A 69,067-nucleotide genomic window follows, 5' to 3' on the forward strand; every position below is an offset into this window, starting at 1 on the left:
TAACCATTTGATCATCAGTTTGATTAGTCGAAAGAATCCCACTACATTACTTTATGATCAAACTTTTAAGGTTTGAGATCTAAGTGCGAGCCTGGAGCTTTAATTTGAGTGAGGACTTTATCAAAGACCTAGTAAGACCAAGACTTGAAAAGGTGGAAAAGAGTATAGCTGTAAAGTATAGATAAAATCCTTTTGGCAAAATAAAAGATATACATACCTAGTCATCTCTTGAAGAAAAAGAAAAGAACCACAAGAGCTGGTCCAAATCTTTTAACATTTGATCAGTCGAAAGAATCCCACTACATTACTTCATGATCAAACTTTTAAGGTTTGAGATCTGAGTGCGAGCCGGGAGCTTTAATTTGAGTGAGGACTTTATCAAAGACCTAGTAAGACCAAGACTTGAAAAGGTGGAAAAGAGTATAGCTGTAAAGAATAGATAAAATCATTTCGGCAAGAGTAGAGATACACATACCTAGTCATCTCTTTTGAAGAAAAAAAGAAGAGCCACAATAGCTGGTCCAAATCTTTTGAATATCAAAGTCAGGTCTATAAATAGGTCTTTTACTTCAATTATAAGTAAGCGATTTGCTGAAGATCAAAGCCATGTCTATAAATAGGTCTTTTAATTCTTTTAGGATTTTAAGTTCTCATAATTTTTCAGTACATCTTCTTCAACTTTCAAAGTTAATATAATGGCAGCAACGCCCAACTCCAGTACCGTTAGTCTGAAGCTCCTCATGGATGTAAAGCGTCAAAAGGTTCTCTTTGCTGAAGCCGGTAAGGATTTTGTGGATTTTCTTTTCGCTCTTCTCTCTTTGCCTATTGGTACTGTCATTAGGCTTCTCTCCAAGGGTGGGATGGTTGGTAGCTTTGGTAAACTGTATGAGAGTATTGAAAATCTTGATAATACATATATCCAACCCACACTAAACAAGGATATCCTGCTCAAACCCAAGGCACCAGTTGATGGACCTAATATCCTCAAGTTGGCCAACAATGTTGAATCAAGTGCTCGAAAGGAGCTCTATTTGTGTAGTCATTCAAATAATTACTCTAAATCCCACCCGTACGTGACTGAAAACCCCAATGAAAAATGTCCATCGTGTTCATACCCCATGAACCTCCGAACTACTTATGTCGGTCAGCCGACTACCACGGAAGCAACTTCTGGTGCCGGCGCTGCTGGATATGTCAAAGGCGTTGTGACATACATGATAATGGATGATCTGGAGGTGAAGCCCATGTCCACCATTTCAAGCATCACTATGCTTAACAGGTTCAATATCAAGGATGTTGGGGCCCTTGAAGAGAAGGTTGTTGAACTTGGCATGGATAAGGTAAAAATTATGTGTGAAGACATAGTTGTGGTATACCCGTGTGTTTGTGTCTATAATATGTGTGTGTGTGTAGATTGATACTAGTGATTGACAAAAAAAAAAAATATATATCTATAGATTTATACTAGTGACTGATCAGTAATTTGCTTTGCTTTGGTAGGGTGTGAAGCTGTTGAAGGAGTCTCTGCGGTCCAAATCTGTCCTAACAAAGGTCTTCCTTGAGAAGAAAGCTGGGATTGACATATCATTCTCGGAGGATCAACTACGTAGAGGTGGGATTTAATGATCATGCTTTTGGATTTCATAACTTTTTTATGGGAGTCGAATGTTTAGACTCTGAATCGTTTTTAAGCAGTGTGCTAGTTGAATGTTCTAATATAACTATGTGGCTATCTTTAATATGTTAAACAACGGTAAACGTGGTCCGCAACCCACCATTATACTGGTATTGTACCAACTTAATCACCTGTTAGGTGTTGAGTTTTAATTACAAAAGATCTCGATATAATTGGGTGTGACCCACCCACTTATAAGTCATGTTTTATTTGTCACTTTTTTAATGTGAGATATTTGCTCTCTAACATGTCTCCTCACGTGTAATGTAACTCTAGGTCTACATGTGAAATCAATTAACAATCTAATTCCCACATTGGAAATTGGGATACAAATGGGCGTGTTGGAGAGGAAATATCTCATATTGAAAAAGTGACAAAATAAAATATAACTTATAAGTGGGTGGCTCTTACCCAATTGTACATAGGCCTTTTGTGATTAAAATCTAATACCAAACGGGTGGTTAAGTTGGGACAGTATCGGTACAATGGTAGGCCACGGGCTACAATGGTCGCTGTTTAACATGGTACCTGGATTGTCCTTCAAATTTGAACCCTTAACTGCTTCAACTGCAGTAATGCCAGGGAGTTCTTCCTTGGAATTCGTAAATGATTCAACCTGGTAGTGGGTGGAAACCTGCTGCATCTTCTAAATTTGCTTCCACATTAAACTCTACATCTTTCTCACATGCGTTTCAATTAGGTGCATCCTCAGCCTCTGCTGCAACCAACACTACATCTATTTCATTTGGAGCATCCTCGCCTTCTGCTGCTACTTCTAATAGTGCAGCCACAATATTTGGAAGGGAAAAATTCACCAACGGTGTCTGGACACTTAGGAGACTTTCAATATGATACCTGAACTTACAACGTTATCAATGTGATACCCGGACTTTATATTTCATATCAACGCGATACTTCTGTCAGTCCACTGTTAGTAGTTCGTTAAAAATTTGCACGTGTTGTGCACGTGACTGAATTTTAAAGGGTAAAATTGTCCTTTTATAATAAATTTTATTAAAAAATTAAAATTAAAATTAAAAAAAGAAAAGAAAAAAAAAAGGGTTAAAGCAATCTTCTTCCGAAGTTCTGAAACCCGATTCAAACGAAAAGGAACCAGAAATTTCTGAAGAAGTTCATAAATTCTTCAAGCCACACCAAGACAAAAAGAATAATCGATCCTTATCATCCCAGACCAAGCAATTCATGAAGACCTCCAGGTTGTTTCTCCTTGCTCCCTGTTCTTCACGGCACCCAATTCCCATCAAATCGATCTCAATGTCAAGTGATCTGCAGCAGAGCTTAGAGTCTCCGAGAGTAGTTTCTAAGGGAATGGGGTGGAGCTTCTTACTTGTGTAATGGCCTCTGGCGAATTTGTTGGAGTTTAAGATCACAGAAATTGTTGCTCCGATTGATGCCCGTTATTGCGTTCAACTTTAAGCTATTGTCTCAAACCCGTTAGATCTGGTTCTTAAAAGAATAAAGAGATTGTTTTTCAGTGAGTTGGACTTCTATAACCTCTTGGGGTGAGCGCATGAGACTATAGGCCAGCTAGTTGCTCTTCTACCTTCTTCGTAGTTCTTCTTCCTCCCACTCTGGAATTTCTCTTTGTTAATTGTCCAATTGTTCCTCTATCAGGAATTGATAACGGACCACTCCCACCTCCAATTTTCATTCAATTTTCGTGAAAGGGAAATTAAGTATTTGGGTATTACTGAATTTGATTAGGATCCTGGAATTTTGCAGAATTTGAGAATTTTGTGTAGTTGATGAAGAACCCCAAGTTGTTCTCTGCCCAGTTTCATATGCGTCAAAAATCTTCTCTGCCAAAATTGATTAATTTTTTTTTTTTGGGTATTTCTTTGGTGGTGCCTACCTTCACGACCAATCTTGTTAATTGAGTCAGCCTTATAGTATATGTGGTTGTTCTTCATGTTTAGGCCTTCTGGGTTTTGTACTTTATCCCACCCTAATGAGTCCCATCACCGAACATGGATCAGATTGGTGTTGTGCAAGGAAAGATGAGGATGGATGAAGTACTACGAGTAAAGTTACTCAAAAATATCCTAATACCAAACAATCCCATAACGTTAATGGGAATTGAAGAAGCAACTAAAAAGGAGGGATCTGGGCTTGGGTGGTAGAGGAAGAAGAAGGTAAGAGGAGGCGGCAGCAGCCGAAAAAGAAGAAAAAGAAAGAAAGAAAGAAAAGAAAAGAAAAAAATTACTTTTGAGGGTAAATTAGTCTTTTTGCCCTCACTTAGTGCTTCATGTGCGTTACACGTGATCAAGTTAACGGCTCCGTGACATAAATTGACCGGAGGTATGATGTTTATAAGAAAAAATAAGTTCAGGTATCACATTGATAACTTTGTAAGTTCAGGTATCATTCTGAAAGTCCCCTAAGTGTCCAGACACTGTTGGTGAATTTTTCCCTATTTGGAATATCGCCCTTTGCCTCTGCTCCTGCACCAGTTCAGGCTTCCAATAGCTTCTCATTGGGCGACCCTGATAAGTCTAATATAAGGATTGTGAGGGTTAATCGCAGGAGGGTTAATCGCAGGATGTAATTGGATTGGTTTACTAATAAGGGCATAATGCCCTTGTCATGTTACGGAGATCAGATACTTTTTTTTTTTGCCCTTTTTCTTTTCATTATCTTAGGTTAAAATGATGTATGTCCCAGCCTTATTGTGCTTTTCTCTACCATTTTCTGTATACTCTTGTTGTTTGTAACATAAATGGAACAGGTCGGAATGTGTCACAGCTCCGCTGCTTTTGCCAGTGATTTTTCTGTTAAAAAAAAATAATAAAGTAATTTGGGGTTCACATCTAAAACTAATTGGCATTGATGGAGTGGCCTGAACCCTCATAAACTCGTAGACAATGTCCAATTTTTCCGATGGGGATCTATATATTGTCAACACGCACCTGTACGTGTGGTAAATTTTTAAGTCATACACGTGGACAACTTATATTAGGTGACGTGGAGCCCGTGTGGCCGCGAGGCATGCACGTATGTGATAACTCACTCTGATATCATGTTAAACAGCAACAAACGTGGCTCGTGGCCCACCATTGTACTGATATTGTCCCAACTTAACCACTCGTTAGGTGTTGAATTTTGATCACAAAAAGCCTCGGTACAATTAAGTTTGATCCACCCACTTATAAATTATATTTTATTATTTATCACTTTTCTAATGTAAGATATTTGCTCTCCAACATAATAAATGTTTTTGTTTAAGTATATTGGTATTGAGAGAGATTGATGAGAGAAGTGTATTTCATTATAGAGAATAGGAGCCCTATATATAGGGATTACAAGTGCATAATCTAAGAGTACAAGGATTCCTTATCTAACTTGGAGTAGGAAACCTCTCCTATTACAACTATAGAACTTATCCTAGTTTGACTAGGCACACTAAGTGTCAATATCCTTCAACACTCCCCCTTGTGCCGCTCAAACTTGGTGGTGACGCTTCATCCGTTGCCTCGTTAAAAACCTTGCTCAAGTGAAAAACCCTGTGGGATAAAAATGAACTCGAGGAGGAGAAAAGAGTGCAACACGTCCTTGATCCTTCGAGACTGAGTAACTCCCCCTGATGTCGAAATCTCCCCCTGATTGCTACAATCATGGGAGTTCGGATAACCTTCTTAATCCGATACTCTTCACATGTTTCTCGAAGGTGGATTTAGGTAACGACTTAGTGAATAAGTCCGCTACATTATCCTCTGATCGGATTTGATTCACTTCAATCTTTAGAAGTGATTGTTGTTGCTGATTATAAAAGAACTTAGGCGATATATGCTTGGTGTTGTCGCCCTTGATGAAACCTAACTTCATTTGTTCAATACAAGCTGCATTATCCTCATAAATGCATGTAGGTTCATCTGTGGTAGACTTCAAACCACAACTTCCTTGAATGTGTCTAATTATAGACCTTAGCCATATACATTCACGTACGGCTTCATGCAGAGCAATAATCTCTGCATGATTCGAGGAAGTAGCAACAAGGGTCTGTTTTGTAGACCTCCAAGATATCGCGATGCTTCCCATGGTAAAGACATAACCCATTTGGGAGCGACCTTTGTGAGGGTCAGAGAGGTACCCTGCATCAGCAAAACCCATCAAGACATCATTGTTGTTTTGATGGAGGGGGGATAGGGTGAGGCCGGCCACCCTTGATGGTGGTGGCGGCGTTGGCAGCAACATGGCCGGCCACTATGTTGTGGTGGACGGCGGCTTCATGCCTAATGGGGTCCGATCCCATTCTTCCGTCATTCATTTTCTCTCTGTAGGGATAAAATAGGCCCATATCAATCGTACCTCCTGGGTATCGAAAGATTGTCTTTTCACCAATCCAATGGCGGCGTGTTGGCGCAGAGCTATGTCGAGCTAACAAGTTCACTGCGAATGAGATATCCGGTCTTCTGCATTGAGCTAAGTACAATAATGCGCCTATTGCACTTAAATAGGGCACTTCGGCCTCTAATGCTTCTTCGTCCTCATCCTTTGGACGAAACGGATCTTTTCCGGGCTCAAGACTACGACCGATCATGGGAGTACTCACAGGCTTTGCTTTATCTTCATTAAAGCGCCTTAGAATTTTCTGAGTATATGCAGACTGATGGATCAAAATCCCATCACTACGGTGCTCGAGTTCTAAACCGAGACAAAACCGTGTCTTCCCAAGATCTTTCATCTCAAATTTGGATTTCAAGTATTTAGCAGTTTCCTTCAACTCATCTAGAGTTCCAATTAGGTTCATGTCATCGACATAAACTGCTATGATTGCAAATCCGAAACTTGTTCTTTTAATGAACACGCATGGGCATATTTCATTGTTAATATATCCCTTCCCAATCAAGTAGTCACTTAGACGGTTATACCACATCCGTCCAGATTGTTTTAATCCATATAGTGAGCGTTTTAATCTTATTGAAAACGCGCTCCGTGGTTTAGAGCCACTTGATTTGGGTAATTGAAGTCCGTCTGGAACCTTCATATATATCTCTGAATCTAGATCCCCATAGAGATATGCTGTAACCACATCCATAAGCTGCATGTCAAGTTTTTCGGAAACTACCAAACTGACAAGGTAGCGGAACGTTATAACGTCCATTACGGGAGAATATGTCTCCTCGTAGTCGATTCCAGGGCGTTGTGAGAAACCTTGCGCCACAAGGCGGGCTTTATATCTTACCACCTCATTTTTCTCATTACGCTTTCTAACAAAGACCCATTTATGGCCAACAGGCTTTACACTTGGGGGTGTCTGCGTTACAGGCCCAAATACCTGTCTCTTTGTTAGTGAATCCAATTCAACCTGGATCGCATCTTTCCATTTAGGCCAATCTGCTCTTCGTTGACATTCTTCAACAGAGCGAGGTTCGATATCATCATATTCTATAATCCCTTTCGCAATATGATATGCAAATGCATCATCAATCGCCATAGAATTTCTATCCATCATCTCATGTACACTAGTGTAATTTATGGAGATCTCTCTATTCTCTGGAGTTGGTTCTGACATTGGAGCGTCCCCCAATGATGTCTCTTGGACATAACCATAGTCCGGAATATTCTCATGAGATGGATTATTCACATCGATGATTAATGGATTATTGTGTGCCAAACTCGCTTTCTTTCTTGGGCGAGAATCCATCGAACCTATGGGCCTCCCGCGCTTCCTGGCAGGAGCCGTGGGCCTAGCCATAACGTCACCATCACTGTGAGATGGGACGTTGGCGCCATGCTCATGCATTCTTGAGTTGGCGTCATGTCCTCTACTTTTAGGGACATCAATCCTTGCAGGCACGTTTGCAGCAGGTATGTGTGATCTCGTCACTTTAGCGATATCAGAAAACGCATCAGGCATCGATTCTGCTACGTTCTGAAGATCGAGAATTCTCCGCACTTCAATTTCGGACTGTGCGGTTCGGGGATCAAGATGAGACAGAGTGGGGACAGACCACGACAATTCCTGTCGTTCCTGTTGAACATTGATGTTCTTATCTCCCCCTAACGACGGGAAGACTGTCTCATCGAAGTGACAATCCGCAAATCTAGCGGTAAAGAGATCGCCTGTCAAGGGTTCTATGTAGCGGATAATCGTTGGAGAATCATATCCAACATAAATGCCTAATCGTCGTTGAGGACCCATTTTGGTGCGCTGTGGAGGCGCAATTGGTACATAAACTGCGCACCCAAATATGCGTAAGTGTGAGACATTGGGCTCATACCCAGTCACCATCTGGGACGCAGAAAAGGGTTGAGTGGCAGTAGGCCTCAGACGAATAAGCACAGCTGCATGCAATATTGCATAGCCCCAAGCAGAAATAGGGAGATTGGTGCGCATCACCAATGCTCGAGCAACCATTTGTAGTCGTTTAATGGTGGCTTCTGCGAGACCATTTTGGGTATGAACATGAGGAACAGGATGTTCAACATCAATCCCAATGGACATGCAATAATCATCAAAAGTCTTTGATGTAAACTCTCCAGCATTGTCTAATCTTATAGACCTAATAGGATGATCAGGGTGGTGAGCCCTTAACTTAATTATTTGTGCTAGGAGTTTAGCAAATGCAGCGTTCCTTGTGGACAATAACATGACATGTGACCAGCGTGTCGATGCATCAACCAATACCATAAAATATCGAAATGGTCCGCATGATGGTTGAATAGGTCCACAAATATCACCTTGGATTCTTTGCAAGAATGGTATATTTTCTTTGGTGTCCTTTGCATAGGATGGTCTCGATCCTAACTTTGCTAAAGAGCAGGCTTTGCAGAACGAATGATGGGCTTTATAAACAACCAATGAGGATTTTGGTTGAGCCACAAAGGCACAAGTGACTTTAGAAGTAAAAGTTGGAGACAAAGGAGCCTTGGTGGCGTCAATGCCACCCTGAGGCCGCAGGGGGAAGGCGGCGCCGGCCAAGGATGGTCGGATTTGGGGGTGAACGGCGCCGTGAGGCGCAGGGGCTCCTTCGGTGTCCAAAAACCGAGTTTTACTTCTTTTCTTCTGAAAAAGGGATGTCCGTGTGAAGTCTTTAATATACGGATCATCATGTCACGACCTGGGTGTCCCAAACGGTCGTGCCAAAGCCTATATGTGTCGGAATCCCATAAATCATCTCTCATGACATGGTTGGATTCAATGACTCGAATAGTGATTGCATACAACCCACTAGAGCGACACATAAGTTTCTCTAATACTCGGTTATTTCCGTAGTCATTAGAGGTGATGCAAAGAAACTCTTGTCCATTCTCACAATGCGTTTCCGCATGAAAACCATTGGCTCTTACATCTTGTAAGTAATAAAGTTCGAGAAGTATGTCCATGACATGAGATCAAATAAATCGATACTTTATTAATAATAGCCAATGATTACATCAAAGTTTCTTGACCAAAATCTAATCCAATATAAAAATCAAACCGTAGACAAATCGTAGTCACTCAATCCTTTCGGTAATTTCAATTTAGTTGTGACCAGGTAAGGTAAGGCAAGATTTTGGTGGAGCGTTGCTCACTTTTAAAACCGTTCTCTCAGATCAAACCTTGCCTAGACATCACAAGTACTCTTGAGTACGCCTAGAGGGAAAGAGTTAATACAATAAGTCATTTTATTGATTTAAGGCATAATAGCCATTACATAATTCTTGGAAAAATCAAAGACTATAAATAAAAATCTGCGGCATTTTGTCTTCATCGCCAGATTTAAAGTCTTTGTGAACTCGAAGTCTTGATCACCATGATGCGACTACCTCCGTAGGTACATTGCAAATTCAGGTCCATTGATCAGACGTTCCATATCAGAAATAGACACCATAAAGAGGATTCTCCCTTGATTGAGGCGCATTGGCGCAATATGCATAGTCCCTAGGACTGGTGGCGTTGGAAAGTGGTGCCCATGGCCAACGTTGGCTCCATGGTTTCCAACCCTATGTCCCTCAAAATCACGCCTCCTTCGGTCGTGTGATTGTCGCCTTGAGCGATTACCTTCTTGAGCATTTCGATCGTATGGATCATGACGTCGATGGCGACTTTCTCTAGCCATAGGACGATGCTCTTGATGGCTCTCTTGAAGCCTATCAAATTCTCTTTTCACAAGTTCATTGCCATGTCTTTCAGCAGTGGCCATAGCTTCAATAAGCTGTTGGAAACTTGTGATCCGTCTTGCATTTACATGAGTCTGGAATAAGTCAGAGGACCTCATAGCACAGGCGGGGAAGGTATTGAGGGTTTTCTCAATCAACTGGTCTTCTGTGATCATCTTTCCACAGAGACGCATCATTACTCTGATGCGGAGGGCTTCCGAATAAAATAGCATGACCGTGTCAAATTCAGAGAAGCGAAGATCTTTCCATTCTGCTTCTGTATTCGGAAGTATGGAGTCACGAACATTGCCATATCGTTCGCGAAGCGCATGCCAAAGCTTTATGGCGCTATCCTCATTTATGAACTCAAACTGTAGGTCACTATCCATGTGACGTTTCATGAAGGCAAGTGCCTTGGAATTATCTTTCTCAGTTTGAGGGTCTGGAGCTGTTTCTATAGGACAAAGCTCTTGGATAGTATGCAATAAATCACGGGCAATAAGGTGGATCTCGATATCAATGACCCAAATTAAGTACATTTTGCCTGCATAATCCAATGGAACAAAATCGAGTTTGTTCATGTTTGACATCCTGAAAGATGAAACAAGAACAAGTTAGTTTCGGAGTCAATGCTTCCACGAAAACTAATATAAATAAGATTTCCGAGCTATGCTACCAAGAAATCGATTTCCAAGAATAATTGGATTAGACCGAAACAATGATTTTTGAATGGTCAAAATAGATGCTCACGAACGCTCTTAGTCCGTAGCATACGAACGCTCTTAGTTCGTTAAATCGATGCTTACGGACGCTCTTAGTCCGAAGTCTTACGAACGCTCTTAGTTCGTTAATTGCGTGAATCCCCACGATTCCGCTTTTCAAGAATCGAACCCACGTTATAAGAAAGGTGGGATGTAGAAGAAGGGAGGTTTTCAAGTCCCCGAGAAAAGAAGAAATATTTGAATTATAGGAACTTCAAAACTTACTATTGAATACTTACTTGGTGAAAATTCGGAGCAGATTCTGTTCTGAACAGCTTGTACCTCGATTGGTGTACAGATCTCAATATGACTCCGATAAGGCTGAAAATCGGAGGTTAGATGGAAGAGACAGAGACGAACAACTTTGATGAAGAAAGTTTTTCGATCTGAGCTTCCGAACTAGACGTTTCGAGGCTTGCAAGAAGACGGATGTGCACAGGAACGGGAAAAAGATGCAGTGGGTGTGCGTTGGCTTGTTTGCGCAGCAGGGATGCTTCGGTGGCAGCAGGCTGGAACGCAGGGCTGCAGGAAGGGGGCAGCAGGGGCTGCTGTGCAAGGTTGCAAGCACACGGGCGCTCGGGCTGCAGCGAAGGCTCGGCTAGCTCGGGCTAGGGGCTGCTTTGTGAATGAGTTTTGGTTTTCTGTTTTTGTGGTTAGAGTCGTGCTGATAACGTGTTTAAGTATATTGGTATTGAGAGAGATTGATGAGAGAAGTGTATTTCATTATAGAGAATAGGAGCCCTATACATAGGGATTACAAGTGCATAATCTAAGAGTACAAGGATTCCTTATCTAACTTGGAGTAGGAAACCTCTCCTATTACAACTATAGAACTTATCCTAGTTTGACTAGGCACACTAAGTGTCAATATCCTTCAACAGTTTTCATATTATTTGTTGATTCATTTTCAATTGGTTTATTGGTCTCGGACCAACATCATATATGCTCTGAAGGTGCACTAAGATGTTAAATTATATATGTATTTAGCTAAGACTCCCCAGACTTTTTTTACCCCTGCCTGTAATACTGAAATGCCATTGAATCTTGTAGGCATAACTTATATTATACCATTGATCGGTCTTTTAACATTTGATCAGTCTAAAGGATACCACTACATTACTTTATGATCAAACTTTTAAGGTTTGAGATCTGAGTGCGAGCCTGGAGCTTTAATTTGAGTGAGGACTTTATCAAAGACCTAGTAAGACCAAGACTTTTCAAAGGTGGAAAAGAGTATAGCTATAAAGAATAGATAAAATCATTTCGGCAAAAGAAAAGGTACACATACCTAGTCATCTCTTGGAGAAAAAGAAAGGAACCACAAGAGCTGGTCCAAATCTTTTGAAGATCAAAGTCAGGTCTATATCTATCTTCAATTATAAATATGTGATTTGCTGAAGATCAAAGCCAGGTCTATAAATAGGTCTATAACTCTTTTAGGAATTTAAGTTCTCATAAATTTTAGTTCATCTTCTTCAACTTTCAAAGTTAATATAATGGCAGCAACGCCCAACTCCAGTACCATTACTCTGAAGCTCCTCATGGATGTAAAGCGTCAAAAGGTTCTCTTTGCTGAAGTGGGGAAGGATTTTGTGGATTTTCTTCACTCTTCGTTTTTTGCCAATGGGGACTGTCAAAATTAAGGCTCCTCTCCAAGGATGGCATGGTTGATACCTTTGGCAAACTGTATGGGAGTGTTGAAAATCTTAGTGACACCTACATGCAACCTTATTTAGACAAGGACATCCTGCTGAAACCTATGTCGCTAGTTGTTGGTAGATCAGTAAATGGACCGGATTTAGAGCACATCAACCTAAATCCAAATCCGTTGTAATAAAAGATTTCAATCCAACGCGATCCGTTAATTCGGTGGATCGTTGATAGCTCAATCTAAATAGGTATTTACCGGATTAATGGACACCCAATCCGCTAATCCGATCCGTTTATAATAAAGAATATTTTAAAATTTTAACATGATACTTCATGAAATATTAATAAAATATGGTACATCTATTATATTTTATAAAAAAGTAATTAATATTCTTAATATTTTATATATAATATTTTTAAAATGGAGCTTCTATTCATACCTCTTAAATTGATAGTTGGACTTCCCTACTTAATAGACCTCCAACTTATTTTTACAAATAACCAATTTGCTATCTGCACCTCCCTAATTTTACCACAATGCCCATCGTGTAATAAAATCAATATTTTTTAAAGATACTATTTATACCTCCAAAATTGATATTTTTGTTCAAGTAAATTCAAAATATGTGTCTGGCCCAAACTCTAGGTTACTTGACCTAGTTGTAATAGGGTTTTGAATTAGAGATATTCTCGGAGATATTCATAGATATCCGATTAATTGTACGATTATATTTCCTTGTACAACTCTTATTCTATGTCTTGTAATCTTCTATATAAATAGGCCCCTATTATCAATGAAAGGACAACTCAATTCTCTCTCAATTCAGTTTTCCTTAAACACGTTATCAGCACGACGTCCTAACCCTGAAACAAATAGCTAAAACCCTAAATCCGAATACAAAATCTTGAAACCTTTTCTGCCTCCGCCACACAACTTGAAGCCCTCAACCCCAGGATCCAGAACCGGCTGCAGAACCATTAAAACAGGCCAGAAACCTACCGAACTGGCCACCGGAAGCCCCAAACCACCCGCAGCAAATACTCTACCGGTTCACCACCTTTCGGACCTCCTATTTCCACCAAAATTTTCCAGCAAAAGCCTTTTAATGCCAGGATTCAGGAACCGGAGGAAAATCACTGAAAACCAGCCTAGAAGTTGCTGATCCGGCGGCCAAAACCTTCTGCAAAAAAACAAGCAGAAGATGAAAAAAAAAAAAAAAGGGAGAAGGTAGCCCAAGTGCGAGAGCGGCCCAGAAGAAAAAGAGGCTGACGCGGCCCACTGCAAAAGAAGAAAAAAAAAGACCAAGCCAGAAGAAGTCAACTGCCCAGTCCATCCAGCCACGTTAGCCAGCCAGTCAACACGCCACGTCACCCTACCACGTCAACAGATCGGAGCCACGTCAGCAGCCGGTGCCACATCAACAAATCGGAGCCACGTCAGCAGTCGGTGCCATGTCAGCAGCTCCGGCGACAGGTCATCGTCGGCCACTTTTCTGGCCATTTTCCTGTCAAATTTTCCAGCGACCTATTTCGAGGTAATTTTTACTAAAAGTTCCTGTTTTTATTGTTTTTCTCTTCTTTTTCTCAGGGACTTGCAAACTCCCTTCTTCTACCCCCCTTTCTTCATCATAGGGGAGACCTAATTAAGCCAAATTGTGGGGGTTCGTGCTCACTTCAAGCTCGGAGCTTGTTGAGATTTCCAAACTTAGAGTTTGTAGAGAATTTATGATCGACCACTTACGTCATTGTTTCAATCTAATCCAATACCTCTTGGAATTGAGTTTCTTGGAAGTGATTACGCTCAGAAATTTAATATGTTTTTATGGTAGCTTTTTCCGCTCCGAAACTAACCATTTTCTTGTTCTCTTTCAGGATAAGTAACCTGAACAAATTGGACTTTGCTCCATTGGGAACAACTGGCTCTGGATATCATAGGTAGGTCGGTGATGTCCGCCAGCATCTTAAGGCTGATGGAATCCTGGATACGATTTGAGAGCCTAGCCAGGACGTGCTAACTGTTAAGCAAGCTCAAGTTTTGGAAGCAAATAGAGCAGCCTTAGAGGCAAATAAGGGGAAAGCCATCATCCTAATGACTCATCATATGGATGATTCCCTCCAGTACGAGTGTATGAATCACAAGGTTTCATGAGCTTATTGGAACTATGAATGTCACTGAAAAGCATGACAACATTCTTGTGAAGAACTATAATTTGAGATCTGTGGAAACAGAGCATATTCCGGAGTCTAATTATAGTCGCGCCCCTAAGGGAGGGCACCAGAAGCGAAACCCTAAGGAAAGGGATTATTCTGGACGTTCTAGTCCATATTCTAGCCCCAGAGAGGAAGGAAACCGGCAAGATAGGCGCACACGGAACCGTAGAGGTCAACGTGTGAAGAGAGAGAAAGGCAGAGCCTCTGGCTATGGTGGTGGCGCCACCAAGGATCATAGCCGTCCCCAACGCGCTCTAAGCTCACCTCGATCAAGGGAGTCTGACCATGATGATGCTTGTCTTCGGTGTGGAGCGTCCGGACATTGGGCTAAAGCATGTAATGCACCCCAGAATGTTGCTAACGCATACATGACGTATCGTGAAGCAAGAGAAACTCACTATGTGGAACAAGAAGATCAAGAAGATGATCTAGAGTGAAGGGTTCAAGACTACAAATCTAGCTGGGATCAATAGATCGCCAATTCTGTTTAAGTCTTTATTTTTCCAAGAGATGTAATAGGCAATTGCCATATGCTTTGTAGTAAATGACATTGGTTTAGTTTTTCTTCACATAGGCTCATCCAACATAAGTATGATGTCTAGGAAGGTTTTGAGATAAGTGGTACTTAAGCGAGCTTTGCTCCACCGACATCTCTCTACTCACCTGGTCATATTTATTTTGAAGTTACCGAAAGAAGTCAAACGACTACCTTTGTCTTGCATTAGCTAGCATTTGAATTGGATTCTCCTAATAGTTAAGAGACAATGATGTACTCCGTTGGCTTATGAATAAAATTTCGAGTTCTTTTCATTATGACTCCATTTTGATTCTGAGCATATTACTTTGTGACTACGATGGCTGGGCCATCAGTATTAATTCAAGGACATGGAATAGCCCAAGTTCCCACTGCCAAATGACAACTTGATTACTGTCACAAATACTCTCTACGCTCCTAGGGCAAATAGCACCTATGAATAGCCAACGGATTCCATGCGAAAATGCATGTAAAGAACGGAAATCAGTTCCTTTGCAATACCTCTAACGATTGCGAACAAATGCGCATCTTAGAGAAATTTATGTGTCTCTCTAGTGGACTCTATGTCACTATTCGAGCTATTAAATCCAATAAAGTCATGAGAGAAGATCTCTTGGATTTAGACACATATTGGCTTTGTCAAGACAGGATAGGTCATCCTGGTCATGATATGATGATCCATCTACTAAAGACTTTACATGGACATCCTTTATTTTGAGCGAAACGAAGCATGAATCAAAAGTTGATTCCTGGACTAAGTGTGACCGCCGCCGCTGCCTCTGGAGCTGCCTCCGTCCACCACTAGCCTAGGGCTAGCATAGTCCTTATCCATGACGCCATGGATAGCGTACATGATGGTGATGACGCCTAAGGTGATGTTGCAATCACTACCTTTGCTTCAAATAGCGACTCAGACGCTTAGGCCCAACCAAAATCCTCATTGGTTGATTTTAAGACCTCTCGCTCGTTTTACAAAGCTCGTTCCTTAGGGAAATTAGGACTGAGATCGTCCTATGCAAAAGTTATGAAAATACTGATTTTGTTCTGACATAGAGTCTGTGGGGATTCTGTGGACTGATTCAACCAACCTGCGAACGTTTAAATATCTCATGATGGTTGTTGACACGCAAACACGCTGGTCACGTGTTGTGCCATTGTCCACCTGTAAATGCTGCTTATGCTGCACTCCTAGCACATATCATATGACAACGGGCTCACTCCCCAGATCATCCTATTCAGTCAATTGGATTTGACATTGTTAGAAAGTTTACATCGAAGACTTTAAATGGTTATTGCATTGGGACTGATGTTAGACATCATCTTCTCAGGTACACACCCAAATGGTCTCGCGAAAACGACTATGATGGTAGTCAGGACATTGGTAATGCACACCAATCTCCTTATATCCGCTTGGGGTGATGCAATATCGCATGCAGTTATGCTAATTTGTCTACGACCCACCGCCACTCAATCTACCACTGCGTTACAACTAGTGACTGAGTACCAGTATCGTACTTACGCATGTGTTATGAGAGGAATGACTATATCAGATCTAAAACCAACCAATACTTAACTACTGAATTGACATGTTGAAGCTTATGGGAGAAATGTTTCTGTTTTTTTTTTTTTAGCTGGATTTATAATTTGCTTTGCTTAAAAGAACTGCAATGACTTTCGATTTCAGATTTCAAATTCCATGTTCTTAGTTACTTCAATTTCTAATATGTAGTGCGTGCCTTCAAAAAGTAAAGTTTATTGTTTCGTTGGTCGATCATAGATCTGGTGAAAGAAACATGCATACTTATCTCAGTTCTCAAGTTCTCAACAAAGATATCGTATGCTGACTTTCATGAATCAAATGACAATGATCGATCAGTTTTACATATATACGTGAGTTCTGTTTAGAGTTGCGCCAAAAAGATCTGCTACAACTAACATTACACCTATGTGGTTGATGGCCCCAGAGGCCAGAGCCATTGTCCAAGGTGCACTGCAACTGTATCTATGTACGTACCCAGTTGACCTATGCAGCTCCACCGGATGCTAAAGAAAAGAATCTTCCAACTGCTAGAGAGAGATTCCAAAAAAATGTTGCTTACATGATATAAAATATTCAGAAGTAAAGCCTATATCACCTACGTCATCCATCTCAAGTAGAGGTGCTTAACAAATTGAAAGTTATTAATTAGGGATGTTGGTACTACTGATCTCGAACAGTAGGGCTGGACGTTTAAGCCTGAAAACCCGGAAACCTAAACCAGCCCGTCAAAGCCCAACCCGTTCGGGCCGGGCCCTATATTTTTTTTTAGCAAAACTGTTCTAGCTGGGCCTTTACTTTCAAAGTTACGGTTCGGGCTAGGCCATCACTTTCAAAGTTGCAAAAGCCCGTCAAGCCCGTCTTATATAAAAAAAGGGACACATGTCCATTTTTTATTGGAGCTAATATGAGGCTCAAAATTTTTACATAGGATCAGCCACACTGAATTATATTCCTCACTCAAATACCTAAATGACTATACCTAATCAGTCACTCACTCAGCCTTCATTTCTTCCCAAACTGAGAGGCCGCCTCCTTCAGTCCTTCTTCCCAAACCTGATCTGATCTGAGAGAGGCCGCCATATCCACCAACGCCCAACACTCAACGCCGAGACTGCTCTCTCTCTCTCTCTTCACTTCACCTGCACTGCTGCACGGCCGAGATTGCCGCTTTCACTCTTTCAGCCCTTCACATCGATCAGCCGCCTCCATCTCTTCTCCTCTGCCAATGTCGTGACTCGAAGACGTGGGGAGGCTGAGAGGACGTGGAGACGCGTAAACGCGGGGAGGCTGAGAGAATGCGCAGACGCAGAGAGGCTCGAAATCCCCATCTGTGAGTTTCTTTCTTAGTTTCTCCTTATACTCTCTGAGTTTTGATTTCTAGTAACTGCAAATATGCTTGTGAGTTGTGGTTCCTGGAAATGGATTTTAATGTAGCTTGTACTATGTGATTGCATGCTTTGTTCAGTTGTTGTGATATTTTGATACAGTGATTGTGTTTGTGTCTGATAGAGTTATTGTGTTTGTGTTTGTCAGTTTATGTTTGTGTCTGATATAGTTAAGTTGCAGCTTGAATGGTTCCTCAGTCCTCACTTCCCTGTTATCTAAATCTCTTTATGATGGTTGTTGTAGGTAAAAGCAAAACTGTCGAAGCCAATTGATGGATGGTAGCTGCTGAAAGCTTGAAATGTTGGATAGAGAACTGGAAAAAGGGCTGCTAAATTGTAGTATTTGAATTAGGACTTTCTATTTCAATTGCATATTTGTATTACAATTTGGACTTCATATTTAAATTGGGACATTGTATTTCAAACTTTCAATTGCAGGTATTGTGATTGACTTGTGTTTGAATTTGGATTTTATGTATTTTGGATATTTGAATTTGCAGCTTGAAGCCTTGAACTTTGGATCTTGATATTATGTTTTGATTGAAATCTGAAATAGGTTGAAATGAATGAAATGAAAGAAATCTGGCTACATAGCAAAGTAGAAATATATCCTCCTAAGCCAAAGTAAAATACAGGTGTTTGGGCCCGCAAGCCCGGCCCAAAATGAAACGGGCCGGTCCCGGGCCGGTCCTTGTTTGTGTCAAAACGGGCTTTAGGCCCAAACCGTAAAAAATGGGTCAGGTCCGGGCCCAGTGAAATTATAGTTGGACCTGGCCCGTGCCCAGCCCTATCGGACAGGATTGGAAGATTTTATCCGCTGTATTAACCGCTTAATCATTTAGTCATATATTCTCCCAGCAGGGTTGGAATTAAGAACACTAGCTTTTCACCCCTGCATCTGCACGGACTCATAAAGTTAGATAAAAAAACAAAGAGGTTGTTGATTTTGGTTTATCAGTTTATCCACTTGCTTTTAGATGCGGGAATTTAGAATGGATGCAGTTATCTATCCTATACTTCTCCCACTATCCACGTCTCTTTTCCATAATTATCTCTTTATTTATATTTTTTTATTTCTTTTGCATATTACTATAATAACCCTTGTATTTATTTATTTATTTCAATTAACTCAACGGGGGTAATTAAGATAGTTCAAAATTTGGTGAAGCTTTTGAGGGCTTCGCTTTATAGTAGTAGAGATAGAAAAGGTTCCAAATCCAAAAACAAGTCATTCCAATTCTTTAAAAACATCTCTAAGAGAACCTTAACAATGTCAGATCTAGTATGAAAGCTAATTTGCAGAGCTATGATCTTCAGGCTTCACTCCTCCAAGAAACACATTATATTAGTAAGAACTGACTTTGATTGCAATGAATCCTTGAGCAATTTCACACCCTACAATAGAAACAGAAGATCAAAACGCTGCTATTCATCTGGAAAAAATGGCATTAGCATCATTTCGAAACCATCTTGACTACAAACGCATAGCGCGCGCATATGTACTGCATTTCTCACGTTTCTGTAAGCAAACTGAGAGAAAGATATGAATAAGTGTTTCCTAATTAACTTTTCTCATCAGAAACGTCAATAAACAAGAGAAATACGAAGACGAATGAAAATTTATAACATTAATTAACACCGTATGAAGTATTGAATCCAGTTAGGCGATTTAGATCATCAATTGAAGCTACAAATAATAGAGTACTATCGAAAGCCAAAAGGCCCAAAACTGAGTTCTATGCTAGCTTAAACGTCCAAAAAAGTACATAAAACAGAAGCCTAACATGAAGAAGGGGGAGCCTAAACCGCAAGAAAACAGCAGGACTGAATCACAAGAAATTAATAGTATTATTCTAGAAGGTTAAAATGCTCAAACTTAAGTACCATTGTATTTCTAAAATATCTACAGTTTCACCATCTAATTTGATTATCTATTAGCAGTTTCCCGACCATCTCATAATTTGTAGTAGCTTATATATAACTGTTAAGCAACGGCCTAGAGGCCAAATCAGCCCTTAAAAAATCCAAATTTTTGGTATAGATGATCGAAAACAAAGAACAATCAGAAACTAATCTCAGAAAATTAAGAGTCTTGAGTAATTAGTAAGAAAAAGAGTAAAAACCACACCTCATCCATGCCTAGATTAATAACCTTCTCTTCAAGGGCACCAAATTCTCTAACATTAAAGCTGTTGAGCAGAGCTATAGTCGAGATGGTAGACATAGGCTTCACTTCCAAGTCATCCATTATCATGTATGTAACAACCGGTTTGACAATCCCTATCCTTTTAGAGTTTTAGAGGAGGCGGAAGATTCTTCAGCCGGAGCAGTCGAGGAGCAACATAAGTCGTAGAAATACTCATTTTGTGATTGCACTTTTTTTTTTTTTTGGTAGATATTTTGTGATTGCACTTTGGAAATGTGGCATTAGGATCATCAGAACAATACGGGTGGTGGATATCGCTATAGGCACTGTAGCTGCCATGCCAAACTACGATTCCCGTATTGGAACAAATGCAAGTCGACTTTCTTTCAGTTTTTTCGACATTGGTTAACAACCCTACGTTATTAGGCATGGTACCAGGTTCTTTAGGTTTCAGGAGGATGTCTTTGTTCAGATTGGGTTGCATATATGTATCACTAAAATTTTCAACGCTTTCGTACAGTTTACCTAGGCTTCCAACCATGTTGTCCTTTGAGAGGAGCCTGATGATGGTACCGGCGGGAAAAGAAAGAAGGGTGAAGAGGAAGTCAACAAATTCCTTACCTGCTTCGGCGAACATAACTTTTTTCTGCTCTGTGTCAACGAGTAGCTTCAAGCTAATAGTTGCCATTGACAGCAAGGTGAGTTACAATTTGGACTGCTGCTAATAGTTTATAAAACCCTAATGGGTTTTTTGCACCAACAGTGTCTGGAGACTTGGGTGACTGACAATATGATACCCGAACTTACAAAGTTATCAAAGTAATACCTGGACTCGTTTTTTCTTATCAACGTTGTACCTACGTCAGTTTTCCGTCACGGCGCCGTCAATCCTGACTATGTGTGCCGCACGTGAGTTGCAAATTGAGGGCAAAAAAGTCTTTTTCACTTCATCAAACCTTAAATGAATAAATTCAAAATTAAAAATAAAAATTAAATAAATTATTATATTGAAAATAAATCTATTAACCAAAAATCCCAATTCTCAACAACAACAAAAAAAAATCCAATTCATTCTAAGAAAAACTATACATTTTATCCATGAACCACTAAACCTCCAGCAAAACCCTTCTTCCTCTTTGGAACACGGGCAATGCTCTCAGTGCCCACAAATGGCGATTTCAGCTAATACCTCTCAAATTCCTCACAACCAACACCTTCCAAATCCTCAATTCCCCAAAACCCACAAGCTCGAAACCTTAAGCTTCTCCACCTTAAGTTCCAAAGTCCCCATATTTCTTCCAGAAAAACCCAAGAAATAACTGTCTGCAGCTCCTCCGTCACCGCCACCAACACCCAGAACCCCAACTCCGACCTAACCGAGCTTTGCCGTCATGGGAACCTCGAGAAAGCTTTGAAGCTCGTGGACTCCATGCAGGAGGTTCAAATTAAGGTGGAAGAAGATGCTTATGTTGCTTTGGTTGGGCTATGCGAGTGGAAGTGAACACATGAGGATGGAGCTCGTGCATACAGGTATATATTGAATTTGATGACCCTTTTGAGCGTTAGGCTTGGTAATGCGTTGTTGAGCATGCTTGTGAGGTTTGGCAATTTGGTTGATGCTTGGTGATGGGATTTGTGATGGCTATTGGATCGGACACCACTATCGGATTCTTTCCCAGATCAAAATCAATTCCAACCCAGATCGCACCACCACTAACACTCCAGATCGGACACCACCGAGATCGAGTCAACCCCTGCTGCCGGTTCGAATCTAACCACGCCGCTACGCCACGCCACCACCACCGAGAGGCGGAAGGCTATATAAGTATCAAGAGGATGATGAATAAGAGAGAGAAAATTTAAGGAATTGAGGGCAAATCAGACTTTTTTGACTCATTTAATGAGTCACGTGTGTCGCACATGGTTAAATTGACGGCACCGTGACGGAAAATGACAGTAGGTATGACGTTGATAAGAAAAAACGAGTTCAGGTACTACTTTGATAACTTTGTAAGTTCGGGTATCATTTTGTCAGTCACCCAAGTCTCCAGACACTGTTTGTGCAAAAAACCCAACCCTAATCCCCAATTACACCCGAAATGATTTTGGTTTTAAGGCGATAATTTCTGATATATCAATTGCTCTGTGTATTCGTTCGTGATTCCAACTATTGATAGATCAACAATGGTTCTACAAGTACCCCAAAAAAAAAAAAAAAAAGGTTAGTGGAAAGTAACATCTAACAAGGGGAACTATCGTGCGGGTAACAGGCCATACGGCACTGCAACTCCACATAGAAGACAGGGGCTTACGTCGCGTGATACCACAACTCCACCTTTAAACATTATCTTTATTTGATTTTGAGCAAGCATGTCGATGATGTAAGCCCACGCTTCAAGTATTACTGGGCCTAGTTCTTTTCCTGAAGCCCAATAAGGCCCATACAGAAGCCTAGTGTTTTATATGTAATGGAGTACCGAACAGACAAAGCTCTGATCATCTTCCCCGCTCTAAAACCCTACTCCACACTCCACAGCTGCTGTGCTGCTGCTGCATTTGAGGTACCTCTTCGAAACTCTAACTCTCTCTCTTTCTCGCTCTGAGGTTTTAGTATAATTCTCTAAGCAATAATTATACGAATTTCTGGAACTGAATTTGGACTCTAAATTGAGCTCTTTCCTGTTTAACATGTTTATGAATTCTTTTTTCTTTCTTCATTGGTCAAATGAAATGTTCATGTATTCCATTCGTGAAAATGTCCTTAATTAATTTGAATCGTGTATTTTTTGGTAATACATGTGTGTGTATCTTCAGCTAATTTTGTCCAATTTTTATATCATCACCGAAAAAAAAAAATTGTGATGATGTTCATATGCTTTTCTGATTCATTCTTTACATAATGCTTGCCAGGTCAAGTGTTTTGGAGGGCTTTTTTTGTTTGGAAGTATTTGTAAGGTTTTTTGGTCAATGGCAACCACCACCACCACCAATGTTACTTTGAGGCTCTTGATTGATACAAAGGGCCACAAAGTTCTGTATGCTGAATCAGGCAAGGAATTTGTGGACTTTCTTTTCACCATTATGTCTTTACCCGTCGGCACTGTCATTAGGCTCCTCAGCAAGGATAGCATGGTTGGTAGCTTAGGCAAGCTTTATGATAGTATTGAAAGCATTGGTGACATTTACATGCTACCAGATTGTAACAAAGATACCTTGCTCAAACCCACAGCGGTAATAGGCAGTGGGGATGCCTCTCTTTTGTTAACCAATGATGAGTCAGTGGCGCAAAAAAAGCTTTTCATGTGTGTGAACTACCACCGGTATGTGGCTGATGACCCTAAAGCCATATGTCCACAGTGTAAAAACTATCTCTCCACCAAAGTACCTTATGTTGCTCCACAGGCTACTACTGCTGGATCTTCTGGGGGTGGTCGTGGATATGTGAAAGATGTTGTGACATACATGATTATGGATAATTTGGAGGTGAAGCCTATGTCTACCATATCTTGTATAACTATGCTCAACAAGTTCAATGTTAAGGAGGTTGGTTCCCTTGAAGAGAAGGTGGTTCATCTAGGCATGGATGAGGTATGAATCCCAATATTTCCCTCATATCTCACTTGTCTGTCTTTCAAAATTAACTCTGTAACATGTTCTTCATAATTCAAATAGCTTGTGCCTGCTAAGTTCTTTTCCAACTGTTTTGAGAGGCCAACAACTTCTGATACAATTGTGATTCTGATTACTGAACATTGAATCTCCGTGTATTTAAATATTGCTTTCGAGTTTCGATTTTGTGTTCTTGAAATAGATTCAGAGTGTGGAAGAGGTGATAAGTTAACGTTTAATGTTATTAATTTTTACATTTGTGATCCCTCAAGTAATGTTATCTTCTATTATATAACTTCATCAATCAACTATAAACAGGTGTTCTCTCACTGGTATCAATTCAATTTGGCAAAACTATACAACTGTTATAGACGTGCAATGATCACTTTTTCTTTCCATCTATAACAGTGCAATGATCACTTTTTCTTTCCATCTATAACAGTGCAATGATCACTTTTTCTTTCCATCCTTAGGGTTTGAAACTGTTGAAGGCATCATTGGAGTCAAATTCTGTTCTCACCAATGTTTTCCTTGGGACGAAAGAAGCATAAACATCTCAATGCCCTGCAAGCGAAAATGACATTCTGGAGCTTCTATGAGATCCTGGCCTGGTTGCTAAGTTGTAAGAAGGCGTTCAGGAGGCTATACTTTTGTGAACAATTAGTTCGTTGTCACTTTGATGTCTTTGTCTTGTTGAATTAGTAGTTTTAACAATAGTTAAGAAGGAATCATGAACAGTATCTCAATTCACTTAGTTCGCACCGTAAGTGTTGGAATTGAGTTGCTGAAGTTTTTACAGATGCTTGTTCTTAGTTGGGATTCTTTTGTTTCTCATACATGTTTTATCACTCTTGCTTGGATGAAATGAAGACCAGCTTAGCCCCTCCATAACTCCATAACTCTTGTTCTTAGTTGGGATTCTTTTGTTTCTCATACTGTCATTAGGCTTCTCTCCAAGGGTGGGATGGTTGATAGCTTTGGTAAACTGTATGAGAGTTGAAAATCTTGATTATACATATATCCAACCCACACTAAACAAGGATATCCTGCTTAAACCCAAGGCACCAGTTGCTGGAGCTAATATCCTCAAGTTGGCCGACAACGTTGAATCAAGTGCTCGAACGGAGCTCTACTTGTGTTGTTATTCAAATAATTACACTAAATCCCACCCGTACGTGACTGAAAACCCCAATGAAAAATGTCCATCGTGTTCAGACCCCATCAACCTAGGAACCACTTATGTCGGTCAGCCGACTACCACTGGAAGCAAGTTCTGGTGCCGGCGCTGCTGGATATGTGAAGGGCGTTGTGACATACATGATAATGGATGATCTGGAGGTGAAGCGCATGTCCACCATTTCAAGCATCACTATGCTATCATTTCCATCTAAACTCACATATTAAAGTAAACACGGACTGAGATAAAATACAAATAATGCAACTTGAGAAACAACAGATAGCCCTAAGTCAATAGCTTCGCGCGAAGCGACTTGTACTTGCATGGCAGAGTGAAGGTGGGCAAAGCCGGTGGTATCCGTGCCAGATTGTAAATAACAAAATCAATAACATATACCTCTAGAAATGATAACGTACAATTTCTTTCTGGAGATTATGGTTTGTGAAGGTGGTGTCGTTCTGTATCTGCAAAAGAACTTTGTCAATGTCAGTCCCTATGTAAAACTTTAACACTAATAGACAAACATTCTAAATTACCAATTTACCATATATCTATTCCCCTTTCATATACAACGATACAGAGACTATGAGCGAAACGGAAAAAGAAGAAGATGAATCACTATATGAACAATAATACAGTGTATGTTATATAAATGCATTTAAAGATGCAAGTAAATTAGTTCCATATTATGTAGAATAGATATACTTTTTAGTACCATATATTTGTTTTTTGTCTTTGATTCTTCTCCTGCATGTACTTGTGCTTATATTCCTTGCAGTTGTAAAAAATCTATCTCCTCTCCACCCCTCCAAACACCTAAAAGACAAACAATATGCTTCACTAGACGTTACAAACTCTACATGTAAGGAACTGCCATAATATTTTTGTATCTGATGCAGAACAGATGGCAACCCAATTTGAAGAACAGTTGGATCGTGCTAAAGGAGGAAAACGAAAAGTGACTAGTAGACGCGAAACAGCTCCCCGGAGTCCGTTTGGGACGCACCTTACCTTTCCGGAAAGGGAATTGCGCCAGAAATCAAACTCGTTGCTTTGCCACGACCTGTGACCTTTTTCAGGCTTTCGGGGTTGTTTAGGGCCTCAAAACTGCATTTTTCTATTTTCCGGTATTTTGGTTTTCCTAGTTATTTTTGGGTTGTTTTCGTTTTTACCCATGGGCTTTAGGGTTTCATTGTTAGTCGCCCTAGGGTTTATTTTCTTATAAATAAGCCGTCTTAAGGCTGCAGAACGCATCTATTATCTTTTATCAATAAATTTGATATTATTCTCTTTTATCTCTGGTGGACTCCAGAATCTCTTGCTTAGGTTTATTGCTGATAAACCTAGTTATCAATCCAACTGCGTCAGTATCAAAATAAAAAAATAAAAACCTGCCATAATATTTTGAAGATAAAATCAAAGAACTCACCGGTGGATCCCCTCCGGCCTTTTTAGTCCTACAACAGTAGCTCAGCTTCAGCAAAACTCAGTAGCTATTCATGTATCTCTTCCTGAAATGCGAACCAAAGGATCCAAATACTTACCAGTTCCACAAAATCCCAATTCATAACTTTACAATCATTATCACAAAATAAGATATTTGAATTAGAACTTTAGAAGTTTAGAACCCCAACATAATTCATAAGACTTGACACTCATTACCACAAACCCAGAACCAAACTAACACAAACCCAAATGCCCAATTCACCCAGAAACACAAAGATTTAAGATTTACAGTTGGGAACGCACCGAAACTCAGAACCAATCAACCAAATAAAGCATCATCATCAGACAATCCTGCATATCCATTAGAATCAATAGAATCTCCGTTGCCTGTGAATTATTTCCTGAGCTTTGAAGATTCAAACACTTAGTCTACGTTTCACTACTACATATTAGGTGAAATGCATAACAGAATCAAAACAGTACAGGAGTAATAGCCAATTATCACTGGAAGAATGTGATCTAAAAGTATCAAAGTGATTTCAGAAGACAGAATATTCCAAGATATGCTGCTAATGTCAAAACTAAAGAGGATACTGTAGAGAGTTCTGAGGCTGAAATATTAGGCAGAAATTTTTTGAATATGCAGGGTAAATGAGAAAGTGACCTTTTCAGATTTTTGTTTGGCATTGGTGGGAAAAGGGAGCTGGTTCACAATCTTGGTTTCCTTTGAATGACATGGTGGAATGCTTTGTATGCATATATAGACCAGTACACAATAATTCACTCCTCATGTCAAAAAATGGCATAAGTTCTTTCATTCTCTCTTTCTTGTTTATGTATTTCACCACAAATTCTCTAGAATTTTCCAAAGTCTCTCTACCCCATACTTGTTAAGAAATGCTTAACGATCCATAAAGCTGGCCAAGAAAAAAGAAAAAAGAAACTCATATAAAGCTATTAGCTCTCACTTTCCTTTCCAAAGACAAAGTTGTTACGCATATAAACTGAACCTTCACAGAAATCCTATTATATCCAAAATCATGTTCAATAAGATTTGACGTATTACATACCAGATTCTTTTATTTTGAAAGGACCTACACTTGATTGAGTTAACCAATAAGTAGTTTTGATGTGGGGATTTGAATCTAATACTTACTATTTACAACCACTTCTTTTTCTTTTGCATGTACAGTTATGGGTTCAGGAGTTTTTAAGCTTTTTCTAATGAATTTGTATGCATTCTAAGATGGAGATGGAAACACAACAAAACATCAAGGCATTTGATAGTGAAGTACCTTAGAGATAAACTTTTTGTGCCAGCCTGTACTGCAGTTGCAGTTGCAGTTGCAGCTGATTGAGCTGCAGATGCAGCAACCAAAGATAGCCTACCAATTCCCTGTAGAAAACAGAAATGAATGTGTGTACGTATGCATGTATCAATATCAATCATTTCCATCTAAACTCACACATTAAAGTAAACACAGATAAAGATAAACTACAAATAATGCAACCTGAGAAACAACAGATAACCTCAAGTGAGTAGCTTCGCACGAAGCGACTTGTACTTGCATGGCGGAGATGAAGGCGGGCAAAGCCGGTGGTATCCGTGTCGGGTCGTGGGTTTTCTGTGGAAGAACCATCTGGTGACCCGGTAGAGTTGTTTTCCGAGCTTGAAACCTCAGATATCTTTCTCATGCATACTCGGTAGAAGAAATGGAATTGAGGAATTGGGTGTTTTGAGCGGCATTAATTAGGTGTTGAAGGGTGTGAAGCTGTCAAGCTGTTGAAGGAGTCTCTGCAGTCCAATCTGTCGTAACAAATGCCTTCCTTGGGAAGAAAGCTGCTGTTTGAATATCTCTTTATCATCCACTTAACTTGCACATCATAAAGGACTGGCATTGACATCTTAAAGCTTGGCTGAGCTGTTTGTTTCTAAAATGGTTTTGTTTTGCTTTTTACCAACCCATGGTTGTTTTGGAGCAACTATGTGATGATGTGATTTCATGCTTTTGGATTTCATAACTTCTTTATGGGAGTCCAATGTATGAATGAAAATTTTCTTATGTAATATGCTTTTTAAGTAGTGTGCTAGTTGAATGTTCTAATATAACTATGTGGCTATCTTCAGTCAGTGTTTTCATAAAATTTGTGGATTCATTTTCAATTGGTTTATTGGTCTCGGACCAACATCATATATGCTCTTAAGGTGCACTGAGATGTTTATGTATTTAATTAGCTAAGACTCCCCAGACTTTTTTTTTTTTTACCCCTGTATGTGATACTGAAATGCCATTGAATCCTAGTAGGCATCACTTATATTGTACCATTAATATGTCTTTTAACATTTGATCAGTCCAAAGAATCCCACTACATTACTTTATGATCAAACTTTTAAGGTTTGAGATCTGAGTGCGAGCCGGGAGATTTAATTTGAGTGAGGACTTTATCAAAGACCTAGTAAGACCAAGACTTGAAAAGGTGGAAAAGAGTATAGCTGTAAAGAATAGATAAAATCCTTTAGGCAAAATAAAAGATACACACCTAGTCATCTCTTGAAGAAAAAGAAAAGAACCACAAGAGCTGGTCCAAATCTTTGAAGATCAAAGTCAGGTCTATAAATAGGTCTTTTATTCAATTATAAATAAGCGATTTGCTGAAGATCAAGGCCAGGTCTGTAAATAGGTCTTTCAACTCTTTTAGGAATTTAAGTTCTCATAATTTTTCAGTACATCTTCTTCAAACTTTCCAAGTTAATATAATGGCACATCGTGATGGTGTTCAATCTTCTTCAAAGCTAATTTTGTCCAACTTTTAAAATAGCAGGAAAAAATAAATTGTGATCATGTTCATATGCTTTTCTGATTCATTCTTCACATAATGCTTGTCAGGTCAAGTGTTTTGGAGTTCTATTTTTTGGAGTATTTGTAAGGTTTAGCGTCAATGGCAACCACCAGCACCCCCACCACGGATATTACTTTGAAGCTCTTGATTGATAGAAAGGGCCACAAAGTTCTGTATGCTGAATCGGGCAAGGAATTTGTGGATTTCCTTTTCACCATTATGTCATTACCCGTTGGCACTGTCATTAGGCTCCTCAGCAAGGATAGCATGGTTGGTAGCTTAGGCAAACTTTATCATAGTATTGAAAGCATTGGTGACATTTACATGCTACCAGATTGTAACAGAGATACCTTGCTCAAACCCACAGCGGTAATAGGCAGTGGGGATGCCTCTCTTTTGTTAACTAATGATGAGTCAGTGGCGAATAGAAAGGCTTACATGTGTGTGAACAGCCACCGGTATGTGGCTGATGACCCTAGAGCCATATGTCCAAAGTGCAAAAATTATATCTCCACCGAAGTGCCTTATGTTGCTCCGCAGGCTACTACTGCTGGATCTTCCGGGGGTGGTCGTGGATATGTGAAAGATATTGTGACATACATGATTATGGATAATTTGGAGGTGAATCCCCTGTCTACCACAGCTTGTCTAACTATGCTTAACAAGTTCAATGTTAAGGAGGTTGATTCCCTTGAAGAGAAGGTGGTTCATCTAGGCATGGATGAGGTATGAATCTCAATATTTCCCTCATATCTCACTTGTCTGTAATTCAAAATAAATGCTGTAACTTGTTCTTCATAATTCAAATAGCTTGTGCCTGCTAAGTTCTTTTCCAACCCCATTTTGAGAGGTCGACAACTTTTGATACAATTGTGATTCTGATTACTGTACATTAATCTCCGTGTATTTAGATATTAATTGCTTTCGAGTTTGTGTTCTTGAAATTGATTCACGGTGTGGAAGAGGTGATAAGTTAATGTTTATTGTTATTTTTACATTTTTGATCCTCAAGTAATGTTATCTTCTATTATTTATATACTTGATCAATGAACTATAAACTAGTGTTCTCCAAATGGCATCGATCCAATTTGGCACAATTATACTACTGTTGTACATCTGCAATGATCACTTTTTTCTTCTCATCTTTAGGGTTTGAAACTGTTGAAGGCATCATTGGAGTCAAATTCTGTTCTCACAAATGTTTTCCTTGGGAAGAAAGAAGCATATAACATTTCAATGCCCTGCAAGCGATACTGACACTCTGGAGCTTCTACGAGATCCTGGTTGCTAAGTTGTGAGTAGGCGTTCAAGAGGCTAAACTTTTGTTAACAATTAGTGATTGTAAATGTGTGTCGTCACTTTCATATCTTTGTCTTGTTGAATCTGTAGTTTTAACAATAGTTAAGAAGGAATCATGAACATTTTGTTGCATGAGTATCTCAACTTAATTAGCACCGTAATTGTTGGAATTGACTTGCTGAAGTGTTTACAGATGTTTGTTCTTAGTTGGGATTCTTTTGCTTCTCATACATGTTTGAGACCTCCATAACTCTTGCTTGGATGCAATGAAGACTAGCTTAGCCCCTCCTTGACTAGTTGATTTCCATTTACCAATCTCAACCATCCACCAAGAATCCAAATCTTAATAAACAACCCACAGAGGAGCAATTACTTACTACCTACTAATAAAGAAAGGGTCAAACCCAAAACTAACGCCCACAAAGAAAGGGCCTGCGGTTAGTACTTACGAGAAGAACGGTTGTGATATCTCAGATTCATTTCTTCACTCAAATCCTTCTCGCTGTGTCAATGGCAGCTACCAATCTCAAATTGAATCTCACAATCGACACCGAAAACAACAAGGTTCTATTTGCCATACCGGACAAGGATTTCTTGGATTTCCTTTTCAGCCTTCTGTCTTTGCCTCTTTCAACTGTCACTAGGCTGCTTTCCAGGGACCATAGCGTGCTTGGTAGCTTAGGCAAGCTGCATGAGAGTATCGAAAAGCTTGATCATATGTTCTTCCTGCCTAATCTTAACACTAGGGACACCCTGTTGAAACCCAAATCACCGATCCATCATTTGTTGATGACCAAAGATGACAATGAATCAGCGGCCACAGATGATGGAGGGTATGTTCGAAAACATGCTACATACTTTTTGATGGATAACTTGCAAGTGAAGGCTCCTCTTTCTACGTCTTATATGCTTCCTTTGATTCTGGTTAAGAAATTTGATCCTGAGGATGGTACCGTTAAGCAGAGGTGGCTTAAAGTTGAAGAGAGGTGTGTTGATGTGGGCAGGGATGAGGTATGAACTCTCAATTTTGCTACGAAATGATCTAGATCACCCATTTGATATCATTTGGTTGGTACTAGTACCATAGCATTAGGTTTCCTTTGAACGACGAGCGGATTATTTCCTTTGAGAATGCCTCTCCATGGACCTAAACCACTATCCAAATGACGTAATCCGCCAAAACAAGAGATTCGATATTTGAATTACAGTAACATGTGCACCGATACCCTAGCCGGATTCCAACCATGTTGATAGAAGTGTGCTTTCCAATTACTAAAAGTTGAATTTCAATTTACTTATTGTCTGATGCCTCCCATAGTTTTTTACTTCACATGTTTAAATGGAAAACATGAATGTTTTGATGAAAAGATGACTATATTCTATAGGCTTCTTGTTTTATCAAGATGATAATTACCTCTTTTTTCTTCTTATTTTTAGGCTTTGAAATTGCTGAAGTCATCATTGGAATCAAAGACAGTTCTCACTGATGTGTTTCTTGGAAAGAAAGAGGCAAAAGCAGAGGTGGAGGCAGAGGCAGAGGCGGCATTGGTGCAATCTTGTGTTTCAAGTGGAAATGATAGCTTGGAATATGAATGGGATTTTTGTGGTTGATGGCTAAACTTTTGCAATCTTCGATTTAGAGTACTTTGTGATGGATATACTTCTGTTAAAAACCCGTTGTAAATTGACGTAGCGATCAACTTTTATTGTTTTTTTGAAGCAGATCAACTTTTATTGTTGGCACTCACAAAATGATTTGTGTTATGGGATTATTCCCATTGTATCTTTTATCTCTTTAAATTCATTACATAGCAACCTTGTGTTCTAAATTGTAACAATTGCAAAATATGAACGGTGGGTTCTCAGAGTGTGGCAGACCCTTCTCCTTCGAGATTGAGGGTGAGATTTGCTCCCTACATCGTCTGCTTCCAAGGAACTAATATCGCATAATTCATATTTTGATTAAAAAAAAAGAAAAAAAAAAAGTGATAACACGATATACTCCTATAAATCCGTTATTTTTCGACACTTTATTCGTACGAGTTTATACCGAGATACCAGTGTAGGTGAGAGGCCAAAAACATGACTACTAGAAATATTAGTAAGAGACTTTATAGAGTGTCAAATGTAGTTGTATCATTTTAGTTTGAACCCTAAAGTATTGTAAGAATAAACAAAATGCAAAATCCAACAACTTTGATGATTATGTTTTAAGACTTCGTTTGGAATGCTTCTCGAATTTTCAAAGTGTTTTAAGCAATGCTCAGCTAAAAGAGTTAAAAACGGTTTTAAACCATTGAAAGAAGTACTTTACAAAAATCACTTAAAAAAAAGAAGTACTTTACAAAAATCACTTAAATTTGCGTAAAACAGCTCTTTATACTTCTAACAAAAAAATTTCCAACGAAAATGCTATGAATTACAAAAAAAACATTTTTACATAACCAAAATCCAAACCAACCCTGAATGGATTGATACAAGGATAGACAGACTACTCATAAGCTCCTCGGGTCTTCTACAAACTTCATAATTGGATTAGTGTAAAAAAAAATTATCAAAAAAAAAAAAAAAACTGTTGGGCATAAACACCATGACAATATTGATACGGGCCTTAAGTAGGCCCAAAATCATTTTCCCTCTGTCAAACCCAAAGTGAAGGCCCATAAAAGAAAGGGTTTTACCAATACAAAAGAGAACGCAGCTATATAAAGCCACCAGAGTCGTCTTCACCACTTTGAAACCCTACTCTTCGGCCGCAGCTGCTCTTTCGCCTCAGGTACTTCTTCGCCCCTCTCCGTCTTTCACCCTATCGATTCTCTCAGAAATGCTTTGTATCTATGAATCTAATTGCTCACACACAACGCTAGCCTGCATCTAGGTTCTGAATCGAGCTTTTCTTTTAGGGCGTTTAAAGATTCATGCTTCTGCTTTCAGTTCATTTTGCTTGTGGTGTGGTGTTATTCTAATATTGACATGAATGGGCTATGTGTTTGTGGTTTTTGTTTGGCTTTGGGCTTATTTGAAATCGCGATTTGGTTAGGGTTTTACTGATTTAGTCTCTTATTGTTTGTGTAATGCTTTTCAGGTAGGATTGTTTCGCGCAGAGGTTTGAGCAATGGCCCCTAAAGGTACTTCCTTTGACATTGAGCTTTAAGTAGAATGAATATGCGACGATTTATTGTGATTAGGCTGTGAAATTTTATTTTTTTTCACTGCAAGCTGGTTTTTTTTTTTTAATGACCTGTGTTCAATTTTAATATGCAATATATTCGGTTGTCTACGCATATCTAGTAGTGTAGTCAGGGGTTTCTGAGCTTTGTGATGAAATGTTACGTTGTAGGCATTTTCTGTATAAGAGATGAAGCTTCGGATTGTTTTTTTACTTCTTTTCTTTTCCCTGGGCGATAGGACTTTATGTTCTTGTGTGGTAGATTAAGTTTGCAAGAGTGTTTGTATAGTTTGTAGAGTGAAATTAGAAGGGATAGGGTCTATTTGTGAAACATTTGATTTAATTCTGCTACTGTGTTTTGCCAAATACCCAAAAATTGCTAAAGGCTATAAGTTACACATGTGTCGCTGGTTGTTGGTTCTGGACTTCTGGTCCTCATACTACTAAATTATAAGTCTGTCCTAAAATTTTATTGTTCACCTCTTGCAGTTGACGGTAAGAAGGCTGATCCCAAGGCTCAGGCCTTGAAGACTGCCAAGGCTGTGAAGTCAGGGCCAACCTTCAAGAAGAAGGCTAAGAAGATCAGGACATCAGTCACATTCCACAGGCCAAGGACATTGAAGAAGGAAAGGAACCCCAAGTACCCCCGCATTAGCGCACCACCAAGAAACAAGTTGGACCATTACCAGATCCTCAAGTATCCATTGACCACTGAGTCTGCAATGAAGAAGATTGAGGACAACAATACCCTTGTTTTCATTGTTGACATCCGTGCTGATAAGAAGAAAATTAAGGATGCAGTGAAGAAGATGTACGACATTCAGACCAAGAAAGTGAATACTCTGATCAGGTAAATGCTATTAATTTATGCTTCTAGTTAGCATTGATCTTCTATTGGGGGTTGTCTTTGTGCTGTGATAGGTATACAATGTTTTAAGGTTGATGTAATTGTGCATTGTTACGCCTGCTGCAGGTTTGATTAATAAAGTTGTATCTAACTTATGACTTGTATTGTGCAGGCCTGATGGAACGAAGAAGGCATATGTTAGGTTGACACCTGATTACGATGCATTGGATGTGGCTAACAAGATCGGCATCATATAAGCTATTGTTGTGTTATCTTCTTAGGATGGAGCCAAGGGATTTTGTTATTGCTTTGACATTTTTGTTAGTAGTACTGTACTGGTTTAATACTCTTTCTTTAATGTGTTTGAGAACCATGTCTTTTTTATGGCAATGTGATGCTATTAAAATTTAGTACTTGCAATTTGGTAATTGTTATGTCAGATGTACTTGTTATTATACTCCTATATGCGTTATTTCCAGATTTGTTTCTGAGAATTTGATGAGTAAAATGAATATGAATTAGTTCAGTCTGGAATTAGAAGTGAACTGTTAACATTGAAAAATGCTCCAGACCAAAGAAAATATACTTTGTTACAATGATGATGTGTCGAGCATGTGTTCGAATGTTAACCTTTTCAATCAAAGAATTTCTCTCAAAGTTAATAGATACATTTCAATCTCTTCCCTCTCAAAAATACAAAAAGAAAAGAAAAGTAAAACAAAAGGATTCCTGATGAGCAGGTACATAAATGTATGGTCTAGAGTTTGCCCTTGTTTTGGTATAATGCAGAATGATCTCTGCTAATTACAACTCCGATGTCTGCTAATTGCCTTCATAGACTTTGAAAAGTTTAAAGGAATCAACTATGGTGTGTAATTTTTCTTTCATCTTCCCCCACCTCCTTTCGTTGGCTCCCGTCGTCAATGTGTAGAATTTACCTGCAATCAGCAATGCAAGTTATGGTCAAAAACAAAAAACACCCAACCTGCAAAGCTATATAAATATTTAGACAGTAGTGTATACAAAACTTGCTGTCTAAGTCTGAACAAATAGTAGTACCATTGTTAACAGATATTGTGCTTAGAGCGTGGCGAGTAAAGTTTGGAGCCTTGGCCACAAACTCAAAAGTGTAATATGTTTTCCCATCAATCTCATGCTGCACCAAATTTACAAACACCATTAAAACATAAGAAGAGATTCAATACCCTATAACAGAAGTCTTGCGGACAAAGTTCAACAAAATTATATATCCTTTAAAAGTAACTCATGGTGAGAGGTTTAGATATATGTTGAATGTCTAGACAATTGCAGCATCGAGGATTAGCTATTCACAACTTTATCTCAAGTTTGCTATATATCAGGAAATTTCCATTGTTCTAAACTAGTTGATGGATTCACTTAAAAACTAGATGTATCAAACAAAATGAAATCATGGAACAAACCTCTGATGCCTCAATCAGCTTTGTTTTCTGGGTAGGAGGAGCCAGAACCTTCTTGATCAAAGTCTCCGCCACCTGTGATTGATCATCAAGGGTAGGACTGAGCAAAATTGATGTCAACATTTGGGAATCTAGCGGGCAAGGTTCATAAACTTCTAACCTCTTGTGGAGTCCCAAATTCCTTGATGTCTTCCTTGACAGTTGGGAAGAGAGCCACACTCGCAGTTTCTAGTGGCTCAATCACATCCTTGAATACCTTGTCTTGGCCTTCAATGGAAACTTCCTGCCACCCAAAAGGGTAGACAAATTCGTATCCGTCTTTCTTGTCCGTAACAAGCTGAAAATTCTTTTTATTTTCTGCAGCAACTGAGCCATATCAAAGGTGTTGTTTTAGGATATCAGTCATCATTTTAGTAAGGAAAGCAACTTACTTTACACATAACGGGCATTGTTCTCTTGCTACTAATGCTATCTAGTATTTTGAAGTACGAAAACAATGCTAGACTTAAAAGAACAAGATACAGAACAAGTACAACTGTTATAATTCCTTACATGATACAGAATGTTGGTTCATGAGAGAAGCCCAAGAAGCAATTGTCCCTGCAGCTAGTACCTGGCGTCTCCCGGATCTATCTGCCAAGTATAAACATAAAATTAGATGGAATTCACGAAGAAAAGAAACCCTTATATTTTAAAGCTAATATCATTAATCAACAGAACACAAAAGCATGAATTGAGCCTAAAAATGCCAGAAACTATTACTGCTAACTGAAACAGACATTGATATATAGCAATGCAAATCGAAAGGAACAGAAAATAATGAAAGTGAGGACCTTGAGAAGGAGAGCATGCTGAAGACGATGAAGCTTGTTCTGCTCTTACCAAAAACGACACGCTTCTTCTATAGCAATGTGAATTGCTTTGCTTATTTTGTACCTAGTTAATGCAACAAAGTTCAATGCAAATTAAGCAGGTGAAACAAGAAAAAGAACAAGCACTATCAAACACTGAAGCTCTACAGCAGAAAACAATAGGGGCATTGAAAACCTTAGTGAAGGAGTTGAGCACAAGGGTCCTGTGGAGTGAAGGTGAGTTCTGCAGGGTCGCCATTGTTGGTTTCTGTGAATGAAGCTGGAAACAAAGTGTAGTCACTGTGTGAGTTCAGAATTGCCCTATTGTTTTCTGTGGTGAAGTGGTGATCACCTTATCTGTTTCTTTGTTTGTTTGGACAGGATGAGACACCTGGCTGTATGCCTTGTTGCTCTTCACCTTTTTCTCTCTTTCACTGTCAAAAAATAGAAAGTCAAATATTGCAAACCCACATTTTTTTTTTTCTAGCTAAAAGGATGATTGGAATTAGAGAAAATACACTACATTGTAGACCTAGACTATTCTACGGAAGGGAAGTCAAACTCGAGAGAAAATACTAGAGGTAATTTGTCTTAAATTTAGCGTCTCATACGGGAGGGAGAGTCAAATTCAAGAGAAGATTTTCATATTATTTATCTCGAATTAAGTGCTTGTTGCGGGAGGGAAAATCAAATTCAAAAGAAGATACTCTATATTATCAAACTTAAATTTAGGGTACGTTGCGAGAGAGAGAGAGTCAAACTCGACACTTCTGACAACATTGATCTCTCTACATTTGGTGAAATGGGATCCATTTGATTATGGCTTTTAATGAGTTGTGGATCTTCTCATATCGTAAATTATGACTAGATCATCTCATGATTTCTTATGCGAACTAGAACCTCCATCATTCCTCTATTTCATGATGCAATGGCAGGTTTAGTCGGTCCATGTTAATGATGTCTATCTTTTATCTTCTTTGTCATTCCACTAAAGCACGTTATCTTTTAAGTTTTTTTTTTCTTTTGATGTCATTGTCACACGGTTGCTACAGAACTCAAACCTTTTGCTAATAAAGCTTAAAAACCGAATATAATTAGGATCAATGTCTCATACACTTTTAGCCTTCAGAATCAAATTCCAGTGACGATAATAATTATGTTCCACAAATTTCTTCATATATGGTGCCAATCAAGATATGTTAAACATGCACATGGAGATTCTAAATGCGAAAAACTTTTGGAGTTAATTTGAGTAGTGAGAAAAGATCGAAATTGAGTACATGTTAAGTGTTCGATTTCTTCCAATGTAATATACTGTTTACATTGAAACTCATACGAATATGTCCCTCTGATTTTGTTTGTTTTTTTGCTTGTATTTTATATAGAAATAGCTAGTTAGAGATCAGCTAGTTGTTATTCTTATCAAATCCTACTAAATGACCATTATGACAAAAGTCCTTCTGCAATATTTTTTTTAATTTTTTTTTTTTGATCAAATAAACAACTCAAATGCTACAACTAGTCTTTCGTGAGTTAAACTCACAACCTCTCACTTTCAAAGGGGAGACTATGCCACTAGACCAAATGGTACTGGGCTTTCTGCAATATTATTGTTTAATTAAGATTTCATCATGATTGCACAACTTAAATAGTGATTAACGACATAATTAATCTCTACATTATCAAGTAGGTATACAAATGGCAAACCCAAAAGAGAAAAACGCTTTCTATAGTACATTATATATAGTTTGATTTGTTGACAACCTACATGTTTTTGTTGTCATAGATTGATGTAAACAACTTGCAATGATTTGATTAAGGGGTACGGTTCCCAGCACTTTCCAAAAGAAATGCATTTTATTCAGTATGTAAAAGACTATTCTATAATTTTAGGGAAGAAACCGAAATTTGAACTCTCGCATATTCTAGAAATAAATATAAAAAGAAATTGATAACAAAAGTTACAAATCACCACAAGTCAAGAAGAACTGATATGGTGGTTTATGCATTAGCTCGCTCTTTTAAGACAGAGTTTTTCACTTACTCGATTCTTTAATAGTGTGGTTCGTGTTTTTGCTCGCTCAACTCGTATTTTAACATTATGGCTATTTATGTATTTACTTGGTTTGTTGTTCAAATTGCTTAGATATTGGCTCATATTTAATAAAAATTGATGAGTAAAGAGTGGCCAAATATGGAATCAAAACTTTTGTCCCAATTAGTTTTGTGTTTCTTCATCAAAACAATAACCGGTATAAATTGTGGAAGGGAAGAAGAAGATGAAAGTACACTTATGTGACTTGTGGCAAAAAAAAAAAATTCATATAATTCGTCTTTGAACAACAAAATATTAAGTTTCATATGTTTGATTTTCTCAAATATCTTTTTATTATCAAGTAATTTTAGATAGAGTGATTTATTTTTCAGTATTGAACACAGTTTCGAACTCAAAAAACACGACGGATAAAGAAAACACAAGTTTCTAAGAATTTAGGCATTGACCTGCCTATTCCTCCAATTTCTTGGGTGAATTTGATTAGTATCATAGGCAAAATCAAAAGCAATAAAAAGAGGGAATAACAGCTTAGCAAATAGCAACAGTCCAAATAAACAAAGTGCAGCACCCAACTCAAAAGCAAATGAAAAGGAATGATGGGCACAGACAGACGAAATGCCCTGGCAATAAACAAAAAAAAAAAAAAAAAATTCTGACCTTCTTCAATTATGTCTGCTCCCCCCAAAAAACAGAACCAAAAAAATATTCTTAAACAAAAACCCCCCAAATTTTAAATAATCCACGTGTCTCCCCCCACCAGGGACTCCCCCGTAATTTGCCCCCTCCCCGCACAGCTGTTTACACACTAACCAACCCAACCTTCCTTCTCAAAATTACCAAACCACCCCTCCCTCGCCGGCGTTTGACCGTTAAACACAGAGACAGAACCACAAAAAAAAAAAGGAAAATAAAATTTGATTTTTTTTCGAAAGGGTGGTTCTAGTTGGACCTCCAAATTTAATATTTGGACCTCTAATTTTTTTCAATTATTAATAGATTTTGTCAAGTCATATGAAAAGACAAATAAGGACAAAGTTAGAAAAATGAAAAAAAAAAAAAAAAAAAAAAACTCATCTTACCTTCCCCAAATATAACATTCAATTAAATTGTTTTTTTTTTTCCGAAATTTCCTTATATTGTCATATAGTTTTATAATTTACCTAAAACAATTAAGTAAAAATTAATAATTTTTATACATGGCCTACAATTAATACAAAAGTAAATTCAAAACAATCTGATTTGAAATTTCCTTAAATTATATTAATTGAATATTATGATATAGTTATTACTCGATATTTCAACCCAAAACCCATGAAATTAATCCTTCTATGAAATCCTTCTTTTAGCAAATTCAAAGGAATTCTAGGAACATATCAAAATCGAGAACCAACCCTCTGATTAATTTTGGTGGAGGAGAGATCTACTCATAAGAGAACAATATCATGTGATTTTGATTCATTCTTTTTCTCATGGTTGAATATAGAGATAAAAAGTAGAGTAAGAGATTATTGTATCTCATGTTCAAGGGTGTTTTGGTAAAAATAAGGAGGTCCACTTAGCTTTTTAGGATACTAAAAAGTAAATTAGAGGTCTACTAAGTATAGGAGGTCCAAATAGCAAATTTGGAGGTCCAACTAGAACCACCCTTTTCGAAAAGCTGAAACCAAAAAAAAGAAAAAGAAAAAGAAAAAGAAAAAAGAAGAAGAAGGTGACAGTGGGTTTTTGTGGGTTGGGGTTGGGGTTGGGGTTGGGGTTGGGGGGAAGGGTCAATATTTTCTTTCTTTCATTCTCCGCCTTCTTTGACCGAGTCGACCCATTTTGCCCTCCAAAACCTTCTCCTTCTTCTCTTCTTCGACGACTCTCTGTTCTTCTTCTTCTTCTTCGGGGAATAGGGAGCTAAAAGCCAAAGAGCAACAACCAAAAAAACCCAGATTAACAACAAACCCAAGCATCAATTTTTTTCCTCTAAATTTAGCACAGATCCGCTAAATTTAGAGGGAGAGAGAAACAGAAGCCCCATTTACAGAATTAGGTTTAGGGTTTTTGAGGAAGAGTGACGGAGCTTAATAAGGGAAGATGATGATCAATCGGGGGCTGTTCGGGTGGTCCCCCCCGCACGTACAGCCGCTGACTCCGGTGTCTGAGGTCTCGGAGCCGCCGGAGTCGCCGTCGCCGTACATGGACATGAGCGGGGACACGTCGGCGCAGCCGGTCGAGCAGGAGGAGGAGATGGAGGAGCCTGAGGAGATCGAGCCGCCGCCCGCTGCCGTGCCGTTTACGAGGCTGTTCACCTGCGCCGACCGCCTCGATTGGGTTTTGATGACCGTCGGATCGCTGGCGGCCGCCGCGCACGGCACGGCGCTCGTGGTGTACTTGCACTTTTTTGCTAAGATTATTCATGTGCTTTGGATCGAAAAGGATTCTAAAGAAGCGCCGCCGATGCATGTGACGCCGGAGCAGTACCAGAAGTTTATGGATGTAAGTTGTGAAACCCTAGTGTCTGATTTTTGGGAAAGAAAGAAAAATTGGGATTGTGTTTTAGGTGGGGGTTTGGTTAATTCAGCTGGAATTAGCTGATTTAAGTGGGGATATAGTTCTTCATCTTCTGTTTATAGGCAGGTGTTTCCTTTTTGGGTTAGTTTGAGCTGGAAATGGCAGGCTTGGAGTTTGGGATTTAGTGTTTAAAGCTCGTTCTTTTAGGTCTTATAGTGGATTTACATGGAAAAATTTGCATTCTTTTTGTAATCTGGTAGGTGTTCTTTCTAATTCTAGCCGGGCACTGGTTTTTATTCCGGTTTTATTGCGCTAGCTTATCGGGACTTACTGAGAATTTATGTTTGCTGCTTATACTTCCATGTAAAACTCATTTTGAGTTTACAATCTCGGGATTAGATTCTTTCTCAAGGAGCCGTAAAGGAAATGAAAAAAGGTTCTGTTAATCAAGTTGATAGCTACTGTAGCACTCTGTAGATGTGATTCCTATTATTTTGACTTGGAAAGATGGCTAGTTAGTAATTTGTGTGGAAGTCATCTTAGGTTATGGGGAGATCAGAGTGTCTTGCACAGGGCTATTGGTTACTTTTTTCTGCCATAACAACTTCAATCAACGAGTGTTGCTATGGTACGTCTAGACAGTTGCTTTTGCTGAGTCATAGGATACTTACCACTGATATATTTTCCTAATCTTATACACTGCATGACTGTGGACAGTTTGTTACTTAGAAAATATTCTCATATTTCGAGGTTTGGTAGTAATCAGAGTTGCGTATCACATTCCTTTGATATCAGACAGCACTGTCTCTGTATCTTTGTATTCAGCAATTGGGAAGTTGGGGAAAATTACATGGGCCAAGAATTTGATGATGCGAACTTAGGTCTTTTTGAAGTTTGGCTAAGCATCTAGTGGCCTCCTATCTGATTTGTTTGTCAATGAAAGGGTGGTAGTGCTTTTTCTTCCTGAGGAAGGGGAATTTTTTAAAAATGTTACAGCAAATATGTGAATTACAGGTTACTTTGCTTTAAATTTCGTGCGAAACCTTCGGTCTGAAGTTTATGTGTTATAGAAGAAGTTACGTACTTGAAACTCTCAATTAGAAATTCACTGTGTGGAATCATTATGTCACCAAAGTAGAATCTTTTAATAGACAGGCAGCTTAGGTATTGTATTGAGGCGTAATTCATTTTTCTGCTTTTGTTTTCTTTTCTTCCTCTTCTTTTTATATTATTAAGTGCCTTTTGTTTTCATTCTGGAATATTATTGTGTTATCATCTACCTTTGCAATGAGCATTCAATTCTAAATGGAAGTTTAAGGTATGAGCTGAAAGTCAATAACCGTCTTATTGTCTGCCTGCAGCTTGCTTTAAGCATTGTTTATATCGCTGTGGGTGTTTTTGCTGCTGGTTGGATTGGTAAGGTTCTTTATCATTATATTACTTTTTGTTCAATATAGGAAAGGCTTGTTTGCATACATTGTACTAACTTGTCTTATGTAATAGAGGTCTCATGCTGGATTCTGACTGGAGAACGGCAGACTGCTGTCATCAGGTCAAGATATGTTCAAGTATTACTTAACCAGGATATGAGTTTTTTTGATACCTATGGGAACAATGGGGACATCGTGAGCCAAGTTTTGAGTGATGTTCTACTCATTCAGTCTGCTCTCAGTGAAAAAGTATGCCTGAGCCTAATACATTGCCTCATTCCCCTTTCCCATCTTCGCACTCACGCTCAATTAATTTTCACAGTAATCTCTTGGTTCATGTGTCTTGTCTAATCTTTTTAATCCCGTCTCATAACGCAGGTTGGAAATTATATTCATAACATGGCGACATTTTTCAGTGGGCTCATTATTGGATTCATCAACTGTTGGCAGATTGCGGCTATAACATTAGCCACTGGTCCATTTATTGTTGCTGCTGGAGGAATATCAAATATATTTCTTCACAGGCTTGCTGAGAATATTCAAGATGCATATGCTGAAGCAGCTAGCATTGCTGAACAGGTTGCTTACTATTTTACAAATCTTACGTACAATTATCTCCCCCCTTCCTTTTGCTTTGTCATACCATCATATATTCGTTGAAAATAGCGATATACCTTGCTGGTTTTATTATTGTATTTAATTATTCGGTGAGATTGGATGCGTTCTGGTTTTCCATGTTGATGAAGTGGTTAAAGCAATTTTGTTTTAACTGTCCGTACATCTCCGTTTCGCAGGCAGTCTCTTACATTGGGACATTATATGCATTTACAAATGAAACATTGGCCAAGTATTCTTATGCAACATCACTACAAGCAACTCTTCGATATGGTATATTGATTAGTCTGGTGCAAGGACTAGGACTTGGATTTACATATGGGCTTGCCATTTGTTCATGTGCCTTGCAACTCTGGGTTGGAAGGTTCCTGGTTACTCATGAAAAAGCTCATGGTGGTGAAATTATAACAGCTTTATTTGCTGTAATATTAAGTGGCCTGTAAGTATCTTTGCCTTCTGTATGTATATTATTGTTTATATATGTATATATTTGTTTTTCTGATGATGGGTATGTTTTATTCCTTAGTACTAATGTGTATATATACCTTCACATACAGTGGGCTGAACCAAGCAGCAACAAACTTCTACTCATTTGATCAAGGTCGAATTGCGGCTTATAGACTGTTTGAGATGATACAAAGATCATCCTCTAATGTTAATCACGAGGGAACTACCCTAGTGGCTGTACAAGGAAATATTGAGTTCCGGAATGTGTATTTCAGTTATCCATCTCGTCCGGAGATTCCTATTTTGAGTAGTTTTTACCTCTCTGTACCTGCTAAGAAAGCTGTGGCACTCGTGGGTAGAAATGGATCTGGAAAGAGCAGTATCATTCCCCTCATGGAGCAGTTTTATAATCCAACATTAGGTAGGAGGATGGTCATATAGCTTTCTCTTTGTGGCGTACATGCTATTTTCCATTCAAGGTTCTGCTGAAACATTTAGCAAAAATTTCTGCTTGGAGATTTCCAATGGTTTTTCCATTTTGTGGTGCAGGAGAAGTTCTTTTGGATGGAGAAAATATAAAAAACCTGAATTTGGAATGGCTCAGAAGCCAGATAGGGCTAGTCACACAAGATCCTGCCTTGTTAAGTTTGAGTATAAGAGATAATATTGCTTATGGGCGGGATGCGACAATGGATCAAATTGAAGAAGCTGCTAAAATAGCACATGCACATACATTTATTACTTCGCTTGAGAGATCGTATGAAACACAGGTCAAAATTGGGCAAATGTGCCCCATATTGTTTTTTATGTTTCTAATTTTTCCTCCTACTGCTTTGTATTTTATTATGTTTTAAAATATTTGTATTCATTTATGCATTTCAGGTAGGAAGGGCAGGATTAGCACTGACAGAAGAGCAAAAAATAAAACTTTCAATTGCCAGGGCAGTGCTTCTGAATCCATCAATTCTTCTGCTTGATGAGGTCACTGGTGGACTTGATTTTGAAGCTGAAAGAACTGTTCAAGAGGCTCTAGATCTCCTCATGTTGGGACGTTCGACTATAATTATAGCTCGGCGGCTTAGTCTTATAAGGAATGCTGATTACATAGCTGTGATGGAGGAAGGTCAACTAGTTGAAACGGGTACACATGAAGAGTTAATAACCCATGATGGCCTATATGCAGAGCTTCTCAGGTGTGAAGAAGCTGCAAAGCTTCCCCGGAGGTATGATACAAGATCACTGTTCTTTCTATAACTTTGTTGAGGATTGTTGGGATTGCTTTTACAAAATCTTTTTAGTGGTGTATGTGCCTAGAAGTTTCTTATTTATTTTTTAATTGAATTTCTTTCTTTTGCTAACTTGGTTATGTCTTTAATGGAATCTTTTGATGCAGAATGCCAGTGCGGAATTACAAGGAGACTACAGCTTTCCAAATTGAAATGGATTCTTCAGCAAGTAATAGCTTCCAAGAACCATCATCCCCAAAAATGATGAAATCACCCTCACTTCAGAGGGTTACTGGTATATTTCGAATGGGTGATGTCAATTTTAATGCACAGGACTCACCAAAACCTAAGAGTCCACCAGTAGAGAAAGTGGTGGAAAACGGTCAGCAGCCCTTGGATACAGCAGATAAGGAACCATCAATAAAGCGGCAGGATAGTTTTGAAATGAGACTACCAGAGCTACCCAAGATTGATGTCCAGTCTGCAAATCAACAAACAACAAATGGTTCGGACCCTGAATCCCCTGTTTCACCCCTTTTGACATCTGATCCGAAAAATGAACGTTCTCATTCACAAACCTTTAGCCGCCCTCATAGCCATTCTGATGATGTTCCCATCAAAGTGAAGGGAGCAAAGAGTACACATTATAAAAAGTCACCATCATTTTGGAGGCTTGCACAGCTTTCTTTTGCAGAGTGGCTTTATGCTGTGTTAGGAAGCATTGGTGCTGCTATCTTTGGTTCCTTTAATCCTCTTCTTGCTTATGTTATCGCACTTGTAGTAACAGCATACTACAGGGGTAGTGAAGGTCGTCACTTGAGGCAAGAAGTAGACAAATGGTGCTTGATCATTGCTTGCATGGGTATAGTGACAGTTGTTGCCAATTTCTTGCAACACTTCTACTTTGGTATCATGGGGGAGAAAATGACTGAACGAGTTCGCAGAATGATGTTTTCAGGTGCTAGACTCTTAACCTCTTATTAGTTTTCTTGATAAAGCTGACTACTGTGTAGGCACTTTATTCTCATATGTTGATCATCTTGTTACAGCAATGCTCCGCAATGAGGTGGGATGGTTTGATGAAGAGGAAAACAGTGCTGATACCTTGTCCATGCGCTTGGCAAATGATGCTACATTTGTGCGAGCTGCTTTTAGTAATCGGCTTTCAATATTCATACAGGATAGTGCTGCTATCATTGTGGCTGTTTTGATTGGGATGTTGCTACAATGGCGATTAGCACTTGTGGCTTTGGCAACCCTACCTGTTCTCACTATTTCTGCCATTGCACAGGTATTCATCATGTCTACTTTCTTATACAGGGTTTTCTAATATTTGCATTGGAGTATCCAAAAGTCTTCTTGATTGAGCCTGTGTTAAAATCCTTTGCTTTTTGTGTATTAATAGATCCTTATAGCTGGGTCTTGTTACTCACTGTTATAAACTGGGTCTTGTTACTCACTGTTATAAACTGGGTCTTATTCAAAGAATTTACTGAATGGTCCTATACTCCCATTTATCCTTTCATTTGATTTGTCAAATTCATTTGTTTTTGTAATTTTGTGATCTTTGCCACACTTAACATATTATAAGTTGCTATATTTTCATTAGTTTCAGCTTTATTCTTTTGATTCGAGGTTAAAATTCCATTGGTTTTCACCCAATGATCTTCATTTTAAATATTGCAGAAATTATGGCTTGCTGGTTTTTCAAGGGGGATTCAGGAGATGCACAGGAAAGCATCTTTGGTTCTTGAGGATGCAGTTAGAAACATTTACACTGTGGTAGCATTCTGTGCTGGTAACAAGGTAATGGAGCTCTACAGATTGCAGCTAAAGAAGATCTTTAAGCAGAGTTTCTTTCATGGAATGGCCATCGGGTTTGCATTTGGTTTTTCACAGTTCCTTCTTTTTGCCTGCAACGCTCTTCTCCTCTGGTACACTGCATACTCCGTGAAACAGAAGTATATGGATCTACCTACTGCTCTCAAGGAGTATATGGTTTTCTCTTTTGCAACATTCGCACTGGTAGAGCCCTTTGGGTTGGCTCCTTACATACTCAAACGACGTAAATCTCTCATTTCAGTATTTGAAATCATAGATCGAGTGCCAAAGATTGAGCCAGATGAAAGCTCCGCCATGAAACCACCTAATGTTTATGGAAGCCTTGAGTTGAAAAATGTTGATTTCTGTTATCCAACCCGCCCAGAACTGTTGGTGCTGAGCAATTTCAGTCTCAAAGTAAACGGGGGGCAAACTGTAGCTGTGGTGGGAGTTTCAGGGTCGGGTAAGAGCACTATAATTTCTTTGATCGAGAGATTTTATGATCCAGTTGCTGGTCAAGTGATGCTGGATGGTCGAGATCTGAAGCTTTATAATTTGAGATGGTTGAGGAACCACCTTGGTCTAGTTCAACAGGAGCCCATTATTTTCTCGACAACAATAAGGGAGAATATAATATATGCAAGGCATAATGCTAGTGAAGCTGAAATGAAAGAGGCTGCAAGAATAGCGAATGCTCATCATTTCATCAGCAGCTTGCCTCATGGTTATGATACACATGTGGGGATGAGAGGGGTTGATCTAACCCCAGGACAGAAGCAAAGAATTGCAATCGCTCGTGTTGTTTTAAAAAATGCTCCCATTTTGTTATTGGATGAAGCAAGTTCGTCTATTGAATCTGAGTCAAGTCGAGTGGTGCAGGAGGCCCTTGATACATTAATCATGGGGAACAAAACAACCATTTTGATAGCTCACAGAGCTGCAATGATGAGGCACGTTGACAACATTGTAGTTCTTAATGGAGGGAGAATTGTGGAAGAAGGGTCCCATGATTCTTTAATGTCAAAGAACGGTCTGTATGTCCGTTTGATGCATCCTCACTTTGGCAAGGGTATGCGTCAGCACCGCCTTGTTTAGGATGGGTCTTTGATATTAACACGGGGTTTACCTGTACAGTTCTCGTTCTCTCATTTTGTACTGCTGCAAATATCTGCATCCGATGGCTTTATCCTAGAATATACGATGGTAGATTCAGAGTTGGCAGGGGAGAATAAGAATCAGAATGTGGCGGGATGTAACAATGTTTATAGAGCAAAATGAGGGGTGGAACATGGAGGCAGAGGCGGATTCATAGTCATATTGTTCAAATGTAGGCTTTAGGAATAGGGTTTTTGATGTTTGGTTGGTCTTTGAGGTTGTGCTATCTGGACTAATTCTTTAGGAGGCAAGCATAGGTAGGTTGGTGTTTTGTGCCTTGTCTCCATGGTATATTGATTGTTTTGAAGCAGAAAGTTGGCATCAATACAAGGGTCTACTGAGGTGTGGGGCTTTTCCCTAAATTTTAGTTTACTCGACTTGATCTTTTGTCAGTTGGATGGTAAATTTATTTGGGGGGAAGTTGTTGTAACATTTGTAAATATATAGATGATTTAATGCTATTCATTTTTTTCCTGCCTGGTTCACTATTTGATTTCGAGTCCCATCAATCTTTAAAATCTCTATAATTATGTTGCCTGTTAAACTGAAAAATGCTTGGCGCAGGAGCCATTCATTCTTCTTTACAAGCCAATCACAAATGTCATCTTCGTCTTGATTTGTTTTTGACACGCAAATGTGGATGGATTAGGAGAAATGAATGCAAGCATTTGTTCTTTAAGTGCTTAGTTTTGGGTGAAGGCAGCATTAGGTGTCTGTCCTACAAAAATGACCTTTGGAGAATAAACGACTTAATGGTGAAAAAATCCATTTTCGAACCCTATGGTTGACCAGGATGTAAGTAGTTAAATGTATATATTTTGAAATCAGACAAAGTGATTTCTTCTTGCTTTCCTCATGTACTCTCTAGTTGTAGCCATTGTTCTGTTCCAGGAAGAACTTGGAATACTATATACACCAGATGGAAATTTCACATTGGTGGTTGCCTTCCATGACATTGCATTTTAGATGTCAAGCATTCTGAAAGAGTCTGCAACCATTTTAAGCTGGTTGCGGTATCTTTTCCACCGTCTCTCATTTGCTCCGACGATTAGGGTGTAATATCTCCCTGTTAGAGGGCACATACAAGTTAGCAACATTGAATAGATCAGATTTCTCTATAGATCAAGTTAGCAACACTGAATAGATCAGAGTTCTCTAGATTTCTTGCAGAAGGAATGATCAGACTTTATCTCGTTTGGATTTGAAGTCTAGTTTACAAATCTAACAGTACAACATGTCAAACGTGTAGGAAGACAAGTGAAAACTTAGTGAAGATACTTACCATTTCCAATGGCTATGGTCGCAAAGGAAGTGGTAGAGAAGTTCGGAGATGTGAGTCCATACTCGAAGGTGTAATAGCTCTTCCCATCTATAGTTTTCTGCATCCAATGGATATCCAATGAAGGAAATGGTTAAGATTTCAGAGTCGGACAGTGCAAGAGTTCTATTTAAAGATACGATGCAAAGAGTAGAACCTCCTGCATGTCGAATATCTTTTCTACTTGGTTTGGTGCAGCAAATTTGTGTCTCACCAAATAGGGAACAACCTGTTTAAAGAGAAAACTTGTTGACTACCATTAAAGAAACAACAGTAAAACTGCATTCATTCATTTACCTCTTCCAATGGACCCAAATCATGGATGTCACTTTTGTCTGTGGGTATAAATCTCACTCTAACATTGTGAAGTTGCATATATCGGTCCTTGAAAGCAGAGTCATGTGCCCTGAAGTCAAAATCCTGATAGATGGAAACATACAAGTACGTTAATATAGTGAAGGGAAGAGATTTTCTCTATGGTAAAATTAGGCTGCTTCTGCATAAATGTGATTGTCTTCCTAGTTCTTACCCTCCAATCAGAGGGGTAATAATATGAATAGCCATCTTCTTTGTCAACATAACCTCGGAACTTGTCAGGTATTCCTTCACATTCAAAAAAATTCTCAATCTATAAATCAAAGGATAAAGTTCATTTCAAAAGTAAAAAAATTGATACTTGCAACTATTGATACCTTCAGCCAAGAGGGAACTTGTATGAAGTAGACTTGTAGTTAGTGCTCCAACTCCCAAGAGTAGTGGCCTTCTCTTGTAATAGCCTAAATTTCATCAAGGTGATAAGTCGAGGATAAAGAAATTATTATAATTTTAGAATCAATTAGAAGTTCATACATTTTCTTTATGACAAAACACCAGTTTCAGGATAACAATAAAAACAGGAAGTAATGATTGATAATAGAAGTTACACCTACAGCTCAATGGATATAAAATTATCTATAACAATGAACAAAGAGAAAAAGATCACATAAAATTGAGATAGAACTCAGAGGCTAATTTAAAAATTCCAACATTATCCAAAGAAGCATTTCTGTGGCAGAGCAATGGATGATAATAAGACAACTGCTCACAAGAGAAGGTCATATATGAAAATTGAACTTTATAGGAACTCATTTTGATATTCCTGGCATATGCATAAATCAAGTGCACATTCAAAGCCAAAGTCTACAAATTATGCATCATTGAGCATGATGAGCTTGAAGAAAAACTCAGATGGATTATCTTACTTTCTTCACTGGAAGCTGTCTCACTGGAGCATGTGATGGTTTTACCGGAAAAGTAAGCAGCGGTAGCTTTCGGAACCTCATTATGATTGAGCAAATTCAACTGGTGAAAAACCACGTACACAATTAGTACTAATTAGCTTAGCTAGCAAGCTAGCTAGAGTAGTCCTTCATGAACATTACTGAGAAAATTGGTGCTTTACCTTATTGTCAGGTAAGGTAGTGGAAACCCAGCTCAATGAGAGTGATGATATTGCCATAATTTGAATGTGAGAACCGGCTTTGGCTTCAGAATTCTGATATTGTAAGTGGATGGTGGAGACTGAAGCTTGTAGTTTGGCTTTCTGATGTGGGTTATGAGGCTTGGAGTTGACTGGGCTAGCTGGAGAGCTATTACACGAGAGAGGCACGTGACTTGCATATTATTGAAAGAAAGAAAAATGAAAAGAAAAAAAAACACGTGGCTAGTTGCCCATGATTGTAAATCAAGTTTTCCTTACTGTTCAAAATTGTAGATTAGAAATTTAGGATAAAATGATCAATGTATCTTCTAGTATAACAAGCAATTTTTTGTGTAATTTTCAGATTAATTCGAATAAGGCGTAATTAGTCATACAATAGTTTACATTAAAAAAAAAAAAAAAAATTCCACAAATAGTTACTCAACTATGACTCATTCGACACTTTGGTCACTAAAGTTTCAAATATATCACTTTGGTCACTCAACTATTACACTGTCAATCACTTAAGTCACCATAAGAGTATTTTTTATAATTTTTTTTAATGAAAAAAATTAACAAAGTGACTTAAGTGATTGACAATGTAATAGTTGAGTGACCAAAGTGATATATTTGAAACTTCAGTGACCAAAGTGTCGAATGAGTCATAGTTGAGTGACTATTTGTGAAATTTTCCCTAAAAAAAATATTTGTATTTGAGACTACGCGTGTCTATATTTTTTTTTGAAGGAATGACGACAAACTATATTAAGTAATAACCGAATGTTACATGAGGCGATGCAAAAGCATCGAAAGAAAACAAAAGAGCATAATGAGATGCACAATCGCATCTATAATAAAGAGAAAATAATAAAGGATAATAAGATGCACAAACGCATCTTGAATGAGAGGTAACCAGGATGTGACTTGATGTCGAACGACATCACTGCACTGCATATGTCACGAAAGCAGTGTAAATGTAATAGTAACAGTAACCGTAGCCGTAACCGTAACCGGTGTTATGATCACCTAGAAGAGGTGATTCACTCACCAGGAGTTCGAAAGTAACCGAGGGTGTCAAAAACTCGAAAATTATCAAACGAACTCCTAAGAACCAGAACCAGTACCAGTACCAGATCAATATGAGCAGCTGTCTCGGATCCAAGATCCGGGTTCGTAAGCGTCCAGGATCCCAAATACGGATCCAAATCAGGCCCGAGTCCAAAGTCAAGTCTGACACAGCAGCCTTGACAAGAACCCAAGCCCATGTGAATCTGATGAGGGCACCTAAACTCCTGGGCCCCCAAGCATCAGTTCCTCTCTGGGCACCCGACAGCCACCGCACCCAATCACCACTGATCTGAGCCGCTGTTCCGCCGCCGCGCCAACTCTGGCTCGAGCCACCCACCAGCCGGCGACAATGGTCCACAAACCCAGACGACCTGTTCAGAAGAAAGCCGCCGGTAGCAACTCCTAGAGAAGATGCACAAATATCAGCCTTCAACTCACAGAAACGACGCCACCAGTCATGCTGCTGCAGCTCACCGCAACTTCTCTCCGCAATCCTGATGTCGAATAGCAGAAAAAAAGACGCCGAACGGCCAGAATGATGCCAGGCGTGGAGAGAAATCGCGGACCAAATCTGACCCGACCCAGAAGACCGCAAAAGCTCCAATCGCGCCCGCCAAGATCGACCCAGATCTGCCAACGCCTCCGGCATCACGACACTACCTTTGAGTCGCGCTCGCCTAGGCCTAGACAAGCCACCACAAAACGGCACCACCATGGGGGATGCATAGGGATGCACATCAAGAGACAATCGATCTGGAACCCAAGTCTCCAACGCGTGTCTATATAAGATCATTTGTGTCAATATGCAAGAAAAGCCTAAAATTCAGATATTGTAACTGGGATTTTGTGGCCAATAAATACTTTCTAAAATAGAATGACGAGTGACGAGACAAGTAATTAACTTTGGGTATGCAGTATGCTTAGTATTATTTAATAAATCAAGAAAAAAAATTGAGATCTCAATCTTAATACTCGCCACTGAGGACTGACATTGCCCACCTCTATGACCAATTAGGTTTGGTTAACATCATATTCACAATCCTTAAAACAGAGGGAATTGTACTTGGGAATAGGAATCCTAATACATTTTTGGGTGGCAACTCAAAAGCCATTTTTGGCAACTCAAAAGCCGATTCCGTTTAGGAATAGGAATCATTGTGAGATATCGATCAGAGGCCCGGGCGCTGAGTATTTCACTATATAAAGACCTCAATGGCGTTGCAGAAGCAAACAATTTCTGAAAACATGGTCCAAGTCGGAGTCATGGGAAATCAGAAAAACGTTCCACAAACAATAGAGTGGACAATAGAGCACCACAAGCTCTTCGTGGACCTGCTGCTCCAGTCCGGCGGTTTCGAGAAAGTTCGCGCGTTCATACTAAAGAGGATGATGAAGACAGTGAAGGGTCTTACATGGTCAGCTGCGTTAGACCATTCTCGCCAGTTGGAACAACTACAGAAGCAAACTCAATCAGTTCTATTACGTCGTCCACCCCGAAAACCTTCTTGTAAACTCAGTGTTTTGGTGGACGATTTGGTGAGAGACTTGGAGGGTCTAATCATGGAACGTAAGCTGTCAACGTGGACACTCGAGCATCACAAGCGTGTGGTGGATGCTTTGGCAAAGGTGGGTGGCCTTGACATGGCAAACCCCATGGAGAAGACGGCGGTTAGGGTTTTGAGACTGATGGAAGAAGAGCGCCGCCAGGGTCTCACCGCACGGATGGTAACGAAGCATCTGATAGGGTTGCGCTATTTACAGAGGAGAACTCAGGAGGCCATTGTTAAAGCGGCAGAGAATAAAGCTAAACTTGGCTGCAGCGTCAGGAGGCCCAAAAAAGTGAAGGTGGGAAGAAAAAATAATAATAATCGACCAGCAGAGTGTCATGGCCTTTCGAATCATACGCTGGCGTAAAAATTGTATATCGAAGAAGCCACTCTTTTTTTTTTAGTGACTTCTTCTCTTTGTATTGAATGAAGGTTTTGCCAAAATAGCAATATGCCGGTAAAAGTCGCAATTGTATTTTATTGTAGTTCTATCAATCGGGTCAGGATCCTGGGACAATTTTTTACACTCTTTCTAAGCCCTTAAGATCAAAAGCATTCAATGATTCGGATTAATTTTGTAAATGATGTCAACATATCAGAAGATGATTGGACAAATGATGTGGCATCAAATTAATCGAAACAAAAAGATTAGATTAAACTTTTCTTTTTATTTTTTGAAAGATTAGATTAAACTTTTCTTTTTATAAGAAGCCATAAAATGAAAAAAAAATGCAGTTAGATGAATAGAAGAACACGATTAGAAAAAAAATTGAAGGAACTATGAAGACCCCAGCATAGCTCCATCATCTTCTCCAAGGTCCAAGTATTGAAATCAAGACAACTTAATTAATTCCCTAAGAGATTACAGTATTCTATTGTAGGATCTGTGCTCTGTTTGGTGGGAATTTTGACACTCATATTTCATGATTGTGATCATGACGGAGCAGGAGGATCAACCGGAGAGCATTTCCATAGTTCTCAGGTAATTAACTTCTCAATGAGTTTGGGATCTTCCCTTCCAAAAGATTTGAACACAACTCTAGGTTGATGATGGATGTTAAGTTTCCAATGGAACTTGAAATTTCACTGTGAAAGGCATTGGCAGAAAGAATTAAGGACTCAAGATGCATGGTTCAAACTATACAACCACTTAGGTATCAGAAGATTAAGAAATTTCATGGAGAGATCAATTTCCCTAAGAGACGTGATATTGTGTGGACTCCTGGAAATAGGACCTTGGAACTTGTAACGCTTTAGATGAACATAAATTAGATTTCTAAGACTGAAAACTCACCTTGGCATCAAAGAATAAAACTTGTTGTAAGAAAGATCAAGGATGGCAAGCGAAGTAAAATTGAAGATAGGTAAACGGGAATGCTATGAAGTCGACAACTGACCATGCGTAATTCCACCGAAGAGGGGAACATGTTTATCAGTAGCAACCAATGATCAGATGCCTTTCTAAGAGAAACATATAAGCAATAGAATTCCATATTCTCTTGGGTAATTAAGTTGTCTTCATTTCAATAAATGGACCTTGGAGAAGACGATGAAGATAGAGCTAGGGTTCTTCATTTTTCCTCTACTTCTTTTTCTAATCGTGTTCTTCTAATCATCTCATTGCAATTTTTTTTTTTAATTTTATGGCTTGTTATAAAAAGAAAAGTTTAATCCAATCTTTTTGTTTCAATTAATTTGATGCCACGTCATTTGTCCAATCATCTTTTGGTATGTTGACATCATTTACAAAATTAATCCGAGCCATTGAATGCTTTTAATCTCAAGGGCTTAGAAAGAGTGTAAAAAATTGTGTAAAATTGTGTGTCCCAGAATCCTGACCCCTATCAATCACATAACCCTTTTCCCCTAAAAATAGTTTTTTTTGTCCGAGCATCATTTCTCATTTAAAATTGTGGATTATAGTCAAAATCACATGTTCTTAGTTTCTCATCAAAAATTTTCTACCTAAAATTATGATTTTTTTTTTAAAACTGAGGGTACTTAAAAATCTCAAATCGTTGTTTTTCATGATTTTTCAAAATCAAAAGATCGAAATAGAATCATTAAAAATGAAAAAGAAAATCATTGATCCTGCAAGTTGGATATCTTGATCTGATTTTTCACTTTTGGATCAAGACAAGTTGCATCTAGCCAGGGTAAATATATGGTCCAAAAGAGATCCAAAAAGAGTTAAAATGGCCGAAATAAAAAAAAAACAGCCGAAGGCACTCCCGAGGTCCCCAGACCTGAGCTAGAAACAATCTCCATATTTTAAAGTGATTTATTAATAGGTAGAAGTGTTGGACCAACTTAATATTGTAAGATGAGGGTGGAGAACCTAAATTCCGACCAAATACAGATAAAAAAAGAAATAAAATATATGTTTTGACCTGTTAATGAGTTAATTAACCCAAATTGCTAGGCAACGATACAGCCTAGTTGATTCCATAGTGAGCTGGCTACTACGTACCCCAGATGCATATATCAAGGTCAGAGGGATTATTTTTAGGAAATTAACAGCTCAAGGGAATTATTAATGGGAAGTATGGTTAATTAGCTTTTTTTTTTTTTTGGAAATAAGTTAATTAGCTTTCTTTATACAATTAAGAATTGCAAGGGAAGGTAGTTAATACGTGCGTGTGACACAAGAAAGAGCTAGGGTTTCTCAACAATCAATTTTTTTTTTTGAATAATTCTCAACAATCAATATATAGGGACAGTTTAGGGTTCCATACGAGACGGACGGATTGAAAACATCAAACGCCTCCACCCAAAAATTGTTGAAATTTCGTGCTGTACGTTTTCTAATGATGGGGTGTCAGGTTCTCTCCTCTAATGCTTTTTAAATCGTTCGATGAATTATCTCAAGGAATTTAAGGTCTGATACGAGCAAACAAAATTATTTGAAGAGGTTATTCATCAAACCCCGCTACAACCTTTTTTGAGATTCATCGGGTCATTGGATTTTTATTAGACACATGGATGTGGACGCGGATGGTCAAGAACCAATGGAGTGGACGCTGGAGCACCACAAGACGTTTGTGGACATAGTGGTCCGGCTGGGTGGCTTTAACAAAATCGGAACACCGAGGATCGTAGTAGCAGAGATGATGAACAATGTGAAGGGTCTTTCCCAGAGAACCCTAGTGCAGCACATGGTTTGGTTTCAGCTAATAAACAAACGAACCCATTTATCATTGGGTCTCAGAACGAGGCCACCGCTGCAACCTTGTTCTGATTCGTACCAGAGTTTGGTGAGCCATTTTGAAGGTCTGCACGTGGCACCTCCTAAGAGGCTGTTGTCATCGTGGACGGTGGAGCATCACAAGCGGGTGGTGGAGGCAGTGACAAAGCTGGGTGGCCTGAGCAAGGCAACCCCGACGGTGGTTCTGAGGCTGATGGATGAGGAGCGCCGGCAGGGCCTCACCGTACGAACACTGAGGCTCCATCTTTCAGGTTTGCGGTATCTACAGAAGAAAACTCAGAAGTCTATTCATGAATGTAGCCAAGGCAAGGCGCTGAGAAATAGGAAAGTCAGTACCAAGTTCAAAAATTTTGTACAACATTGACACTAATTTAATTTTGACATTAATGATCTCTCTCTATCTTTTCTTTTTCTTTACAATTAGAGAGATATACGTGTGCTAGAAATCTAGGGACCAAAATTTCTAGACAATTTACTATGAGTTTATTATAAATTATCTCCTCTCCCTTCATACGCAGTTTCCTTCTCATATCAGTAAGTGTTAACTGTATGCATCGCACATGGCGAGTTTATCAAATCAAATTTCAAACCCTTGAAAAATCTTATTTTCATTGAAAAACAGATTTCTAAGTCACGTATAAGAAACATCATGGCCCAACTATCAACCGCTAGAAATCTATTCACATCCTCTACTCACGTAGGAATATTTTGGTCATACCAAATTGGATGCAACATTTCGACCCCTGAGGGCTGAGGCCCTGATATTGCTTCTCGATCAGATTCACCCAATATTCAAAAAGACGGAAAAATAATAATAACCTCAAATCTTCTTTAAATGCCACTAGACCAAATGATATTGCCAATTTTGGTGCTTTGGGTCAAGGACCCTTAATTCTATTATCAACCCAGCAAATTAGAAGGGGATCATCGGGATAGCTGATGTATGAAAATATTATCCTCTACTTTCCTTTAGGTTTGGGAATTATAGATCAATGAGGATTTTAGTCCGAGACGGAAGAGTTCAGACTGCTACACTATATATACATATATAACCGGTAATTAATTAGGAACTTTGTTAATCAAACCCTAAAGCAAACGAGTTTGATTCATAGAAACATGGAAGTTACTGACGGAGATCACCAAACCAGAAGAGACCCTTTGATCATAGGGTGGACGCTGGAGCACCACAAGCAGTTTTTAGAGTCGGTGGTGCGCAACGGTGGTTTTAACAAACCCTCAATTACTCCAATAGTAGTGGTGGACGTGCTGAACAAGGTCAACGGTCTTCGCCCGTATCCTATTGTGTACCACATGTTCTGGTTCCGAAAATTCCACAAAGAGAATGAATCCCTATTCAAGAAGTTGCCTGAGTTTGATTCTTTGGTGAGAGATTTTGCAGGCCTAGGCGTGGAAGGAGCAAAGTGCTGGTCGTCATGGACAGTAGAGCATTACAAGGAGGTGGTGGAGGCTATTATACAGCTGGGTGGCCTAGGCAACGCAACACCAGCGAAGCTCCTGGAGTTGGTGGACCGCCGCCTTGGCCTCACAGTAGAGATTCTAGAGCACATACTTTCGAGGTTGGAAACTTTGCAGGAAAGAACTCAAGAAGCTACGTATGGCCACGGCGGTCCACTGCGGCCAGGCAGGCAGAGAGTGAGTGGTAATGTAGTTCATCCTTACACTCGAGAGAAAATAATAAGAGATGAATCTACGAAACTAGCCACTATTCTCAAATCAAAAGTAGATGAAACAATCATGAGCCTCCGGCAACTCACAAGAAAACAAAGAATGGAATATTTGGAGGCAAAAGCAAGAGCAACAAGAGCAGAAAGAATGGAATATTTGGTGACAAGAGCAGCAAGAAGAATGGAAAATTTGGTGACAAAAATGGATCATATTAATTTGGGTCGATCCGGAAGTGAATCGAGTAAATAAAAGTACGTCGCTCATTAGTTAGGTTCAAATCTTGTTTTATGCTTTCTTTTTCTTGGTGAAGTCTGTACTGAATTTCTATGACAATGGTTCAATTCAATCATTTTTTATGATAATTGATATTTTTTGTTTTGAAGTTGATGAAATTTTTTACCGATCATGTACAATGCTAATGGTATAATAGCTATTTATTAAATTATTAATGATTAATGTTGATATAATTGATAAATGATATCTATTAATGCATATGGGGGCTTCAAGTTATCTTGTCTCTGGTTGCATGAATAATTTAGCCTTGGAGCTTTGTGTTTTAAAGCGCTTTGATGTCCTCCCTTGTAAGCCTAAAAGGGCTCCTCGAATTGTAGAAGTGAACCGGCTTCCTCCCATTCCTTTTAGTTTTTATTTTCTATACACAGACTGATTCTTCCAGAAAGATGGCTTGGCCATAATGAATGTAATTAAAATTGCATACATAAAGCTCATGGCATAAAAGAGCCATTGCTCAGATGAATGACATTGCCTATAATGCGGCTACCACATCTGATAGGCAATCAAAGTTGAAGTTGAGAGACACTTCTGTATTAATGAGAATAACCTGTAATTTGTATATTTGCTTCTACCATGTGAACAACAAAGTACAACAAAAAAAATGAGTGCCAATGAATCAATTGGACAGCGTATACACTTTCGGAGGAAAAAGAATTGGAGTCAGTCATTGGGTTAATAATTTAGGTTAATGATACTTTTTGCAACAAGCAAGCACACAGTCCTCCAGAAACTGAGTTAGCTCAGAAGTATACAGCTTCTGGTCATTTCTGAAATGATCAACATGAGGTGTCGAGACAAAGTTGCAAGCCCTAACCTCATATCCAGCCCTCCGCTGCTGTTTTATGAACGACTCCACAGATCCTGCAGGAATGACTCTGTCTGCCGAGCTGTAGATATTGATGGTTTTTTAGAAGGTAGAGAAGGTTAGTTCTTAGGAAAATGTGTGTAAGATTTGTTAGGACAAGGGTGTTAAGGTAAGAACTTGGAAGTTTGAAACAGAGGAGATGTTTTAAGTTTAGAAACAGAGGAGATGGTTATAAAACAGAGGAGCTGTGGTGACGTTGGTTAATTCATTACTATCATACAAGGCTTAATTGATACATATATATAGAGACCAAGTCCACCGACTTGCATAATTAACCGACCTTCCCTATGTGGTTAGTTTCACCGACTTGACATATGTGGTTAATTACTAACCACTCACTAATAGACAATTCTAGAACACACTACACATGATTAACTAAAAAGATTATTCTAGACTAAGACATGCTCTAGACATATGATCTAGATAACTAGAGATAGGTCTGGAAAATTCCAATGTGCATTAGTTATTTTAACACTCCTCCTTAATGCGCATTGGTGTTACTCCGAGCATGCCTCGAAGCATTTCAAATCTTGATCTTGTGAGCGCCTTCGTGAAGATATCTGCTAGTTGCAACTCTGTCTTGCAGTCCTGCAGCTCAATTTCTTTGTTGGTTGATGCTTCTCTTAAGAAGTGATGCTTGATATCGATGTGCTTCGTTCTGTTGTGAAACACCGGATTCTTTGTCATTGCAATAGCTGACTTGTTGTCGCTGCAAATCTTTGTAGCATTTGCTTGGTGCTCTCCCATGTCTTCAAAAATTCTTCTCAACCATATTGCTTGACATGCTGAGCTTGCCGCTGCTACGTACTCTGCTTCAGCTGATGACATAGCCACTGTATCTTGCTTTCTTGAAGACCATGAGAATATACCAGACCCGATTGTGAATGCATAGCCTGAAGTGCTTTTCATGTCATCCTTTGATCCAGCCCAGTCACTGTCTGTGTAGCCAAACAGTTCTGAATCATGGCCAACTGGCCTTGTTTTTGATGTAGGCCGATACCAGATACCATAGTTAATGGTGCCTTGAAGATATCTTAAGATTCTTTTTGCTGCACCATAATGTATTTGACTTGGACTATGCATGAATCTTGATAGAAGGCTTGTTGCGTACATAATATCGGGTCGAGTGGTAGTCAAATAAAGTAAGCTCCCAATGAGACTTCTATAGCATGACGCATTTGCTTTCGGAGATCCATCCTCCTTTCGAAGTTTCTCATTGGTGATGAGTGGAGTAGCCACGGCCTTGCACCCATTCATCTTGAACTTTTTCAAAAGATTTTGTGTATACTTCTTTTGGCATATAAAAATCCCATTTTCTTCTTGGTTTATCTCAATACCAAGAAAATAGTGCATTAGGCCAAGATCACTCATCTCAAATGTCCTCATCATGTCTCGTTTGAATTCTTGAATTATTTCTTCATTATCACTAGTATAAATTAGATCATCCACATATAAAGAGACGATGAGGATAGAGTTACCTTGAGTTTTGGTGTAGAGTGTTGGCTCACTCTGACTCCTTCTGAATCCGGCATTGATAAAGTATTTGTCAATGCGACTGTTCCATGCTCGTGGTGCTTGCTTAAGCCCATATAGAGCTTTCTTCAATCTAAACACTTTATCTTCTCCTCCTTGCTTTATGAAACCTTGTGGTTGCTCCACATAGATTTCTTCTTCAAGTTCTCCATTTAGAAATGCTGACTTAACATCAAGTTGGTAAATTTTCCATTTCTTTTGAGCTGCAAGAGCTACAAGAGCCCTTATGGTGTCAAACCTTGCAACTGGTGCAAAGGTCTCATTGTAATCTATCCCTGGCTGTTGTGAGTAGCCCTTAGCTACTAGTCTTGCTTTATACTTTTGTATTGAGCCATCGGGATTGAACTTGGTCTTATAGACCCATTTGACACCAATTATTTCTTTATTTGATGGGCGCTCTACAAGCTCCCATGTTTTATTTTTTTCAATTGTTTTAATTTCTTCTTCCATAGCTTTTTTCCAATTTTCTTCTTTTACTGCAACTTCAAAACTCTCAGGTTCTAAAGACATGAAATTGCATGTTTCATATATATCCCTCAATGACTTTACTCTTCTAGGTGGTGACTCTGGATCAGAATCATTTTGGTTTGGTGGAAGAGTATTAGAGGGCGTACCTGGAGTGTCACGCCCCGAATTTTGAATAATAAATTCAAATCCGAAACATGAATAATTACAATTACAAAAATTCAAATTATTATTTTTAACTTTCAGAGTAACACGCCTCACACACTTAATATTACAATTCATTCTCACAAGCAATATTGTAAAGCTCTAAATGAGCATAACACACCTCACAACTTACAATTGCTGTAAAACTATAACAATTGCTCTAACCGCACGATCACCGTCCTGGTTCTCCTGTCCTGTAGGATTACCCGCTACACAATTTGAATAGTGTACCGGGAGTTGCAACAACACAAAACCCGGTAAGCTTTTTACAGCTAGTATGAGTAAACAAGAAAGAACTGTTGATTTTAAATTACAATTCTTATAACTCAACAACACAACCAACAATCTCAACATCCACGACGCAAACGTCAAATCAATTCAATATCACCACTTTGGTCCTATCACACAACACTATCACCACTTTGGTCCTATCTCACAACACTACCACCACTTTGGTCCCATCCCATAACACGTTAGAGCTCTAACTGCCTCGTTACCTCTGACACCTTGGCCTAGGGTCAAGCAACGGCAAAAATACTTCGGTTAACACTATAACCGTCGCGCTTTGGACATCCCCGTCCTCAGCACACAACTTCGGTTAATAATAAACCGTTGCACCTTGGACATCCCCGTCCTCAGCACACAAACACTCCGGTTATCCTTAACCGTCGAACTTCGGACACCTCATCCTCAGAACCCTACATTCTCTAACTCTATACATCCTCCAATGTAAATCATGAATATTAACAAGAACTCATCAATCATGTTCATCACATATAAATATGGTAAGTCACATGTCAATTCATAATAATTTAATCATCCCAATTCCACACTCTTCAATGTCACACCATTCACATATAATCACGTAAATATATATATACATAATTATCCGCTCAGGAATAATCACTAATACCAACTATAGTTCACATGCAATAAAACTGAGAAATTCATTTGTATAGTAAAAATCATTTTACTTACCCATGGACCGTAGTTGATCAAGTCCATATGATTTTAAAACAAATATTTATTCCATAAATATTTTCACGCAATTACGACAAAATAAGGTAATTAAATTTATTCGGTTCGTAATATGAACCACGTGAGGTTTACTCACCTCTAAATTCCCGCTGCGTCTTCTTAACAGCTCAAAATACAATTTCACGAATCGTCCGCCAAATCAAACTGTCGATCACCTAATCAAACATGACCTTAACTTAGCCAATAACTCAAAAACATAATCAAACGACAATCCAACGGTCGGATTGAAATTAAATGACGATCCAACGGTCGGATCCTCACGGATCGCCTTCCTAATCACTGTTTTGCATTTATACGAAGATCCAACGGTCGGATCTTCGCCCATGACCACACAAAGCCGCTGGGACAGTCATAAGATCATCATATCAAAACTACAAGTTCATCTGACGGTCCTAACTTCACATATCATGAATCAAACGATCGAAATCGATCGAAACGTAAAAAATTCATAACTTAATCATATGATATCCAAAAATTGCGTATAATATATCAAAATGATCGTATTGAAATATAGAATCTGAAAATGTACAGAAACCGTATTTTTGACCCCCGGAGGTGGCCGGAAAGGGCCGCCGGAGTTAGGGACAGAGCCGCAGCCGACCACCGCCAATGGTGTCGGGGCCAGGCTGCTCCGCTTCGTCTCATCATGCCTAATGATTTTCTTAACTAGCATGTAAGCTGAAGATGACCGGAAGGGATAGGAATTACCTCAAACCAGTCGGGTTGGCCGGAAAAAACCCCAGAAACCGGCGAGCTCCTAGTTCGACGTAAAAACTGCAACTTCAGGCCTCGATTCCTTCTGGAGAGTTGTTAAGAAAATCAAGGTGAACTCAGTGGTTCAAAAATCAATCAAAACGATGCACTACAGCTCGAGATATCACGATCGAAAGGTTTTGGTTTTCGATCGAAAACCGGTCGAGCTCCGACGAACGTGAAACCGGTCACTCCAGGTGCGATCCTTCTAGTATGATGATCAGCAGGTTGAGGCGAGTTCATAGAGCTAAGGATCGAAAGTTTTGGTGGCCGGAGCTAGGAGAAAACCGGCGTTGACTAAAGTCGAACTCAAATCGGACCGGGCTTGCCGCCGCCGCTACAGGCCGCGCCACCGTGCAAGGCTGCCACAGACAGGTGCGCAAGGACCATACGAAGCCAATGGAAGAAGTTTGGTGAGGATCGGTGGCCGGAGGAGGAAGAAATAGCCGGAAGAAAATCGAAGGCGATTTCCGGTCGGGGGAGGGGGAGGGGCTGCAGCTCAATTTCCATTTTTGGAAGTTTCTGAAATTATTTTCGGAAATTTCCGAAAATGGAAGATTTATACTAAATTGGAAACTTTTTCAAAAAAATCATAACTAATTCATACGAACTCCGATTTTTGCGTTCTACATATGCACGCGATCGTATCGACGAGCTCTACAACTTTCATGAAGGGAGTTTTCCCAAATTCCATACATATAAAAAGTCGATTTTCGCGTGCCCCTAAATAACGTACGTTTTCGAAAATTAATCGTTCGAACTAATTCCACAACTTCTCCGAGCCTCGTACTCGCTCCCACTATTGTGAAATCATTTCTAAAAATCCACGGAAATTAATTTGGATTTTTTTTTCGGGGTATTACATGGAGGTTCTGAAGTTGCTTCTTCATATGCTTCTTCTCTCAACTGGTTTGGAGGAGTCATTTGCTTCTTTCTTGTTGGGACAAAAATTTTCTTCTCAACTTCTTCTTTATCCCAATTCCAAGAAGCAGATTCATCAAACTTGACATCTCTGCTGATCATAAGCTTCTTGGTTTTTGGATTATATACTCGATAGCCTTTAGACTGCGAGCTGTAACCGACAAATATGCCAACTTCTGATTTTTCTTCCAGCTTATGTCTTTTAACTGCTGGAATATGGACATAACATATGCACCCAAAGACTTTGAGATGCTTCGCCGACGGCTTTCGATTGTTCCAAGCTTCAATTGGGGTCTTGTCTTGTAGAGCTTTCGTTGGGCATCTATTTAGCAGGTATACTGCTGTATATACTGCCTCTGCCCAAAAGGTCTTTGGCAGGCCTTTTTCATATAACATTGACCTTGCCATCTCCATCACAGTTCTATTTTTTCTTTCGGAGACTCCATTTTGTTCTGGAGTATAGCCCACTGTCAACTGGTGCTCTACTCCTTCATCTTCACAGAATTTATTGAATTGATTAGAGGTATATTCTTTACCTCTATCACTTCTGAGAACTTTGATATATCGGCCACTTTGTTTTTCAACATGATTTTTGAACTTTTGAAAAATCTTGAATACTTCAGACTTCTCACGTAGAAAGTAGACCCATGTCATTCTTGTATAATCATCTATGAAAAGAATGAAGTACCTGCTTTGATCAAGAGATGGCGTCCTCATGGGTCCACAGACATCGGTATGCACTAGCTCCAAGTAATCTTTTGCTCTCCAAGCTTTTCCTGAAGGAAATGCTTGTCGATGTTGCTTGCCAAGCTGACAGCCTTTACAGACACCTTCAATCTCCTTTATGCTTGGCAAGTCTCTCATCATCTTTTTTTGAGAGAGAATTTTTAGTGCACGAAGATTAAAGTGGCCGAATCGTTTATGCCATAGCCATGAATCTTCTACTTCTGCTTTCATGGCCATATGTAGCCACTGGATAGGAAAATTTCTATTTTCCATCCTTATTTTAAAATTCAATCTTCTTTTTTTATCAAATATTTTGCAGGAGTCTCCAGAAAATAATAGAGCATAACCATTTTCCATCATTTGGCCAACACTGAGTAAATTATGCTCTAAAGTAGGAACTAATAAAACATCATCAATATATTTAGTTCCTAAATTAGTCTGGATGGAGATCGTACCTTTTCCTTTTGTGTGCACCAAGTCACCATTCCCCAATTTCACTTTTGACTTCCTTGATGTATCAAGGTTGGTGAAGATGGATTCATCGCCACACATGTGATTGCTACAGCCACTGTCGACAAACCACTTCCTGTTCTTCTCCTCAAATGCAGCTTGACAAGAATAGAACAGGTGCTCGTCCTCCACATTCTCTTCTGAAAAATTGGCTCGGGGTTTCTTCTTGAGTTGACAATTTTTCTCTATATGGCCGAATCTGTTGCAATTTCGGCATTTTGGTTTGCCCCGGAACCAACAGTCTAATTCTCTATGATTAATCTTTTTACAAATTCCACAAGGAGGATAATTTCTTTTCTCCCTTATATCTTTTTTATTTTCCCAAATTTTGGGTCTTTCTCCTCCTCTAGAAGATTCATTCAACTTTGCATCTTTTTTATATTTCTGAGATCGTAGATTGAGTTTAGACTGGAATGCACTCTCTACAGGAGTTTCATTCCGACTACTCAATCTTTTTTCATAAGCTTCTAAAGAGCCTATTAGTTCTGTCACCGAAAGAGTTGAATGTCTTTAGAATTTTCGATGGCAGTAACTATTGGGTCATATTTTTCAGTGAGACTAATAAGTATTTTTTCGACTACTCTAGTCTCACTAATATTTTCACCATAGGCTCTTATTTGATTCACAATTTCCTTGAGTCTGGAATAATAATCTTTAACGATCTCAGACTTTCATTTTCAAGTTTTCTAGATCTCTCCTCATTGTTTGTAGTTTAACAGCACGTACCTTTGCCGTCCCTTGAAACTCCTCCTTCAACATGTCCCAAGCTTCCTTCGCCGTAGAAGCTCCCATGATTCTTGAGAAGTTTGCATCATCTACTGCTTGTTGAATAGCGTAGAGAGCATTCGCATCTCTTTGTTTCTCCTTCTTTTCTTGCCGTAATTGCTCCACGGTGGGATTTTCCGGCGTTGAGAACCCTTTGTCAACTATGTCCCATAGATCTTGGGACATAAAATAGGTTCTCATTTTGATGCTCCAGAAGTCGTAATTTTCCCCTGAGAAGATGGGAAGAGGAAGGGATGTTTGATTGGATGTAGAGGTCGACATGGTGGACTCAAGTGTTACGCCCTGAATTGATCGGAACTGCTCTGATACCACTGATGGTTTTTTAGAAGGTAGAGAAGGTTAGTTCTTAGGACAATGTGTGTAAGATTTGTTAGGACAAGGGTGTTAAGGTAAGAACTTGGAAGTTTGAAACAGAGGAGATGTTTTAAGTTTAGAAACAGAGGAGATGGTTATAAAACAGAGGAGCTGTGGTGACGTTGGTTAATTCATTACTATCATACAAGGCTTAATTGATACATATATATAGAGACCAAGTCCACCGACTTGCATAATTAACCGACCTTCCCTATGTGGTTAGTTTCACCGACTTGACATATGTGGTTAATTACTAACCACTCACTAATAGACAATTCTAGAACACACTACACATGATTAACTAAAAAGATTATTCTAGACTAAGACATGCTCTAGACATATGATCTAGATAACTAGAGATAGGTCTGGAAAATTCCAATGTGCATTAGTTATTTTAACAGATATATAATTGCGGACAGCTTGGTTGTCGTGCTGACAGTAAGCCCAAAATATCAGAAAGCCTCCTGTTCACTGTAAGAAGATTCAAAACCACCTCAAAGAACTTCTCCAAAACTAAAAGCAAAGCTGCCTCAGTTACTGCAGGTTTAGGTGCCACTCCTTTGCTGTCAATCAAAACATCCATGCCTGACTCACTAGCGTCTACTCTGGTGGTCCCTTTTGTTGCTACACTATGCTTTTTCAGAAAGGCTGCAGAGAAACCAGAGGCCCAGACCTGCGGGTCAGGTGCTGCAACAGGTGCGGAATCCACAACGCATCCCCGAATCCTGCCCATTATTGAAGGATCGTGCCTCTTCTGGAACTTCTCCAACATTACACCATACGTTAACCATCCAGTGTTGCTAAAAGTATGAAAAAGTAAGTTCTTTCCCGGCTCTTCTTCTAACCAATCAGCCAAATGAGTTACAAGCAAGTCAATATGCTCTTCCACTTTACCACCAGGCTGGTATTTAAGAATTTCAGCCATGGGTAAAGTAAAAGTAATGGCGTGAAACCCCTGCGAAGTATACCAGTCAGCATACCTCTTAAGATGCTTTTGCTTTGGTCCTAACCATCCCAGCAAAACCACCACAGTCCTCATCTTTGCTGATGAACAATCGGAGGTACCGGAAACATCTAATGCATTTGGCTCAGGCAAATGCCATCTGTAGGAGACCTCAGGGACGGAAGTAGATGATGATATATCATGTTTATAAGCAGTTGGGTTCGGCGCTTTGCCCAAGTCTGCAGAGTGATACAACTTAAGAAGAGCAGGGGAAGATGCAACCAAAGAATACAGCAATTTGGGACCAGAATTGCAGTCGGAATTGGGAATTGGGAAGTTAATGTTGGGAACAGGTACTTGAATTCTGGAGATAAAGGACAAGTTTGCAAGCTTAGAAACCGAAATGGCTGAAACGCATGATGAGGAAGAAGTTGATAAGTCGGTGGAGGTAGAAGAGTGGTTGGATTTGTGAGAAGGCAGTATGAGAGAGAAGTCGGAAGAAAATGAAGCAAAGCCAACAGCGGCGGCGGCAATGAGAGGTCGTTGAAGATTCCAGACAAGGAACTCATGGTGAAAATCTCAATCTCCTTCTCATGCCAATATCACCATATATAATAATTACCCAATGTATAATAGAATCTAGTTCGATGGAGGTAGACACACCACTACAATTATAAGCAACTGCCACACACACTATTCGTGACAAATTTGGGCCAAAGGCCACATATGTGTGTGTCTAAGAGCCATTGCCACATTGCAGCCACGTTTCTTTGGGTCAGTGCTCTGTGGGCCGGTTGCTTTGGCAAGAATACCCACGCTTCACTCTCTACGTGACTTGTTTTTCATTTTTGACATGATGGGTCCCATTTCTTTATATAAAATGTTGGGGGCCAAAGTTAGTATTATATTATTCTAGTATGGCCACACTTATGCTGGGTTCGTGTCTTCATCAATACAAATATTAAAAAAAAAAAAAATTGATTAAAATGAATTCTCAATATCTGAAATTTTTTCTGGTATATATAATGAAAATCCAATATCTGTGTATTGAATATACAACAATAATTTCCTATATTGTAAAAATCAACTAAATAGATAAATAAATCTTTCTATGCAAACTTTAGTACATCAATAGTGTTATACTTCTCTAAATACTAACCAACAAACCAAATGGCTTATGACCTCAACTTCTCCCAGCCTCCAACAACAGCTCTAACATGATTGAAAATTTTATACATAAGTAGATCTGTAATCTCTACATACCATATACTAATTGACCTTGCCTTAACTTCTCATTGTCTTGAACACCAGTTCAGACTCTTCAAAATTCAACATGGAAACTGGATACTCTGAGTTGGACTTGATATAAATTATCCTGATACAGAAATAATAAAAAATAGCGTATCAAATAGGTATCAACTCCAAGCATACAAATTATATATATTGTTTAAAACAGCAGTACTAT

At 39.1% G+C, this 69,067-nt stretch overlaps 8 protein-coding genes and 1 long non-coding RNA gene across 12 annotated transcripts; 5 read left to right on the forward strand and 4 right to left on the reverse strand.

Annotated features, from left to right (window-relative positions):
- The first annotated feature begins 537 nt into the window (after positions 1-537).
- LOC133714702 (uncharacterized) lies at positions 538-4,457 on the forward strand. Of its 2 annotated transcripts, none has more exons than XM_062140911.1 (4): positions 538-1,340; positions 1,501-1,612; positions 2,376-2,468; positions 4,108-4,457. In XM_062140911.1, the coding sequence occupies exons 1-4, from the start codon at positions 696-698 to the stop codon at positions 4,239-4,241; spliced, it is 984 nt and encodes a 327-aa protein (XP_061996895.1). In that variant the 5' UTR covers positions 538-695; the 3' UTR covers positions 4,242-4,457. The 2 variants fall into 2 exon arrangements, with proteins under 2 accessions (XP_061996895.1, XP_061996896.1); XM_062140912.1 differs by having other exon boundaries at positions 2,388-2,468.
- Positions 4,458-19,076: 14,619 nt separating this feature from the next.
- On the reverse strand, positions 19,077-20,211 carry LOC133714705 (uncharacterized). Its single transcript, XR_009848802.1, has 2 exons — positions 19,989-20,211; positions 19,077-19,255 (listed from the first exon to the last, which is right to left on the reverse strand). It is a non-coding gene; the product is annotated as an uncharacterized LOC133714705 (long non-coding RNA).
- A 2,269-nt stretch (positions 20,212-22,480) lies between these two features.
- LOC133714704 (uncharacterized) lies at positions 22,481-24,520 on the forward strand. The gene is made up of 3 exons (XM_062140915.1): positions 22,481-22,567; positions 22,917-23,594; positions 24,089-24,520. Exons 2-3 carry the CDS (start codon positions 22,974-22,976, stop codon positions 24,164-24,166), a joined length of 699 nt encoding a protein of 232 aa, XP_061996899.1. The 5' UTR covers positions 22,481-22,567; positions 22,917-22,973; the 3' UTR covers positions 24,167-24,520.
- A 4,262-nt stretch (positions 24,521-28,782) lies between these two features.
- Positions 28,783-32,200, forward strand: LOC133714703 (uncharacterized). 2 transcript variants are annotated; one of them, XM_062140913.1, is made up of 3 exons: positions 28,783-28,908; positions 29,127-29,805; positions 30,229-30,572. In XM_062140913.1, exons 2-3 carry the CDS (start codon positions 29,179-29,181, stop codon positions 30,334-30,336), a joined length of 735 nt encoding a protein of 244 aa, XP_061996897.1. In that variant the 5' UTR covers positions 28,783-28,908; positions 29,127-29,178; the 3' UTR covers positions 30,337-30,572. The 2 variants fall into 2 exon arrangements, with proteins under 2 accessions (XP_061996897.1, XP_061996898.1); XM_062140914.1 differs by lacking the exon at positions 28,783-28,908 and adding an exon at positions 31,816-32,200 and having other exon boundaries at positions 28,915-29,805; positions 30,229-31,389.
- Positions 32,201-33,054: 854 nt separating this feature from the next.
- On the forward strand, positions 33,055-34,851 carry LOC133716037 (large ribosomal subunit protein uL23). Its single transcript, XM_062142772.1, has 4 exons — positions 33,055-33,154; positions 33,464-33,506; positions 34,037-34,397; positions 34,567-34,851. Exons 2-4 carry the CDS (start codon positions 33,494-33,496, stop codon positions 34,649-34,651), a joined length of 459 nt encoding a protein of 152 aa, XP_061998756.1. The 5' UTR covers positions 33,055-33,154; positions 33,464-33,493; the 3' UTR covers positions 34,652-34,851.
- Positions 34,852-34,998: 147 nt separating this feature from the next.
- LOC133716036 (psbP-like protein 1, chloroplastic) lies at positions 34,999-37,059 on the reverse strand. The gene is made up of 7 exons (XM_062142771.1): positions 36,881-37,059; positions 36,667-36,769; positions 36,386-36,466; positions 35,994-36,199; positions 35,837-35,908; positions 35,454-35,550; positions 34,999-35,332 (listed from the first exon to the last, which is right to left on the reverse strand). Exons 1-7 carry the CDS (start codon positions 36,941-36,943, stop codon positions 35,217-35,219), a joined length of 738 nt encoding a protein of 245 aa, XP_061998755.1. The 5' UTR covers positions 36,944-37,059; the 3' UTR covers positions 34,999-35,216.
- Positions 37,060-40,509: 3,450 nt separating this feature from the next.
- On the forward strand, positions 40,510-48,412 carry LOC133717071 (ABC transporter B family member 20). Of its 2 annotated transcripts, XM_062143705.1 has the most exons (11): positions 40,510-41,218; positions 42,595-42,649; positions 42,737-42,912; positions 43,042-43,242; positions 43,458-43,717; positions 43,836-44,146; positions 44,275-44,495; positions 44,608-44,948; positions 45,119-45,909; positions 46,001-46,242; positions 46,638-48,412. In XM_062143705.1, exons 1-11 carry the CDS (start codon positions 40,817-40,819, stop codon positions 47,865-47,867), a joined length of 4,230 nt encoding a protein of 1,409 aa, XP_061999689.1. In that variant the 5' UTR covers positions 40,510-40,816; the 3' UTR covers positions 47,868-48,412. The 2 variants fall into 2 exon arrangements, with proteins under 2 accessions (XP_061999689.1, XP_061999690.1); XM_062143706.1 differs by lacking the exon at positions 40,510-41,218 and having other exon boundaries at positions 42,625-42,649; positions 42,739-42,912.
- A 299-nt stretch (positions 48,413-48,711) lies between these two features.
- On the reverse strand, positions 48,712-50,845 carry LOC133717072 (photosynthetic NDH subunit of lumenal location 1, chloroplastic). Its single transcript, XM_062143707.1, has 8 exons — positions 50,687-50,845; positions 50,487-50,586; positions 49,938-50,021; positions 49,775-49,848; positions 49,543-49,665; positions 49,403-49,474; positions 49,210-49,306; positions 48,712-48,993 (listed from the first exon to the last, which is right to left on the reverse strand). Exons 1-8 carry the CDS (start codon positions 50,741-50,743, stop codon positions 48,890-48,892), a joined length of 711 nt encoding a protein of 236 aa, XP_061999691.1. The 5' UTR covers positions 50,744-50,845; the 3' UTR covers positions 48,712-48,889.
- Positions 50,846-66,182: 15,337 nt separating this feature from the next.
- Positions 66,183-68,171, reverse strand: LOC133716848 (uncharacterized). The gene is made up of 3 exons (XM_062143501.1): positions 68,122-68,171; positions 67,077-67,966; positions 66,183-66,460 (listed from the first exon to the last, which is right to left on the reverse strand). Exons 1-3 carry the CDS (start codon positions 68,169-68,171, stop codon positions 66,183-66,185), a joined length of 1,218 nt encoding a protein of 405 aa, XP_061999485.1.
- Positions 68,172-69,067: the final 896 nt, after the last annotated feature.

This window comes from Rosa rugosa, chromosome 6 (genome assembly GCF_958449725.1).
Source record: "Rosa rugosa chromosome 6, drRosRugo1.1, whole genome shotgun sequence".
Lineage (NCBI taxonomy): Eukaryota > Viridiplantae > Streptophyta > Magnoliopsida > Rosales > Rosaceae > Rosa > Rosa rugosa.

Coding starts and splice junctions, on each gene's coding strand:
- LOC133714704 (XM_062140915.1), top strand. CDS start 22,974: ATGGCAACCACCACCACCACCAATGTTACTTTGAGGCTCTTGATTGAT. Junction 23,595..24,088: donor TTCATCTAGGCATGGATGAG/GTATGAATCCCA, acceptor TTCCATCCTTAG/GGTTTGAAACTGTTGAAGGC.
- LOC133717071 (XM_062143705.1), top strand. CDS start 40,817: ATGATGATCAATCGGGGGCTGTTCGGGTGGTCCCCCCCGCACGTACAG. Junction 44,147..44,274: donor GTTTTATAATCCAACATTAG/GTAGGAGGATGG, acceptor TTTGTGGTGCAG/GAGAAGTTCTTTTGGATGGA. Junction 46,243..46,637: donor CTATTTCTGCCATTGCACAG/GTATTCATCATG, acceptor TAAATATTGCAG/AAATTATGGCTTGCTGGTTT.
- LOC133714703 (XM_062140913.1), top strand. CDS start 29,179: ATGGCAACCACCAGCACCCCCACCACGGATATTACTTTGAAGCTCTTG. Junction 29,806..30,228: donor TTCATCTAGGCATGGATGAG/GTATGAATCTCA, acceptor TCTCATCTTTAG/GGTTTGAAACTGTTGAAGGC.
- LOC133717072 (XM_062143707.1), bottom strand. CDS start 50,743: ATGGCAATATCATCACTCTCATTGAGCTGGGTTTCCACTACCTTACCT. Junction 50,022..50,486: donor GACAGCTTCCAGTGAAGAAA/GTAAGATAATCC, acceptor GATGAAATTTAG/GCTATTACAAGAGAAGGCCA. Junction 49,307..49,402: donor AGATATTCGACATGCAGGAG/GTTCTACTCTTT, acceptor CATTGGATGCAG/AAAACTATAGATGGGAAGAG.
- LOC133714702 (XM_062140911.1), top strand. CDS start 696: ATGGCAGCAACGCCCAACTCCAGTACCGTTAGTCTGAAGCTCCTCATG. Junction 1,341..1,500: donor TTGAACTTGGCATGGATAAG/GTAAAAATTATG, acceptor TTGCTTTGGTAG/GGTGTGAAGCTGTTGAAGGA. Junction 2,469..4,107: donor TTCTAATAGTGCAGCCACAA/TATTTGGAAGGG, acceptor TGAATTTTTCCC/TATTTGGAATATCGCCCTTT.
- LOC133716036 (XM_062142771.1), bottom strand. CDS start 36,943: ATGGCGACCCTGCAGAACTCACCTTCACTCCACAGGACCCTTGTGCTC. Junction 36,467..36,666: donor AGCATGCTCTCCTTCTCAAG/GTCCTCACTTTC, acceptor TATACTTGGCAG/ATAGATCCGGGAGACGCCAG. Junction 35,909..35,993: donor AATTTGGGACTCCACAAGAG/GTTAGAAGTTTA, acceptor GATCAATCACAG/GTGGCGGAGACTTTGATCAA.
- LOC133716848 (XM_062143501.1), bottom strand. CDS start 68,171: ATGAGTTCCTTGTCTGGAATCTTCAACGACCTCTCATTGCCGCCGCCG. Junction 67,967..68,121: donor CTCTCATTGCCGCCGCCGCT/GTTGGCTTTGCT, acceptor CTTTATCTCCAG/AATTCAAGTACCTGTTCCCA. Junction 66,461..67,076: donor GTCAGCACGACAACCAAGCT/GTCCGCAATTAT, acceptor TTATGTCCCAAG/ATCTATGGGACATAGTTGAC.
- LOC133716037 (XM_062142772.1), top strand. Junction 34,398..34,566: donor AAAGTGAATACTCTGATCAG/GTAAATGCTATT, acceptor TGTATTGTGCAG/GCCTGATGGAACGAAGAAGG.